This window comes from Anomaloglossus baeobatrachus, unplaced genomic scaffold (genome assembly GCF_048569485.1).
Source record: "Anomaloglossus baeobatrachus isolate aAnoBae1 unplaced genomic scaffold, aAnoBae1.hap1 Scaffold_2388, whole genome shotgun sequence".
Lineage (NCBI taxonomy): Eukaryota > Metazoa > Chordata > Amphibia > Anura > Aromobatidae > Anomaloglossus > Anomaloglossus baeobatrachus.
Window position 1 is genome coordinate 111,850 of NW_027442039.1, and position 72,089 is coordinate 183,938.

The 72,089-nt window shown below is 48.1% G+C and overlaps 2 protein-coding genes across 2 annotated transcripts; one reads left to right on the top strand and one right to left on the bottom strand.

Annotated features, from left to right (window-relative positions):
• Positions 1-9,373: 9,373 nt before the first annotated feature.
• On the bottom strand, positions 9,374-35,733 carry LOC142261684 (uncharacterized). The gene is made up of 3 exons (XM_075332144.1): positions 35,722-35,733; positions 33,894-33,984; positions 9,374-12,127 (listed from the first exon to the last, which is right to left on the bottom strand). The coding sequence occupies exons 1-3, from the start codon at positions 35,731-35,733 to the stop codon at positions 10,665-10,667; spliced, it is 1,566 nt and encodes a 521-aa protein (XP_075188259.1). The 3' UTR covers positions 9,374-10,664.
• Positions 35,734-65,369: 29,636 nt separating this feature from the next.
• LOC142261685 (uncharacterized) lies at positions 65,370-67,838 on the top strand (the record flags this gene model as incomplete). The annotated part of the gene is made up of 1 exon (XM_075332145.1): positions 65,370-67,838. A coding segment is annotated over one exon (1,194 nt), but the record flags the coding sequence as incomplete, so codon positions are not given.
• Positions 67,839-72,089: the final 4,251 nt, after the last annotated feature.

Sequence of the window (72,089 nt, forward strand, 5' to 3'; positions counted from 1 at the left end):
TTCTTCTACATTGCTTTAGTTCCTGTGAAGCACCTGAAGGGTTAATAAACTTCTTGGATGTGGTTTTGAATACTTTGAGGGGTGCAAGTTTTAGAATGGTGTCACTTTTGGGTATTTTCTTTCACCTAGGCCTCTCAAGGTCACTTCAAATGTGATGTGGTCCCTAAAAAATGGTTTTGTGAATCCTGCTCAAAAAATGGGAAATTGCTGATGAACTTTGAACCCTTCTAACTTCCTAACCTCAAAATATTTTGTTTCAGAATTTGCGCTAATGTAAAGTAGACATGTGGAAAATGTTATTTGTTAACTATTTTGTGTGACCTAACTCTCTGGGTTAAGGGCATAAAAATAAAAATTTTGAAAATTGCAAAATTTGCAAAATTTTCATCAAATTTCCGATTTTTTTCACAAATAGCAAAAAATATCGTTTTAAATGTATAACTATCATGAAGTACAATATGTCACGAAAAAACAATATCAGAATAACGGGGATTCGTTGAAGCGTTCCAGAGTTATAACCTCATAAAGGGACACTGGTCAGAATTGCAAAAATGGCCTGGGCATTAAGTACAAAACTGGCTCCGTCCTTAAGGGGTTAAAGTGCCTTAAAATTTTTGCGGGGTCTTGCGTGTCTAAGTTTCCCTGGGTCTTTATTTTAGTAACGTGCAAAGCTTGATTATGCGGGTGTAATAGATACGCGAGTTGTCGCCCGCTTTTGTTCGAGTGATTATACAGTAATGTTTTAAATTGATTTTGAAACCTAAGAAGCCTACAATCCAAAAGCTTCCTTAATTTATCTCTAGTTGTTGTGAGATTGGCTAGGATATCCGGAGAGGAATTGGATTTATGTGATATCTCTAGTGAATTAATCGTTTGGAGAAGTTGGGCCACCTCTTGTGCTCTCTATTTTTTGATCCTCGTCCTGTGTTTTATTAGGTTTCCTCTTATCACGCATTTAAATGCCTCCCATTGAAACGGAAGGGGTGTAGAGTCCATTGCGTGGGAGGACATGAAGACTTCCATTGTCCCCCTTAGGTCTGTTACACATGTTTCATCTCTCAATAAGGAGTCATTGAGCAGCCACGTGCATTCCCTGTTTGGATAGGCTGGCGGCAAGATCTCCAAGAATACTGGGGCATGATCAGACCAGACCACATTCCCTTTACCCGTGACCGGATGCCACGAAAGAACTCTCTGGCTGACCAGAATAAAGTCTATGCGACTGTAAGTCTGGTGGGGATTGGAATAAAATGTATAATCTCTATCTGTGGGATGCATGATTCTCCATACATCAACCAAGTATAGATCAGCTAACTTACGTTTCAGGGCGCTCAGGCGTCTCTGAGGTATTGCACTCCTCCCCGTTGACACGTCCATTGTGGGATTCAGTGCAAAATAAAGTCTACTCCCACCAGCACCTTCCCCTCCGCGAATTCTGATAATTCTTTAAAAAAGAGTGGCATGCGTTAGTTTGGTTAATATTTGGTCAGTACCAACCTGCAATCGTATAGACCACCGATCCTATTTTGACTTTTAGCAAGGCATATCTGCCTGTCTCGTCTGTTTTAGAATCCAAAACCGTGTGGACCAGGTTTTTGTGTATTGCGATTGAGACCCCTTTCGATCTCGATTCGTTGTTCGTGCTGTGGAGCCAATGTGTGAAGTATCTATTGTATAGGTTTGGTATGTCACCAGTTTTAAAGTGCGTTTCCTGAATGATAAAAATTTGAACTCTTTGTTTGTGCATGCATCTCATAGAGGATATGTGATCTCTTTTGGGGCACGTTGAACCCCCTAACATTCAGTGAACCTATTTTGAACCCCGTCATTCTGTCCCAGCGCAGTGCTACCTCCCAAGGTAAAGAACACTCTGGGTAGTAGGGAAGTTGACACAGGGAGGAGGGAAAGGGGGGGGGAGAGAAGATTAGGGTCATAAGTGGAGAGAAGACAAGAGTTCCTGTAAAAGGAAGATAAAAGCAGGAAAAAAAAAAGGAAAGAGGAAGAAAAGGACAAAGAAGTCAAGAGGTCAGTACTTCAATTCCGCCTCTATCTCCCTAACCCTCCTCTAAGGGTAAGTCAGAAGAGAATAGAGGGAATATTGAAAAGAGAAAAAAAAATAACAGAGAATTTCAAATTCTCGTCTTCCTTACCGCCAGCAACAAGAAAGGGGGGTAATAATTTTTAGCTATTCCTCGCAACGTGAGGATTAGATCCCTCTATTGAGGCTGTGCTTCCCAAGGGGAGAGTCTCCCCCCGAGCCAAGAACTTTCAATACATGTAAACTTAACATAATATTATTGCAAGCATTTGAACCAATGCCCCATAGGGTGTCAAAACTATATAATGATACCAGGTTTTTGCTGTTGGTCTTTCTTTGCAGATCATGTTATCAATATATGTTTATATGCCTTCCTCGTTATGAGGAAGCAACGATCCCTCTCCGCCTGCTCCGCTTCTCCCCTATGTAACTCCCGGGTTTTTGCTCACAGCGACTGGTCACAGTGGGCCCCTCAATCAGAGGCAACTGCCTCTAACCCTTACAAAATATGCATAACTGGGTTGTTTCGGGACGCATGTAACCGGCCCCCGCAGCCCGACCATCAGCAATAAATTTTACCAACATAACTGTGCTAAAGTTCAATCACTCAGAGCCTCATTCACTACTGCTCCATTTGCTCCCTTCTCAGCCTTCTCCTCGGGTCTCTGCGTCGTTGTGGCTGCGGGCGATTCGGACCATTTTCTTGCAGACCCCATGGTAACTCCAGCCACTCTGTTATCTGGACCTGCGGTAGATTCAATGCTGCCGTAAAGTCCTGGAGGCCTCTGGGATGGGTAAGCATATGCATCCGGCCCTCTCGGTGCACTCTCAGGCAAAAGTGAAGCCCCATGTGTAGGGTATATTACGTTATCTGATGATGTCCAGCAATGGCTTTAGGTCCCTTCTTTTCTGTAGGGTCCATCTCGATAAATCCGGAAGAATTTGCAGGTGGGTTCCCTGAAAACAGACATCTCCCGCCGCCCGAGCTTGAGTCATTATTGAGTACTTCACATGGTATCTGTGGACTCTACAGATTACATCTCGTGGAAAGTTTGGATTCACAGATTTAGGACCCAAGGCTCTGTGGGCTCTGTCCAGCTCCAGATGAGTTTCTCTGGGGGAACCGAGCAGGGGGTTGAAAATTTCTTTAAGTGTTACATGCAGCTCTCCCGGGGACACCGATTCTGGGAGCCCTCTGATTCTTATGTTGTTTCTTCTTCCCATTCTCAGCGTCGTCTATCATGTCCGCCAAGTAGTGGAGTTGAAAAGAGTGAATAGACATGTCCTCTTTTTGTGTTGTAATTTGTGCAATGTGGATGCAGCGGCCTCAACTGCTGTTACTCTTTCACCTCAATGTTGGACCTCATCTTTCAGCACTGTCAATTCAGCTTTATAGGAACTTTCCAGTCTTTCAACGTATTGCTCCATGTCATGTTTAGTTGGGATGTTCCTGATATGAGCAGCTAGGCTTTGGCTATCCATGGCCAGTATGTGACCCCCTTGGGCTGCCCTGTTGTTGTCTGTCTCAGCCTCTTAGTTTTGATACAATGGGGGGAGCTCCCTACTTGTAGTTGTACTTTTACTTGGCATTAGTGTGGCTTCAGATTTCTGCCCCGAGTCGTTGTGGGCATCCATGCAGGGTAAATTAGGGTGTGAGGGGGGGGCTTTGTTGGAGAGAGCTGCATGGCCTGCTGGCTGCTCCTTCGTTCCCCCCTTCCCCCATCATGTCTCCGCTCTCAGCGGTTATCTCCCTCTGCGTGACCTCTCCTGCCTCCCAGGCCCCTTCAGTATCCTTGCTTAATGTCAGTGTGTGTGGCTGCTCTGTCTGTCTCCTGCTGCATGATTCATTTGACCCCTGCTCCCACCCTGAAAGTGACTTGCCCACCCCAGGGCTATGGGACACCCGGTGCCGGCCCGGACTAGTCCGGTGGTAGTCAGTGGTGGCTGGGCCCGGCTCCGTGGCCCTGGTGGGTGTCAGTATAATATGTGGCTTGCTTGTTAATGGTTGTGTTCGTGATGCCACCTGTGGTATGCGGCTAATAAGCCGCCGCTGCTGGGTGAGGCCTCCGGGATGATGTTACTGCAGCAATGGTGGTACTGCTCCCCACAGGTGGAGCAATGCCCGGGGCACAGTTAGTGCTTGTGAATGTCTATGCAGCGGGATAACAGAGACCACTCCAAGGGTGCAGTTCAAGTTCTTTACTCACAGTTCTTGTCACAGCTGTAGGGACCCTTGGAGTGCTAGGACCACTGTCAGGGACCTCCGCCGTTTCTGGGTGATTCGGAGAGTGAAAGCCGGTGCGCTTCTCTTAGTGTCTCCTTCTTCTGCTGTCTTCCTTAGCCTTGCCTTTGTTAGGATGGACCTGGCTTGGCCTCCACTACAGCCTCCAGGCTGGGGGGTCACCTGTCGGCTGATTACCCCTTTTCTGGAAGTCTGCTATGGGTTCTGGCCCTGGGAGCTTACAACGTCCCTGGGCCTCGGTTTTTACTGTTTGGAGATGATTTTGCACTCCTCCAGTCTCTAGGGACCGTCCCCTGTCGCAGCTTAATCCCTCCACCGATGTTACTGTGGAACAGGCCACCGCAGCCTACAACTACCCGTGGCACTTCTAGGGCCCTCTCCTTGGTACCTCTAGGCCTGCTCGTGATACTTCCAGGACTACCCGCGGCCCTGCGACTCCTTCTGTCTCCTACGTGGTGTCACCTGGACCTCTGGGTCCCAGGGTCTTCACCAGGAAGCGTCTCCTTCTGGTTCTCTGCTCCTGTCTGACTTGGAGCTTTCTTTCCTTCTTTCTTTTCTCCTCCTTGCCTGCCTCCAGCAGGCCTCCTCCTCCCTCCTCTCTCTCGTTCTTCTTCTCCAACTACATGCTCACTCTCTCACTCCCTGAGGTAGACTGACTTCACTAGACCTTCCTCTCTGTCTCTGCACTCTGGTGGCTCCTCCCACCTCCCCAGTTGCTAAGCTGTAACCTATAGGAGCAGGGATGGGTCTTACGGCCCCTCCCAGCATGCAGCATGGGAGGGTTGCCTGCCACTTTCCCTGGTCCTAGTATGTACCTAACAATGGGTGTAGTGTGGATTTACCAGGGGACCGGAGTTCACTCTCTTCCTCTCCCAGAATGGGGCATCACACCGCTGATGGGGTGCAATGACCTGTGGCGACGGAAGCCTCAGGGGCGCCACAAAAGGAACTCTCGTTCATGAGGTGTCTGTGGTGTTATCAGCGATGCCTTCTCTGAACTCACGGTGCCATCTTTCCTCCACGTGGGTGCTGAGTCACTGCCTGTCAGAGTTCCCTGCATCTCTTGAGTCACTCTGCTGGAGGTCTGTGAGGCTGTGCTGGGCGTCGCTCCTGCCGTCTGCCTGTTTGCAGCACTCCTCATGGATATGCAGGGGTGGAAGGATTCTGAGGCTGCTGCACGGTCCTCCATGCTGGCCTGACTGGGGCCTGTCAGGTACCGGATTATATCTCCCGTTGTCACTGCGGGCGGTCTCACGTTCGCTGCCTTTGGTCTCTGTCTCTTCCTGACTCCCATGGGCTGGTTTAGGGTTTGTTTATTGCTCCGTTTCTCAGATTATTCTTGGCTCGGGTCTGGAGCGGAGTTCACACGTGTCTTATCTCCGTCATGGCCAGGCCACGCCCCCCCATGTCTCCAGTTTTTGAGTGACGATATTCTTTTATGAACTTACCTGCATAATCTATGCGTCAGTCCATCTGATGGTCCGATTTTGATAAAGGCCAGGGGCCGAAACATCAAAACGGTTTTCAGACTTTGTCACACCAACTATATTGAATAAAACCAAAAATTATTATTCACCTTTTTTCTCTGTTTTCCTTATTGGGGCTCTATGAGAGCCGGAATTCTTTTTCTAATTTGTTATATATTTTTCTCCTGAGCACCTAATTGGTGATGCAAGGTCATACTCTTACATTTTGGCATACGTACAGAGGCCAAAGGTGGGAAGTGCTTAGCGGAAGCTGCAGATCTTATACACAGGCTGCGGAGTATAAATACTGTTTTGGAGTAAAGTTATTACAATTGTAAAATCAGAATCAACAGGTTTGGTTGGAGACACTAAGGTTTTATATAAGGGAATATAGAAGAACTGACACTGGACACACGTGGGAAAACTGTGGTAGGACGATTATTGTTTCTTACACATAAATTGATAACATTTAGATGGATTCAGACAACTCCGACAAAACGTGATTAATAAAGTCATTACTACAGGACGGTATGAGAAGGGGATTTATTCTAAAAGAAACGCTGGAGCCAAAAAAAGAGAGAATCTGGGTCCCGGGGCTGCAGACTTCGGGCTTCCAGCGTGTCAGTACGAGATGGGGGTCTTTGTCTCTGAAGCTTCTCTAATCGGTATAATGAGACTCCCTGATCTTATTCATATAAAAAGCATCTGAGTAACATAGAAACTGCCTAAATATGAGGAGCTTGTCTGATCTATAAGTCATTGTATAAAGAGCTATGGTGACAGCGTTATTCTTCTATATAACATATGTGATGTCGCTGTAGCCCTAATATTTCTGTACATGACGTCTCTGCATAGATAATCTTACACCAGCATTCCGGATTGAAAAAAGGTGGAAGTGGAAGGGGGTGGGAGGCATTTTGTTGTCATTTCTCTTAAAAAAATGAATTATCTAATTAGAAAACAAAAAGATATGTTACTTCTTTCCACCATATTCTATGTGCAGTCAAATCTAAATTAGTGTTTAAAAATGTAACATTATAGAAGGTTTAATCAAGAACCTCAAATGGAAAAGTAAACAGCCGAGAAAAGGAAGGAGAAGGACCAGTTTATATTGTCTAAATAAAATGACGAGAGTATAGGCTTTAACCTCTGCTTTAGCAAGAAGATAATGTGGGAAGAAATGACAAACATTAGTTTAGATACTCAGACTTTATTGGAAAACATTTTTGAGTGTCAGGTTATAGGGCAATTTATTAAGTATTTACAATCAAAGTCCACTTAGAAAATATAATATGTGTATTGGGGAATAGAGAAGGGGGGTCAGTTCCCGATGATTATGAAAAAACTACTAAACTTAGCGGAAAGTAATTCTAAAAACTCGATCACATCAGATGTTCCCACAAAGAAGGAATGGATTGTAGATGGAAATAGTAATTTGTAATATGAGCATGTTTATTATTGTAGTATAGAGAAGTTACAGACATTGTCCAGACATGGAGATTATGCGCTGAAAGTAACTGTAATGAATGGCGGATCGCTGAGATTGGGAGTTAGGAAGACGAGGGAGGAGGGATGTTGGGTATTTTGGGGGGGAGGGGTGTCTTGCTAAATTCTCCTAAAAAGGGGCTGAAAGCCCGTACTTACGAAGCGCTCACTGATATCCTAATCAGGCACCAATACTAAGATTCTTTATAGCAAGATATTATTTATTTTAATAGCACATGAATAATCAATGGTACATAGGCATTAGCATTACTTTATAGTCATAGAATCTTATACAATAACAGAAATATGCATCAACATTACCGTATGTTGTAGCACTCCTTCCTCATTGGAGGGACTCGATTAGTGAGAAGGAAGACAACCCGGCCTCTGCATCACAGGCGCAGTGCGTCCTGGAAATGTCCCTATCTCACTGAGCGAACCCTGTATTTTTATACCAAAATTTGTACATTATGGTCGTCGTGTGCACGGAGTATTGCAATTGGTGACGAGCATGTGATTGCTGAGTCATGGTCATGTAACCTGACCACACGCTGCTGTGGGCACCAGTAGCTTCCTACACATGTTGCTAGATGACCACTGGTTTCCTGCATATGTTGCAATGAGCCGTGAATTTTACATTGCTAGTTTCCTACACATGTTGCAAACTAACCACTGGTTTCCTGCATATGTTGAACTGTAAGCGTTCCTTCCTCATAATAGTGGCTTGTTCAAGACCTACTAACACGTACACTTTATCATGGTGAAATCGGGTCAGTCAGAAGACACCTCTCTGATACTGAGTTTGGATGGATCAATAAGACTTGTGATCACTATCTTTTGATTAGGATTCCTATCTAAACACACTCATTCTTCAGTCATATCACATTGGCATCACAAGGGATGTAATAACTCTTGTCCATATAATGAATATATAAATATATAGCAAGTGAAATGTTGAATACACATGGAATATTGCTTTTTATTTGATTTTTAGAAAACAGACATCTATTAGTAACTGTATATATTATAATTCTAATGTAACTTCCCTTTCTTCTTTACTTTCTTGCCTTTACTTTTTAACTCTTGTGTTTTCTTCAGTTTTCCATATACAGTGCTGCTCATAATTATTAGCAGCTTTTCATTTTTTCATAGACTGTACAACATCTTCAGAAATAACGCAATAAATGGAAATGTACCAAAGTTCTATCCTCAGGATTTTTTAATTAGTGGTCCAAAGTAATACAACAATAAAACATTGTTTGTCACTTACATGTTGCAATTTCAAAGAAGAAACAGAATAAACAGCATGTGCAGCAATAAAGGCCCCCAATTAATACTTGGCTGCATCCCTAATTAATACTTAGTTGCACCCCTAATTAATACTTGGTTGCACATCCTTTGCAATTGATGACAGCCTCCATGCATTTCTTGTAGCCATCTATAAGCTTCTTGCACTTCTCCTCTGGTATTTTCTCCCACTCTTCCTTTGCTTAGTTTGGTCAAGCTTGAGTGGTAGGCTGGCTTTGCACATTACGACATCGCATGCCGATGCTGCGATGTCGAGTGCGATAGTCCCCGCCCCCGTCGTACGTGCGATATCTTGTGATTGCTGCCGTAGCGAACATTGTCGCTACGCCAGCTTCACATGCACTCACCTGTCCTGCAACGTCGCTCTGGCCAGCGAACCGCCTCCTTACTAAGGGGGCGGGCCATGCGGCATCACAGCGACGTCACATGGCAGGCGGCCAATAGCAGTGGAGGGGCGGAGATAAGCACGATGTAAACATCCCGCCCACCTCCTTCCTTCTCATAGCAGCCGGGACGCAGGTAAGGAGATGTTCCTCGCTCCTGCAGCTTTACACACAGCGATGTGAGCAGCCGCAGGAACGAGGAACAACGTCGTACCTGTCGCTGCACCGGCATTATGGAAATGTCGAAGACTACACCGATGATACGATAACGACGCTTTTGCGCTCGTTCATCGTATCAAAAAGGTTTTACACACTACGACATCGCAAATGACGCCGGATGTGCGTCACTTTCGATTTGACCCCAAAGTGTGCAAAGCCGGCCTTAGTGTTCTTTTTCCCAATGGCAGATTTCAGTTCACTCCAAAGATTTTCAATGAAATTGAGGTCATTGCTCGCCATTTTAAAACAGTCTATTTTTTTCTTTTTCAACCATTCCTGTGTACTTTTGATTGTATGCTTTGGGTCAATGTCTTGCTGGAAGGCCCAAGTTTTCTTACACTGGGTAGGACATTTTGGTCTAAAATCTCTGGATAATTTTCTGATTTCATGATTTTTGTGCTACGGTCCAGGCCTCCAGTACCATACGCAACAAGACAACCCCACAGCATTATGGATTTTTGACCATGCTTAGCGGTGAGTAGGGTATTTTGCTTAAAAGCTTTATTGCGCCATCTGTAAACAAACTGTTGCTTTGCAATGTTGAAATCATCTATCCACAAAACATTTTCCCAGAAGAAGTGTAGTTTGTCAATATAATCTATGGCATGGATCAGTCTTTCCTTTTTATGTTTTTTTTTCAGCAATGTTTTCTTCCTTGGCCTTCGCCCATAAAGCTCTGCTTTGTTTAATGTGCAGCGTATGGTGTTTGTGGAAACCATTATCTCAGACTGTTCCAGGTTGGCCTTCCGGTCTTTGGATGTTTTTCACCATTCGCACCAACCTTTGAAAATATCGCTTGTAAATTTTCCTCTTTTCCCCACATCCAGGGATGCTCTTGATGGTTCTATGCTTGGCAACCGTCTTAATAAGATTGTGCACTTTTGAAACTGGGATACCAAGGTCTTTGGAGATTACCTTACACCCTTTGGATGTCTTGCTTTTGCTAATAATAGCTGTTCTGATGTCCTTAGATAGCTCCTTTGTCTTCGCCATTGTAACAAAGGAACAGGGCCTAACATGTGGCTTTTTTAAAGCACTGAAGTCACCATTCATTGGCTAATTCATGACAAATGGGCACTGACAATTTATCACAGGGGACTCGCATTTGTAATTTACAACATGCGAGTCAAAATGTGTTTCCCTACAAATTTAATGTAAAGAGTGCAGAGATACCAGTGTCACAGCAAGCTTTAAGTTTTTTGATTTTTGCTTCCCATTGTTTTTTTGTTTTAAATTGTTTATCATTTGCTCTTTTATATTTGACACAAGTGCGCTATACAAAAAAAAATGTTTTACTTGATTCATTTTTTCAGGAGATATTCGACATTATGTACTGAAACTTCCTGGGTGCCAATAACGATGAGCAGGACTATATGTGGTTTCTTCCGATGTGAATTTTTCTTTCTGGTCAAATTATAATTTTCAAGTAAAACATTTCTCACCTTCTAGGTATCATAATGGCTTCTACCCTTGTGAGTTTTGTGATGTTTAAAATGATGCCATTTGTGGGTAAAATATTTTCCTCATTTTGAACACGATTTCTTCTCTGTGTGAATTCTTTGATGTTTAGCAAGGTTTGATTTATCTGCAAAACATTTCCCACATTCTGAGCATGAATATGGCTTCTCCCCTGTGTGAGTTCTCTGATGTTTAACAAGACTTGATTTATATGAAAAATATTTCCCGCATGCTGAACATGAAAAGGGTTTCTCCCCTGTGTGAATTCTTTCGTGTTGAGCAAAACCTGATTGACCTGAAAAATATTTACCGCACTCTGAACATGAATATGGCTTCTCCCCTGTGTGAGTTCTCTGATGTATAACAAGACTTGATTTCAGTAAAAAACACCTACCACATTCTGAACATGAAAAGAGAGTCTCCCCTGTGTGAATTCTTTGATGTTTAGCAAGATTTGATTTATCTGCAAAACATTTCCCACATTCTGAGCATGAATATGGCTTCTCCCCTGTGTGAGTTCTCTGATGTTTAACAAGACTTGATTTATATGAAAAATATTTCCCGCATGCTGAACATGAAAAAGGTTTCTCCCCTGTGTGAATTCTTTCGTGTTGAGCAAAACTGGATTGATCTGCAAAATTTTTCCCGCACTCTGAACATGAATATGGCTTCTCCCCTGTGTGAGTTCTCTGATGTATAACAAGACTTGATTTATGTACAAAACATCTACCACATTCTGAACATGAAAAGAGAGTCTCCCCTGTGTGAATTCTTTTGTGTCTAGTAAAACCTGATTGCTCTGCAAAACATTTCCCACATTCTGAACATGAATATGGCTTCGCTCCTGTGTGAGTTCTCTGATGTATAACAAGACTTGATTTATTTGAAAAATATTTCCAGCATTCTGAACATGAAAAGGGTTTCTCTCCTGTGTGAATTCTTTCATGTTTAACAAGACTTGAATGACCAGCAAAACATTGCCCACATTCTGAACATGAATATGGCTTCTCCCCTGTGTGAGTTCTCTGATGTATAACAAGACTTGATTTACGTACAAAACACCTGCCACATTCTGAACATGAAAATGGCTTATCCCCTGTGTGCATTTTCCTGTGTTCAACAAGATGTGATTTTTTGTTAAACCATTTCCCACATTCTGAACATGAATAGGGCTGCTTCTCTGTGTGAGATCTCTGGAACATAAAAGACTCTGAAAAAAATCTTTTCTCCCCTGTGTGAATTTTTTTACGGATTTTTCCATATTCTGAAGTTAAAAATGGCTTCTTTGCTGTAAGAGCACTTAGATTTTTAATGCATCTTTTGTGACTATTATTTTTCTTAATCGTCTGTGATAAATCAGAAGACTGGACTTGTTTAAAAGAATCAGATGATAGATCTTTGCTGTGAAGGGATGATGGTATATCTGGAATAAAGGCATTCACTTCAGTTATATCTTGTGTGATATCAAGATCATCTGATTTACAAATTGAAGATGTCAGTTGTGCTTCCAATCTCCTGGTACAGTCATCTGCCAAGAATAATAATTATTTTTAATAATATATACAAATTTAAGGATATTATTTATAAAAATAGCTTGTAATTTCGTTACCGACATCCCCAGGTCCGTGCACCTATTCTTAAAGGGCCAGCGTATCCTGACCTGGAAGTGTCTCTCAACTTATGGCTAAGAGGCACTAGGTATTTAAGACATCCTCCTCCTTTGGTAGTTGTCTGGGAAACATTGTCTATCTTTAGAGACGCGTTGCTAGTTGTCAGTTGCTGTTCTATTTGCTGAGTCTTATGCTGTGTGTGCGAACATGTGTCTGTATCCTAGTATCCGATGTACCAGGAAAACCTGCTGCTTTTATCTATACCAGCTGTACCTACCATACCGGTTGCATCTGTTTATACCAGCTGTATCTTCTGCACCTGTCGTATCAGCTGTATCCGCTGCACCTGCTTACACCAGCTGTCAAATCTGTACCCAACCACATCAGTGACTGTCAGTTTCCATTCCCTAACCCCCGGGGCATCTTAAAGTTGCACTTGGCATCTACTTTCCAGCACAAGCCTATCCTCTCCATCAAAGGCTCTAATGAAACTGAGGTAGCCACTTAGTTATGCCCTTCCTGTTTGAAACGGTGCTGAGGCCCAGTGGGCCCACTCCCGCTTGCACCCACAAGCATAGCCTTCTGCCCAGTCCATGGATCCCAGTGGTTCCAGAACTCCTCAGCTTGCAGCAAGTGATTGTCCATCAATAAGAACAGGACTGGATCCTGATCTACTTGCAGTCAGTGGACACCTGCTTGCAAGCATTTATACCAACGTCTCCACCTGATCCTGTCCTGACTGTAGTCGCCACTCCAGCAGCATATCAAGCTCCAAGCTTCGGTACTCATCTGTCTGCTCCTCTGTGGTCTGACAGCGACCCTAAGCAGTGCCTGGAGATTCATAAATCAGTGCTCCATGCACTTTGAACTTTTATTAATTTTGAACAGATCCAAAGTGGCCTTAATGATGTCAGACATGACCAATGAGTCCCTTGCTTAGATCAATTCATTAGAGTAGAAAAGTGAGCCTGTTTTGGACCTGCAAACCTTCCAGGGGGCGTTACACAAGATATTCGAAGATCCGGGTCGCTCCTTTGACTTTGCCACGGAATTATCGGCTACTATGCCATTTGTTTCCATACCTTGTCCTGCAAACTAGGCTGGAATAATGGAGGGTCTGTCCAGAAGAAGCAAGGACGAACGGGCCAGCTGTGATGTGCCATCTTCCCTGGACGACTTGGTATCTCTGGCTATCCGCATCGATCTCAGGTTCCAAGAAAGCTCTAGAGAGGCAATCCATGCGAGATTGTTGCACCTGGCTCTTACCTTCCAGAGACCCGTTGTGTATGATCCGCAGTTCCTGCTGCTTCCTCTAAGAACATGAAGGTAGATCGCGTGAACCTGGCAAAGCCTCATCTGGTGAACCGCTGCAACACAGTCGCATACATTTCTGTTCTTTGAAGCCGGGGAACTTCCAAATCTAGGGTCCATAGGAGAGGCTACCTTAGGTGACAGCAAGTCTTTATCCTGTTCTTATCCAAAGCTTTGCCCGTATCCTGTGGCAGCACCCGATTCACTGAGTTGGTCTATCTGCACACTGGTTCTGAGAGGAACTTCATACAACAGGTCATTGTGGATCAGTAACAGATTCCAAGCCAATGACTTCAAGCTCCCATAGCAGTTTCATCCGTGGATGCAAAACGTCTGTCGGAGGCTATCCGATTCATCACCGAGAAAGTTGAGCTCTGCGTGAGAATGCTGCACTCAAGGATGATTGCTTTCTATAAATCTACAGGGCCGTCACATCCACTGCTAGTGGGTCTGCAGTGGTTTCAGATTAGCGAGTCTGTCTTCAACTGGAGATCCGGAGATGTGCTCACATGGGGTCAGCCCTGTCACAATAAATGTCTAATTCAAGTCCATCCTGTCTGACCACCAGTGATGTCCTCAAATCTTCTGGGTCTGCCTGTTGGGCTTATGCTGACATCTTTGACAAGAAGGAGGCCGAGACTCTGCCTCCACACAGGCTATATGATTGCCCTATCGTCCTACTTTCGGGTTTCTCATCTGTTCGCAGCCTTGTCTACCCTCTGCCCCAAGTGGAAACCCAAAAAGAGTAAATCAAGGAGAATCTGGAAATGGAATTTATCCAGAAGTCCTTATCGGCTGGAGCCGGGTTTTTCTTTCTAAAGAAAGAGGATGGTTCCCTGCACCACTGTACAGATTATAGAGGTCTCAACTATATCAAGGTAAAAAATACATTTTCTAGGAATTCGTGAACCATATCTTCTAAGATCTGCTCTACTCATGAATAGTGTTGTATCCAGAGGACATTCTTGTATTCTCTCTCAATGTGACAACGCACAGGAGGAATGTTGGCCAGCTTCTACAGAGTCTGAGGGAGAATCGTTTATATGCCAAATTTGACTAGTACTTTTTTAAATGTATTTCATTTCTCTTCCTGGGCTACATAATCTCTAACACCAATTTTAAGATGGATCTGGAAAAGGTGTCAGCGGATCTAAAGTGTAGCTTTGTCCTCGTGATTCAGTGGCCCCTGTGTTTTGCCAATTATTACCGCCAATTAATTCTGCAATTCTTATACCAGATTCTTCCTATCACGGTCCTGACTGGCAAGGGGGCGAATCCTAAGATGTGGACTTCTGAAGCGAAGAGTGAGTTTATCTCCCTTAAGTAGGTATTCTCATTGGCTCCAGCGCTGCATAGGCCGGATTTAACAGACAGTTCTTCTTGGAAAAGGATGCTTTGTCCTCCGGGACCAGTGTGATCCTCACGCAGAAGTCGGCTTCCGATAAGAGGGTAACCTGCTGTTTCTTCTCCAAGGCCTTCTCTGCTCCTGAGCGCAACTACTCAATTGATGACCGAGAATTGTTGGCGATCAAGATAGCTCTGGAGGTGTGGTGATCCTGTCATGGGTGTGTCACAGTTGACAGACAACCCTGTGGTGTCCAGCTGCTCCTTGATATTTCATTCTTTTTTTCTGGTGTCAATTCAGTTCCATGTATCTTCTCTCTAAGGGTTAACGCTTTCCCCTTAAGAACCCTGCGGATACCTTGGCAATTCAGCTGCTAATCCTTATCCGCACTTAATGTGTCCATATATACCTGCATTTCACCTTGGTCTGCTGCCAGTGATAGAGATACTCCTATGCTGTCCAGATTGTTGCTGTACTTCTCCCAAAGTCACCCTGGAGAGAAGTATTCCCCTGTTTGTTTTCGCTTTATGTGCTTTAGCTTTTAGTGGGGTTGACAAGCGCACATTCCATCAGGTCACTTCTTAGGGGTACTTTGCACGTTGCGACATCGCTAGCATCGGCTAGCGATGCCGAGCGCGATAGTTCCCGCCCCCGTCGCACATGCGATATCTTGTGATAGCTGCCGTAGCGAACATTATCGCTACGGCAGCTTCACACGCACTTACCTGCCCTGCGACGTCGCTCTGGCCGGCGACCCGCCTCCTTCCTAAGGGGGCGAGTCATGCGGCGTCACAGCGACGTCACACGGCAGGCGGCCAATAGAAGCGGAGGGGCGGAGATGAGCGGGACGTAAACATCCCGCCCACCTCCTTCCTTCCGCATTGCAGGCGGGACACAGGTAAGGAGATGTTCCTCACTCCTGCGGCTTCCGACACAGCGATGTGTGCTGCCGCAGGAACGAGGAACAACATCGTACCTGTCGCTGCAGCTAAATTATGGAAATGACCGACACTACACAGATCAGCGATTTTCGACGCTTTTGAGATCGTTTATTGGTGCTTCTAGGCTTTACACGTTGCGACGTCGTTATTGGCGCCGGATGTGCGGCACTTTTGATTTGACCCCGACGAGATCGCAGTAGTGATGTCGCAACGTGCAAAGTACCCCTTAGGGTCCGGCTCCATTTCAGGGTTAGCCAGGGTCTAGGTATGCTGCTCAGCGCATTGGTGTGGAACCTATTTAGGGACTTCAGGAGAGCCAGGGGCCAGTGGAAGGTTTTATCAGTGGTCACTTCTTCCTATTCCCTAGAGATAGGGTTTCCCTCCTTCCTCCACTCTCTTTTCGTAATTTGCTCAGTATTTCCCCATACCTAGCGTGACAGATACTTACTGGTAGGAGCAGTACATCCTGTTGTCATTTACTCTAACCACAAAAACTTGGCCTACCTACAGTTGGCTCAGAGGCTGAACCCGCGCCAAGCCCGATGCTCATTGTTCTTCACCTACTGTATTTTGACTTTGTTCTACATTTCCAGCTGGCAGAAAAGAACGTCAAGGCGGATGCACTCTCCAGGTCTTTTCTTTCAGCCAACCAGGAGGAAGAGCCTTAACACATTATTGAGACCATGGGAGCTCCAGTAAGTGTCTCAAGTACCATCCAGAAAAAAACATTGTGGTGGAGGCAGACTGGAAGCGTGTGTTGCAGTGGGGTCACTCCTCTAAGCTGGCTGCTCACTCCAGTCAGAAGATAACTCTGCTTATCTCACGGCACTATTGATGTACAATGCTACGTAAAGATGTCATATAATTTGTCTCAGCCGGTTTCTCATGTGCAACCGTTAAGAAGCTTCTGTTTGGACGACTATTACCTCTACATGTGTCGTCTGCTCCTTGGCAATAAACATGGTGCCAACTTCATCACCGACCTGCAGGTGTCTTTTGGTTGCTCCATCATCTGGGTAGTAGTGGATAGGTTCTCTAAAATAGCCCAATTCACTCCATTGTCTGGTCGCCCTTCTGCCTCTGTGGTCGTCGAGTACTTCATCCAGCACATATTCTGCCTGCACGGCCTAAAGGGTACTTTACATGCTGCGGCATCGCTAGCGATCTCATTAGCGATGTGAAATTCTAGATCGCAAGTGCGATCTTTTGAGATCGCACATCCATAAAATGACCTATGTGCGATCTCGAAAGATCGCACTTGCGATCTAGAATTTCACATCACTAATGAAATCGCTAGCGATGTCGCAGCATGTAAAGTACCCTTTACTCTCCACATTGAGTCCAATAGAGGCATCCAATTCACATCTCGGTTCTGACAAATTTCCTGTGGCACTTTGTCAATGAACACCACAGCAAGTGTCTCAAGCTTGTACCATGGGCGGAGTTCTCCTATAATAATCATGTAAGTCGTCCTCTAACTCTCCATTCCTCATCGTATTTGGACAGCAGAAAAAAACACTCCCTGTGGTTATCACTTCTGGCAACCCTGCCTCCGATGTTCCTGTCAAGTGGTTCTTCAAAGTATAGATGGAGACAAAGGCCTCCCTGAAGCAGTCCTTCATCAGGATGAAAAGGCATGTGAATAAGAGACACCTTGATCCTCCTTCGTTCTGTCCCAGAGATAAGGCATGGCTCTCTTCTAGATATGCAAGATGTCTTCCTTCAAATTGCATCCCCGCTTTATTGGTCACTTTCAGGTGTTTCAAAAGATCAACACTGTGTCCTATAAGCTGAAGCTTTTGGAATCCTTGGGGAATGCCAACTCCTTCCATGTGTCTCTCCTCAAGCCTGTAGTCCTGAGCAAATACTTCACAAATTTTGGTACCCTGCTTTCACCGGTAAGTGCGGAACACATCCTTCAGGAAAAAAACATCCTTGCCATGAAAAATCTGAAAGGCAAAACTCTTTTTTTAGTTGATTGAATGGGGTTTGGTCCCGAGTAGAGGTCATGGGAGCCTCATGAGAACATTAAAGCCCATCTTCTCCTGAAAAGCTTCCTTTCAGGCCTGGAAAACGAGCAGCATAAGGGGGGAGGGGGACTGTAAGGACTGTAAGGCTGTTACTAGCGTTCCTGTACGGACCTGTCCCCTTTCCCTGGTGGAGACACTGGAACAATTACCCTCCTGGCCACCCAGCGGTGGCATCAGTTTCCCCAGTTCCTGCTATTGTCTTCCAGGGCCTGCACATGCCATGCAGGTCTCCTGGGAGCTCGCTTAGGGCACGGGCGTACCTAATCTTAAAGGGCCAGTGTGCCCTAAGGTCCCTTTCACATTGCGTTTTACCTTCCGCTCACAGGTCCCGTCGGAGCATCCATCCGAACCGCCCCTCCCCCACTCTGCCAAGCGTGTTCCAGACGCATGCGCCCGGCAGGGCCATTCACTGCTATGGAGCGCACTGCGTTAGCGTGTGCTCTGTTATGTGCCATTTTGTGCACATATACGTTTCTGCAGACGGACACCCGAACGTAGTCTACCTACGTTCGGGTGTCCGTCTGCAGAAACGTATATATGCACAAAATGGCACAAAACAGAGCACACGCTAACGCAGTGCGCTCCATAGCAGTGAATGGCCCTGTCGAGCGCATGCGTCTGGAACACGCTTGGCAGAGTGGGGGAGGGGCGGTTCGGACGGATGCTCCGACGGGACCTGTGGACGTATGGCAAAACGCAATGTGAAAGGGGCCTAACCCACAAGTGCCTCTCAGCCTATGGCTGAGAGACACTAGGTATTTAGCCCATCCTCCCCTATTTGAGGTGCCTGGGCAAAGTGGTCTATCCTTAGAAACGCGTTGCAAGTTGTCAGGCTTGTTCTGTTTGCTCAGTCTTATGCTGTGTATTCTAACATGTGCCTGTATCCTAGTATTCACTGTGCCCACTGTACCTGTTGCATCTATTTAACTATACCAGCTGTGCCTACCATACCTGCTGCATCAATCTATTCCAGCGGTGCCTGCCGTATGCGCTGCACCTGCCTACACCATCCTTCCGGTCTACACCCGACAACATCAGTGACTGTCACTATCCAATCTCCAACCTCTGGGACCTGCTATTGCAGTACCGGGATTGCATGGAGTAGCACTTGGTGGCTACGTTCCAGCACAAACCTATCCTCACCATCAGAGACTCTAGTGAAGACGAGGTAGTCCCTTAGTAACACCCATCCTGGTTGAGCCGATTCTGCTGCCCAGTGGGTCTACTCCCACTGGCACTCACAAGCATAACAGTTTGCCCAGGCCATTGATCCTGCTGGTTCCAGTACTCCTTACCTCGCAGGTATGCATCAAGAGATCGTCCGTCAATAGGAACTACAAGGCTGGATCCTGAACTACTTGCAGTCAGTGGTCACCTGCTTGCAAGCCTTAACACCAACATCTCCATCTGATCTTGTTCAGGCTGTAGTCGCCACCCTGGCAGCATATCCAGCTCCGAGCTTCGGTCCTCATCCGTCTACTGTTCTACCATTTGACAGCGACCACAAGCAATGCAGGGGATTCATATATCAGTGCTCCTTGCACTATGAACTTTTGTATTATCAGTTCATTTTAGACCAGGCTAAAGTGGCCTTTATAATGTCACAGGGGCGGCCCTTGCTTGGTTTGGATCAATCCATTGTGGGAGAGAAACCTTCCGGGGGCGTTCCACGAGTATTCAATGAACCAGCTCAAGTTTCCTGTAGCTGAAAGGCACTATATGGGAGGTGCCCAGGCAACGTGGTCTATCCTTAGAGACATGTTTCTAGTTGTCAGGTCCTATTCGGTTTGCTGAGTCTTAAGCTGTGTGTGCGAACACGTATCTGCCTATCATACCTGCTACATCCATCTATACCAGCTGTGCCTGCTGGACCTACAGTGACTGTCAGTATCCTATCCCTGACCCCTGTCCCCAGCTGTTGCAGTACCAGGACTCCCTGGAGTAGCACCTGGCATCTACGTTCCAGCACAAGTCTATCCTCACCATCGAAGGCTCTAGTGAAGACGAGGTAGCCGCTTAGTTACTCCCCTCCTGGTTGAGATAGTGCTGCGGCCCAGTGGGCCCACTACCATTCGAACCCGCAAGCATAACAGTTTGCCCAGGCTATGGCTCCCACTGGATCCAGAACTCCTCAGCTGACAGGTATGCAGCAAGAGATGGTCCATCAGTGGGAACAAAAAGACCAGATCCTAATCTACTTGCATTCAGAGGATACCCGCTTGCAAGCCTTCCGTATAGCACAAACCTATCCTGACCATCAGAGGCTCTAGTGAAGACGAAGTAGTCGCTTAGTTATGTCCCTCCTGGTTGAGCCGAAGCTGTGGCCCAGTGGGTCTACTCCCACTTGCACCCACGAGCATAACAAAGCTAAAGAAATTGCAAACTATATATATTGTAATTATTTACTAAAACAAAAACGGTTTACAATCTAAGAGTAGACCTCAGGAACCAGTAGATCTTGATGTTCAACTCTCTATGTTCATTTTGCCTCCAGTATATTGGAATAATAAGCCACCAAATAATATTTTGTAGGCCAAAATTATACCAAACTGCTTCTCCATCAGTGAAAAAATGGAGGGTTTCCACAATGGTTGTAGCTGAAAGGAGAGGGTAGTAGGAGGGAGAAATCTACATTTAAACCCGCCGTCTCCAGGACATGTTTAAACAAAAAAAACACTAGGCCAACTCCTGCACCTCCTCAGGTGTGACAAGAATTTCACAATCAAACATTTTAAACCTTAGGGTACCGCATATCAAGGTTCTGGAGTATGTGTAGCTTGGCGGCGCACCGAAGGCACATGGTTTCCTTGCCGCATCTGTTGCAGAGACATATGTTTGCGGCCATTAACACGCACCGGGGGTGCCAACGGGAAGGTCGGCCAGTCCAAAATTGAGTTTGGAGGGAGATCTAGGCGTGTCAGAAATTCTGGCAGACCATTCAGATCTTTCAGAGACACCACTCCTCTTTGATCACGGACCTGCAGCTGAAAAGGGAATCCCCAGGAATAGGGGACACCCTTCTCCTTCGAAGCCTCCAGGATTGGTCGCAAAGCTCAATGCTTGGACAGCATGGTTCTCGACAAGTCTGTAAGGAACTGCAGACGGGAGCCATCAAAATCAAATGGACTCTTGATCCTGGCCTGTTTCATTATTTCTTCTTTGATAGTAAAATAATGGATTCGGCAAATAATATCTCTGGGATTGTCGGAGTCCTGGTTACGAAGCCGTAGAGTTCAGTGTGCTTTGTCAATCAACAGTTCCTCTGTGGGCTCTTTCCCCAGCAGGGAATTGAATATACCTCTGAGGGTGGATAGCAAATCTGATGCAGAGGCAGCTTATGGAAGACCACGAATCCTGATATTATTGCGTCGGTTGCGATTCTCCAGATCCTCAACCGCGCCAAAAAGATAGTCCAGCTGTTTTGAATGAAGAGCTAAAGGTCTCCCTCTGTGTCGTCTGTTCCCATGCCAGTGAGTTTGAGGTGGTTTCCAATTGAGATACCTTGTCCGATACCTGGTGACCATAGCATTTAAAGCTTGTATTTCAGATTTATAAAGATTCTCAAGCCGCGCTATATATCCTTCCATATCAACTTTGGTAGGGAATTTCATCATTTGGGACCTGAGATCCTTAATTTCGTCAATCATAAGTGATGCTTGCATAGGAGATGCTTCATTTAGAGTTGCCCCAGGAGCTGCCTGAGAAGGAGGGCTATTATTCTCCTCTGTAGGGCAAGAGCTTTCCTGTATTCTGTTCCTTCTGCTGTGTTGTGGACTGTGCTTTGGGAGGAGCTGTGGATGCCATGTTGTTATATGTATTTTTGCAATGACCACTTCCATTTTTGAAGAATTTCTGAATGCCCCTCTGGGAGGTCGAGCCTGGAGTCTCAACTGGTGTGGGGGATGGTGAGGGTGATGTTCTTTTACTTCTCCTTATCATTAGGTTAGCAAGACCACACAGAGTGTTTTATAATGCAGGACAGGCTAAATTAAATTAGGGGAGATAACACAGCCTGCAGCTGGCTTCAGCTTTCAATACCAAGATAACGCCAGGGGATAACTGTATACTTGACAATAGGCTGTCAGCTGTATAATTAACCCCCACAGCCTCCTTTGTTCAGCAGTAGGGCGATGCTCCCCTGCGGTGCCCAAAGCTGTATGCAAATCTGCTGATCCAGCTTACCCTGGCTTCTGCATGGCAGGTGTTCGTTATGTCGCCTCTCACTCAGGTGCCCTGATTCAGAGCAGGGGGCAGGTGTTGTCCTCTTCAGCGGCACCACTCACATCCACCAGAGACCCGATGGAGGAACCCTGGACTGAAGTCTGCCACTGGCACCCAGAGTACCCGGGAACTGACCATGAGGTGTAGCAGTAGGTGGACGATCTTGTTAAACCACAGGCCTGTCACCACGCTGCTCCAGCAAGTTATGCCCCAAACGTCCTGCTGCACAATCATCCCGATCCTCAAACTGCCCGATGGAGATCTGTGGGCACATCCCTCGCACTCCACACATCCCTCGCACTCCACTCCCAGCTGGGGTCACCTCTCTTCCTGAATTAGCACGGCAGTCAGCTCTTTTCCATGCAGGTGCTCAGAGCTCTCAGCACACACGTCTAACCAGTGCCATTGCTAGGCCATGCCCCCACGGGCTAATTTTTTTAAACACTATGTACATTGTGCAGTGGTGGACAATCCAGGACAGTACTCCTACTCCAGCCTAACTACTATTTGTCATAGAGGCCCTTTTGATGGTGACTCCAATATGCTTCTAATTGACCCCTCCATCACCCTCACCCCACTTTCTTTATGACCCCCTCATTTACTAGGGCTATGGTATCGCACATCTGGGCTCAGCTTTGATGTGAGTGATCTAGATAAGTGACGACCCCTCCCCTTCACAGCTGATTGCACGTGTATGTGTATAAATTGTTCCATTAAAGTCTGCATGAGATTTTAGTCTGCATCAATACAAGTATGCACCATATGAGTATGATGCAATGAATTGGACCAGAATTTGATCGGAAGGAACCTGTAGGTAACTGGATACATAGACTCTGTAAACAATGTTTGTGTTTCTCTATTCTCAATTTCACCCTATAACGCTTCATTTTTTACTTTACCCCTCTGATCCCTACACCCAGTAATGACCTGGTCACCTCTCCCTCCATCCTCCCCACCCACCTCACCTCCTCAGATTTTTCCTCCACAGTACACCCTGTGTCTCCAGACACACACAACCATCTCATGGCCTCTCCTGCTCCCACCTACTAACACTCTCTCTGCTTCTCCTCACTGCTGGGGATATCTCTTGTGATCCTGGCCCTCTTCATCACATCCCCATTGTCACTTCAAACCCTCATCCACGATCTATGACAATTTTTCGCAACCCTTCTAACCTCATACCCATTCACCCAGCCCCTGCTCCCCCAGTCCCTCTAATAGGAGCCCTATGGAACGCTCGCTCTGTCTGCAACAAACTTTCCTACATCCACGATCTTTTCATCAGTAATAAACTTTCCTTCCTCGGCATCACAGAAATCTGGCTCACCCACTCTGACACAGCCCCTCTGTTGCACTTTCTTATGGTGGTCTCCATCTGTCTCAAACCCCCCACCCCAGTAACAAGCATGGTGGAGTGGTTGGTTTGCTCCTGTCTGACAAATGCTCCTTTACACCAATTAAACTGCCACCTTCTGTTACTCTCCCCTCTCTTGAAGTGAACTCTGTCTGCATCTACTCTCCTTCCAACCTTCAACTGGCTATCATTTACCGCCCTCCAGGACCAGCCTCCACTTTTTCTGACTATTTCACCACCTGGCTACTAACAGAGAACAGTAGAGAGGGGTTTCACACCGCGCCAATGACCGACAACTCCTGAAGTGTCAGATTAATGCTTCTTTATTTCACGCACAGGTCAAGTCAACGCGTTTCAAGAATCTCAGCTCTCTTCATCAGGACAAGCTGGCAAAGAACATCAAATCTGCTGTAAGGCGCCCTATACAGCATTAAATACCTTAGTGGTGAAGTCCTGATCCACCCCTTTTTGAAAAAAATCGGCGGGAATCTATACATTTAAAAAACAACATGACATCATACAATGTAATAAACGAATTGTCCAACATATTGCTTTGGGAGAACATGTTATTAATCCCAGGAAGTTAATAATACTAAATAAAAGTGATATTGAACAAAAAATAATAAAATGTATATTCAAAAAAACACAAATGTGTGCAATGGTGTTGTAATTGTCTTCAAAAACATTCCTCTATATATACACAAAGACACATATGTTTCCAGATGTGTCTTTGTGTATATATAGAGGAATATACATTTTATTATTTTTTGTTCAATATCACTTTTATTTAGTATTATTAACTTCCTGTCGGTCATTGGCGCGGTGTGAAACCCCTCTCTACTGTTCTCTGTTATCTGCCAATTGGGGACTGCTGCCGTGACCTGGAGTTACATGCTTGCATAGGAGTTGTGACTTTCACAACCCCTTTTGGTGAGTAGGTTTGCGTATTTAAGACCCCCTATATACCGGGGTAAGACCCTATTGCGCTTCTCTTTCTACAGAATATTTATTACCACCTGGCTACTATATTTCCTTTCTACCGACATCCTCACTGTCATCATGGGTGATTTCAACATCTCAATCAACACCTCCCACTCATCTGTCTCTAAACTTTCCACACTTCCTTCCTTCTTCGGCCTCACCCAATTGTCCTCTGCAGCTACTCACAAAGATGGCCACACGCTGGACCTCATCTTCATTCGTCTCTGTTCCCTATCTAACCTCTCTAACTCACTTCTCCCCCGCCTGACCACAACCTACTCACATTCTCTTCCCTGTCTTCTCCAAATACAGAACCACCCTCCACAAACTGTCGCACCCTCGCATTAATCTCAATCATCTTGATTTACATTCACTTTCTCAGTCCCTTCTCCCTCTCGCAGACATTGCTTCCTTACACGATGCAGATGCTGCTGCCTCTTCATATAACAATACAATCGTTGCAGCTCTCAAATCAGCTGCCCCCCTCATGCATACCAGAACTCGCACAAACAGACAACCTTGGCACACGAACCAGACTAAAGAACTGAGACGGGCTTCCAGAATTGCTGAGCGGAGATGGAAGAGATGTCATTCCACTGAGCACTTCATTGCATACAAACAGTCGCCCACCACTTTCAAGTCCACACTCACTGCTACAAAATACTTTTCATCTCTCATATCCTCCCTGTCTCACAACTCTAAACAGCTATTCAACACTTTCAACTCTCTCCTCCATTCCCCAGCACCACCTCCCTCTCCCCTGATCTCAACTGAAGACTTTGCCTCATTCTTCAAGGAGAAGATTGACAACATCAGAGCAAGCTTTGGCCCTCAATCCCCACAGCCCCTCATCATAACTACTCAGCCCTCTTCCTCTAAATCCAGCTTCTCCACTATGACAGAAGATAATCTTTCCACTGTACTTTCAAGATCACATCTAACCACCTGAGCACTTGACCCGCTCCCGTTGCACCTCATCCCCAACATCACCGCAGTCCTCATCCTGGCCCTAACCCATCTCTTCAATCTATCTCTAACAACTACTGTATTCCCTTTATGCTTTAAACATGCTCCAATCAAACCCATCCTCAAAAAGTCCTCCCTTGACCCACCCTATGTGTCTAGCTGCCGCCCCATATCTCTTCTCTCCTATGCCTCAAAACTACTGGAACAGCATGTCCATCTTAAACTGTCCTGCCACCTTTCCTCCTGCTCCCTCTTCCAACCGCATCACTCCACTGAAACTGCCCTAACTAAAGTCACCAATGACCTGCTAACCGCCAAAGCCAAGCGACACTACTCTGTCTTCCTTCTCCTGAACCTGTCCTCTGCCTTTCACACAGTAGACCACTCCCTCCTATTACACATCCTGTCATCTCTGGGCATCACGGACTTAGCCCTATCTTGGATCTCTTCATAACTAACCAACCAAACTTTCAGCGTCTCCCACGATTTCCTAATCTCGCCCTCTGTCGGTGTGCCCCAAGGTTCAGTTCTTGGACCCCTGCTGTTCTCCATCTACACCTTCAGTCTGGGACAGCTCATAGAGTTCCATGGCTTTCAGTATCATCTTTATGTCGATGATAAGCAGGATCTCTATCTCTGGATCTGACATCACCTCTTTACTAACTAGAATCCCACAATGTCTGTCTGCTATTTCATCCTTTTTCTCTGTTTGATTCCTAAAGCTTAACATGGACAAAACCAGGGCTGTGGAGTCGGAGTCGTGGAGTCAGAGTCGGAGTTCATTTTGGTGGAGTCGGAGTTGGAGTCGGTATAAAATGGACAGACTCAGACTCCTAAAATATATAATAAATTGGGGACAGTAGTTCAATGCAGAATGTGCTGAATATTTTTTCATAGGAATTTGGGAAAGTTATGAAATGTCCTATAAATGGCTGTTCTAGTTTTGATCTAAGGCTACATTCACACACAGCGTTTTTGCTGCGTTTTTTGAGGATACGTTTTTCAGCTGCAAAAGCAGATCAGCTTTTTAAAAAACCGCATCACCTGAAAGATTTTTGAGCTCATACATAATGTTTTCAATAGCAAAAGCAGATTAGAAAAACGCCACACAAACTCACATGCTCATTCTTTGTGAGGATCCATTTTTGAGCTTATTATTGCTGCCAGAACCCCTAAAATTGATTCCATCTTGAAGAGACGTGCTGGGAAAGGGGAAATTGTTTGAACCAAGATATAGCGAACCCTCAGGTAACCCTAAATGAAGGTCAATGGACACAGGTGGCTGAATTGAAGGAATTGCTTAATCACCCATTTACCGTGACTAAAAAATTACAAGCTAAGGATTTAACTCCTGGCATTTTCATAAGGGAAGAACTTGCTATTTTGCCTATCCCAAAGAGGAGGTTTAAAAGCAGATGGCATTTCTGCTTCAATGAAATGGAGAGAGACACAGCTATTGGAAAATAAAATTCTTCTGGCAGCTGTTTATGTGGACCCAAGTCATCGTATACTGCTTGATGATCAACAGCTTACTAAAGGAAAAGAAGCTCTGACTGAGGTCGCAGTTAGAATGAGTGGCTACAGGACTGCCAGGCGCAAGAGGACTTGGGGCCTGACAGTGCTACTGCTGCCATATCTTCATCCTCATCAGATGAGGAGTTTGACAAGTATTTGGATGACATGGAGCGGGCAAAGCGTTGCCGCAAGGAAAGAGATTTCACTATGTCTCCTATAGCAGCAGATTGACCAGATTTCAGCAAAATTTTTCACTTGCTCTCAAAGAAATAGAAAAATTCAGCCGTTCATCAAAACTGACTGTGCATGAGGCAATTCCTTTATACCCGGAAATAGGTAGAAATGTTGCCCATGTTGTTACGGCTTTGCTTCCAACCCAAGTTACTGTAGAGAGGTTGTTCTCTAGCTTTAAAATTATTAGGTCAGATTTGAGGTCATCTATGAAGGAGGATCTGATGGAGGCAATTCTATTTCTTACAACAAATTCATAGACTGCACAAATGATATTTAGTATGTTTTTGCTGAAAACTGTTTTTTGCCACTTACATAGTTTATTACATAGTGTTATATATATATATATATATATATATATATATATATATATATATATATATATATATATATATATATATATATATATATATATATATATACATAGTGTATGGCATATTTAAAATGTATTAGTTTTTGTGTTCTAAAGTTGTATTCCAATAAATATATTAAAATATATTATAATATTAATATAATAGAACATAAAATACATTATTTATCTAAATATCTTGATTATTGTATCATAAAAATGATTAAATGTCTGATGTTCACATTGTACTACAATACATTTTTCACTTAAATATAACAATATATGTGGGAGTCGTTGTCGGTGCAAGGGAAATCGAGGAGTCGGAGTCGCAGGTTTGGGTTACCGACTCCACAGCCCTGGACAAAACAGAATTCATTATCTTTTCTCCTCCTCACTCAACCCATCTAACAAGCCTATCCATCATAGTTGATGGCTGCTCACTCTTCCCAGTCTCCAAAAGCTCATTGCCTCGGACTAACCCTTAACTCTGCTCTATGCTTCAAGCCACACATCCAAGCCCTTTTTACCTCATGTCGACTACAACTCAAAAATATCTCCCGGATTAGTGTATTCCTTAATCAAGAATCAGCAAAAACGTTAGTGCATGCCCTCCTCATCTCCCGCCTCGACTACTGCAACCTCCTGCTTTCTGGATTCCCTTCCAACACTCTTGCACCACTCCAATCTATCCTAAACTCTGTGGCCCCATTAATCCATCTTTCCCCTCATTAGTCCCCGGCCTCTCCTCTCTGCCATTCCCTTCACTGGCTTCCCATTGCCAAAAGACTCCAGTTCAAAAAACTAACCATGACATACAAAGTCATCCACAACCTGTGTCCTCCTTACATCTGTGACCTAGTCTCCCGGTACCTACCTGCACACAACCTCAGATGCGCACAAGATCTCCTTCTCTTCTCCCCTCTTATCTCCTTTTCCCACAAATTGCATACAAGATTTTTCTCGCACCTCCCCCATACTCTGGAATGCTCTACCTCAGCATATCAGACTCTTGCCTACCATGAAGACAAAGCAATCACTTATCTCAGGGAGACCAGCCAGAGAAAACAGTGTCGGCAGCCAGAAACGGCGCTTAACATAGTGTAATCCTAGGTGCATTGCCCTCTGGGAAGTATGTGTGACGCCCTGGCCTATCAGGTTGTCACAAGGGTGCCGTGCAATCTGCCCTTCTGAATGGTACCCGCTCTTCCTTGGTTACGGGTCCCGTCACTTTGGTGTTTCTACCAACAGGTGTACACAAATCCTGAGGAACACTCTGCACCACACCCACCAAACACCCATTGGGCAGCCTGAGGGGAATAGGGCCACCCAGATAGAGGGCTGGTAGAAGGAGGGCAGAAGTGTCAGTGCAGTTGGAGAGTTGTAGAGTGGGAGTTGGAGGAGAGAGACAGCGGTGACAGTGCAGGTCACACTGTAAAAGCTGGGCTCCTGTACCAGCCCAGGTGCCAGACGTTGGCCTGGCCAGAAGGAGCTGGAACCCCGGTCGCAGGGGGTAGTGGCAGGGAGCACGGTGCTGCTACAGAGAGCAGGCCGGCTCCCTTGTGCTACAACCGGGCAGGGACCAGGGAACACGGGGTACGCGGACCCTAGGCTGGGAAGTAGTTTCACGCATCCCAGTAATTCACCCGACGGGAACAGAATCTTCAGGAACCGTTCCCCACCCGCTCCAGAATCGGGGTACTAGCACAACGAGGGGGATAGGACTTCCCACAACCGTCTAGAAAATCCCAAGTGTGAACCCTGAGAGCAAGCTCACCCTGCTAGCTACGCAGGTGAGCCGGACCCGAAACGCTTCAAGTGTAAGGGATCCACACATAGGACATACAGTGCCAAGGGACAAGGCTTCAGGTCAACAGGCAACACCAAGAGGACACGGACCCAGCGTGCCCGCCCAAGGACCACAGAGCGCTCAAGAGTTTGGTTTACCTGGTGTTAGCGTCAGTGAATTTGGACTGTGAGAGTACACGTTACCCCCCTATCACCCGACGGGTTCCCCACGCCATCCATCACCGGATCCTGGGACACCACTCCTCTGCCAACGGAGGGGTTAACAACTTAAGCTGCCATACACAAGCGTCCCCGGGCTCCCCAAACCGGCAGTGGTGGTCCCTCACGTTACCACACACCGTGGGTGGCATCACGAACATTATGCCAAAACCACAAACAATTCCCTCCTTTATTTACGAGGGTGCCGCGCGACGCCGCCTCAGACCCGGAGACCCCTCAAGCCACTGCGGATCCGGGTCCGAGCAGCCCGTCGGCTGTCGCGGGGGCGGCACACCTTATAGGAAAACTTGGCGTCACGAACAGGATGCGAGCAGGACCCACTAACCTGGGTGACGTGCGTCTTGAAAAGTGAAGGTCGTGATCCAAAATCCCTTTTTCCGCAACATCCGCCATTTTTCCGCTGTTTACGCGCCATAAACGCCATCTTCTTGAAAAATGGCGCAAAGCCAAAGCCCCGCCCTTCGTCTTCAGCCTGAAACAGGAACCAGAAGTTCCCAGAGGGCCACAGCGCGCGAAAGAGTGCTGGGAGAAAACCGAGGGGGCGTGCCCGAATGTAGAAAAGCGGAAGCGGAAGAGAAGTAGGGACGCCAGGACTCTGCCATATTGTTCCTGGACAACGCAGAGGCAATATGGCGGAGCGGAGCTGGTCACCGGAACGTCCTGTTCCCGGGACCGCGACCTGGATCGAAGGAGAGACCGAGCAGCTGTGCAGGAGAATGCGGACGCAGTTCCTGTTCACACTAAACCACTGGAGGGAAGAGATAAGGAGTCTGGCAGTGGCGGTGCGAGCCCGTTAGATCGAAATCCCACGTGAAGAAAGGGTAAGCGGTTACCTAGTCCTTATTCATAACCCTAATCCGGCCATGGCGGCTGAGGGTTCCGGTCCGCCCCCGCTTGTGGCAACCACTCCACAGTCACCTGCCCCGTCCTTGGTGGACACCAAGCTGCCACTATCCACCCCGGCAGCGGAACCTGCAGTTTGTTTTTGTGAAGCTCCAGCAGCAGTCCCAAGGTCCGTCCCCATCCGGGTTACGGCAGCAGTCGTCCGGAGCCCGGCCAGACCAGATCCGGCCGCATCACAGGGCCCGTCCTTAGAGGCAGAGCACCCGGGCCCTGCAACCCCGGCTGCGTAGCAGTTGGGCCCACCACTTCCATCAGCGAGAGTGGAGCCTTCCGGTTCACCAGTTCCACTACTGCGCGGCATCCCAACGGCTGTTGGGGCCACAGCAGCGCCTTCAAAGCCAGAGCCAATCAGAGAGCTGAGGCCGGACGCCAATGCCTCCTGCTGGGAACGGCCACAACAACCTTTGAAACTGACGTTGACCCAGACAGAGCAATGGCAGCAAGAGATAATGGCCCGCACCCAGCGAGAGAAAGATTAGCTCAGGAAATCTATGTTCCGTACCCGAGGCCCAGTAAGGAGAGGCATGGTACACAGTTATGATCCTGAAAAGGGATGGGGTTTCTTGTCAGAAGCTTGCCTGGCCGACGGGGTGTTTGTTACCAGAAGAGATGTGGAACAACACCTCCCAAGAGATCATCCTGGTCGCAACCTTGAGCCTGGGGAGATGGTCAGCTACACCCGGCACTGGGGCGAGCAGGGCTGGTATGCCCTCGACGTGAAACGTGCACCGTGGTGAATGAGCAGATCGTTCCGGCGGCTGTCATTGGCTACCGGTTCCCCAGGGAGCTAGACCACTAAGAATGTTGATATTAGCAAAAAAAAATATGGTACCGTAAAAATGTTAGGTATCTGTGTTTTCCGTTTGTTATTTTCCACAGTTTGCTATTTTCCATATAGAAAATGTTAGAAAAAGAGAGAACCAATGAAACACTAATTGCATGGGAAAGTAACCTGATTTTCTCTAAATTTGTTGCACAGTTGCACTACGGTACAGGACTTTTAGGTACGGTTTCTATAGAGACTTCTACATTTTATAGTTGATAAAAAAAATGGACCACAGTCACAGGACTGGCGTGACCAACACAAACTTGTGTCTTGTAAAAAGACTGCACCCGTTGTGCCATCAGAGTCGTCTGGCCAACCCGGGACCTTAACCCGACCAAGGACCCATGTAGGTTTCCAGGGGAACCAGATTGTTTAGATAAAGGGTTATTGGGATCCGGGACATTGGGACTGGACTGTCGCAGGAAGGGACCGCAACGTGGAAGGTTGGGTCCCCGCTGCCATAAAAACTGGTGGCGTCCCCTATAGCAGACGAACTTTAGTTTAAAAAATGTTTGTAACGGTTTAAGAATGCACCTCCCCTGTGTGGGATGAACCAGTTTAAAAAGAATAAAATGTTGTTAACCCTTTTTCCTCCCTTTAAAAAAATAAATAAATAAATGCTTGGTGTTCTCTGTCTCGCGGACGAGCCACATTTAACCAAGGGGGAATGTGACGCCCTGGCCTATCAGGTCATCACAAGGGCACCGTGCAATCTGCCCTTCTGCATGGTACCCGCAGCTCCTTGGTTACGGGTCCCGTCACTTTGATGTTGCTACCAACAAGTGTACACTAATCCTGCGGAACACTCTGCACCACACCCACCAATCACCTTTTGGGCAGCCTGAGGGGAATAGGGCCACCCAGATGGAGGGCTGGTAGAAGGAGGTCAGAAGTGTCAGTTCAGTTGGAGAGTTGTAGAGTGGGAGTTGGAGGAGAGAGACAGCGGTGACAGTGCAGGTAACGCTGTGGAGCTGGGCTCCTGTACCCGTCCCGGGTGCTAGACGTTGTCCTAGCCAGAAGAAGCTAGAACCCCGGTCGCAGGGGGTAGTGGCAGGGAGCACGGTGCTGCTACAGAGAGCAGGCCGGCTGCCTAGTGCTACAACCGGGCAGGGACCAGGGCACGATGGGGTAAGTGGACCCTAGGCTGGGAAGTAGCTTCACGTAGCCCAGTAATTCACCCGACGGGAATGGAATCTTCAGGAACAGTTCCCCAGCCGCTCCAGAATCGGGGGACATGCGCAACGAGGGGGATAGGACTTCCCACAACCGTCCAGAAAATCCCAAGCGTGAACCCCGAGAGCAAGCTCACCCTGCTAGCTACGCAGGCGAGCGGGAAAGGAAACGCTTCAAGTGTAAGGGATCCACACATAGGACACACAGTGCCAAGGGACAAGGCTTCAGGTCAACAGGCAACACCAAGAGGACACGGACCCAGCGTGCCCGCCCAAGGACCACAGAGTGCTCAAGAGTTTGGTTTACCTGGTGTCAGCATCAGTCACTTTGGACTGTGTGAGTACACGTTACCCCCCTTGCACGCGACGGGTTCCCCACGCCATCCATCACCGGACCCGGGACAACACTCCCCTGCCCACGGAGGGGTTAACAACTTAAGCTGCCACATACCAGCGTCCCCGGGCTTCCCAAACCGGCAGCGGTGGTCCCTCACGTTACCACACACCGTGGGTGGCGTCACAAACATTATCCCAAAACCACAAAAAATTCTCCCCTTTATTTCCGAGGGTGCCTCAGATCCGGAGACCCTTCGAGCCACTGCAGATCCGGGTCCAAGCAGCCGGTCGGCTGTCGCGGGGGCGGCATACCTGCAAATCAAAAAGGTCCATGGAGCTTCTATTAGGAGTCTCAACATGGAAACTAGCCAGATATCCTTCCGGGAAGGACCTAGCCAAGGAGTGGCTCTTTTAAGGAGACCACCATAACCACCATATTAAGTGGCCTTTTTAGTCAATATCAGGCTCTTGATGAGTTTAAAGATATGACAAGGGAAATACCAAGTCCAGGTTTCCATCCACAGACAGCTGTTTCGGGGTATTGCCCCTCATCAGTGTGGAGTAGGATTCTGGCCAGGTGGGAGCAATGCCTAGTAGACCAACAAGACAAAGCAATCACTAATCTCAGGGAGACCAGCCAGAGAAAACACTGTCGGCAGCCAGAAACGGCGCTCAACACAGTGTAATCCTAAGTGCATTGCCCCCTGGGAAGTATGCTAATCAAAAAGGTCCATGGAGCTTACCATGGAAAGCTTCAAAAGGAACTTGAAGACCCACCTCTTCCGACAAGCCTACAACCTACAATAACCCTCATTCAAAAACAGCATTGTGCAACCAGCTCTGTCCTCACCAATTGTACCCTCACCCATCCCCTGTAGACTGTAAGCCCTCGCGGGCAGGGTCCTCTCTCCTCCTGTACCTGTCTGTTTTGTAATGATCATGATTGTTGTACTTGTTTTTTATGTACTGTATAGCCTTTTCACTTGTAAAGCGCCATGGAATAAATGGTGCTATAATAATAAAAAATAAAGAATTTATGTATGAGATAGCCAAGATGATTGTCTATAAAAGGAAGGTTGTCTCCCGTTCCAGGTGATGGTGAGATATGCAGTATGAAAGTCAAAAGTTCAAAACATTGTTATCCTTTTACTCGTCGGTTTATAGAGACCACTACTCACCCGCACTGTCATCTGTAGGAATCTCCTCTTTACTCCGCTCATCACCCCTCACATATGTCTCTGTAGTATTAATATGGGGCAGATCTTCACCCTGAAAGAAATATTGTAAAAGTCACAGCCAGATGGAGAAGTCTCATCTATGATCAGCTCTAATCCTGCCATCTCCACCGCTCTCATTACACAAGTATAACACATATAATACTGGAGGATAAAACAAGACTAAGCACAAGACCTTCACAGCCGTCTACACATCATAGGGAGATTTCATGGCACCTTCTCTCCATCTACCTGATGATCCTGAGGAACATCGGGATCTTCTTGTTTACAGTCCTGTGGGAGAAGAGGACGGGGACATCTCTCTGGTGTTGTCCTCTTACTGGATAGACCTGGAGGAGACACATACAGGGGCTGAATTCATTCCTTACATACAGATAATTATAGGTCGTGTGTATTTAGTCCTGTCTATTACCTGGTGATGTTTAAATCAGCAGGGGAAATGCAGGATTAGAATACCGCGCCAAACCACAGGAGTCCAGGTGGAGGTAGTAAAACTCTTTTCTTTATTTTCACAGGTCTTTACACAGGTCTACGCGTTTCAAGGACATATCCGTCCTCTTCCTCAGGACAAATGTGCATAGAATACAGTATTCTATGCACATTTGTCCTGAGGAAGAGGACGGATATGTCCTTGAAACGCGTAGACCTGTGTAAAGACCTGTGAAAATAAAGAAAAGAGTTTTACTACCTCCACCTGGACTCCTGTGGTTTGGCGCGGTATTCTAATCCTGCATTTCCCCTGCTGATTTAAACTACTCCTGCTGCGGGTCCGCTGCCGTCCACGTTATCTACATGCCTTCAAAGGAGTTGTGACTATCACAACCCTACCAGGTGAGTGTTTCTCCTGACATTCACCACCCTTTGTCTACCGGGTAAGACCCTATTGCGCCTTATCTTTCCACAGCTTTGCCGTATTACCTGGTGATGTGAGGGGCTGGGGAACCTCCATCATGGCGTCCTTGTACAGATCTTTGTGTCCTTCTAAATACTCCCACTCCTCCATGGAGAAATAGACGGTGACGTCCTGACACCTTATAGGAACCTGACACATACAATGATACCGTCACCCCCGATCCCTTCATAGCGTTACTGTATAATGTCCCAGCATTCCCAGCAGTGTCACCTCTCCAGTCAGCAGCTCCATCATCTTGTAGGTGAGTTCTAGGATCTTCTGGTCATTGATGTCCTCATGTATCGGGGGGTGAGGTGGAGGCCCCGTGATTGAGCTCAGGGGTCTTCCCCGTCCCTCAGATACAGGGGCCTGACAGCGCTCACTAGAGGTCTTCTTCACTACTGTGTAATCCTGGTTATGGAGAGACACAGTAATAAATCTCACTCCAGACATTTCCAGAGTCCTCACCTCTCCAGTTATGTCCATCTGTTATTCCCATAGATAAGAATGGTGTAATGTGACGTCATCAGAATCTCTCACCTCTCCAGTAAGCCGGAAGAGGATCTCTAGGGTGAGGTGTAATATCCTCTCCGCCATCTTGTCCCTGTCCATATCCATCCTTGATGGGACAATCAGGAGAATTCTCTTATATAGAAGATCTCCACTGAGAGGATCCGATATTTTAGGGACCTGAATGGGGAGAAGAGGACGATGTAACATCATAAAGAATCCGGTGTAATAATACAATTACTGGAGATAACCATTCACTAGATAGGGATTATTGCCGCGCTGCCATGAGGAGTCCAGACTAACTCTGCTGTCATACTAATAGGTTGAGGAGAAGGGACGTAGACTCACTGCGCCCTGAACCAGGCTTACCCGTAGGGGCATGATTAAATGCCTACCCAGTCATCACCAGAGCCTCTGAGGTTGGACTTTGCTGACAGTAGGCACCAGTTACCAATACAGGGCAGTCCCTGGTTGTTGTGTTCCACCAAGAGGCTGAGTGGTGTATCATGAGAAAGATGGGGTGGGAGCCACTGCCTCTAGGGAAGAACAGGAAGGATAAACCCTATCACTTTATTCTGAGCAACCCTAAGCTCTCCGATGTCCCAAGACAGGTTCTTTCCCCTTGTGCGGCTGTGAAGCCCCGCTGGTGATGTATCAGTGCATACCTTCAGGGACTCCACGTAGCTGGTGCTGGTCACAGGTAGGGAATCTTCGGTTTTGATCGTGACGCCACTCTCAGTATTTGCGGTCAGAGGGGACCGCCACTGCAGATTAGGAGGCACCTGGGGCTGATGGTGGGTGCAGTCGGGTGTAGTAGCCTCCTGAGAGTGAGGCAAGCCCCAGGGCCCTTTGTAAAGCTGTAGTACCACAAGTCGCAGAATGACCACACACAGGCAAAGTGTCTTTCAGGGTTTTTACTCACTTCAGGTGGCAGGGTGAGTAACCCGGGCGTAGCTGGGATGAACCAGGTGGGAACCAGGTATCCTTCCGGCTGACTGTATGAGGGTGACTACAAACTCGCCTTCCTTAGCCCTTGGTGGTTTGGGGTGACCCCGACTTTGAGTCCCTATGGGGGTCACCCAGGGAAGATGCTGCAGCCTCTCTCCCCTTGTTGTTTGCCGTGTGCTTGTTCCCCGGACCAGGCCACTCCAGCCTCTTGCCTCCTGTGACCTATGGGCCCAATCTTGCGGTTACGTGGCTGCGGCTTTTGTAGTGTTGTGGTGTGGGCTTTAAGAGCCCCACACCGGCAGGTTTAGCAGGGAAAGGTGAATCTATCCTCGCTTCGGGATCTGCCGCCCGGTTGGGCCTGGTGCTCTCTAGAAGTCTCCTTACTTCCCACTCCGTTGCACTCGCTAGCTGAAGCTGGCTTTCAGGCAGCACTTCTAGTTGACCGTTCTCCCCCGTCTGTAGCCACTGCGCGGGCGCTGTTAGACAGCATCAGCCCCACAGGTCTGCTCCTCACTGAGCCCTCTGGAGTTCTCTGCTCTAACTGACTCACTGCTCCTCCTCTCCTGTTCTTGCCTACGCCACCTAGCAACCAGACTCTCCACCACACCCCTTGAGAGGAGATGGAGGCTTTTTAACCCCCTGCCACTATTCCAGTGGAGGTATAGGCTTTGCCCCCTCCTGGGATCCCCAGGGGTCCTCTCATGGGTACATGTGTGAGACCTGATCACTATGCGCCTGTGTTCCACACCCCTGTCAGCCATCCGGATTACCTGTATTGTACTGTCCCCAGCATGGGTGCAGTACTCAGTGGTGCCTGACCAGGTCAGGGGCGCCACATTCCCCCTTAGTTATCACCAGCACGTCCTCGGGCTGCAAGACAACATTTTAAAATGCATAAAACATTAAAACATGGTAAAACATTTAAAAGCACCAGATATCAGACATCACCACCCTCCACCCACAAGTCCGTTAACCCACCCAAAACCCTCTCAGGAGGCAGGTCACCGGTCCTGTTGGTAACCAGGTCTGGGCCATCCGTTTCTCCAGACCTTTCCTCCAATCTTCCTCTCCCGTTGGCCGCGACTTCAGCCACTTCTGGCAGGATGTAGAGGCGGCTTTCATGGTCTGGTGGTCTCAGGGTATACCTGGCCTGGTGGATCCGCGCCTTCAGCCTCTTCTGGCAGGATTCAGAGGCGGCCTCCACAGTTGGTGCTGACCAGGTACCCTCTTTGTGGTGGTGAGCCAAGGCCCCATAAACAGGCGTGCTCTCTGGTCGCAGGTGAGCCAAGGCCCTTTTCTACGGACGGGCCCCCCTGGTTGCAGACGAGCCAAGCCCCTAAACAGGCTGGCCCTGGTGGTGGTGCCACTGGTGTAACTATTTACACTGCGAGAGTTTGTGGCTATAGCAAGTTCATAGCCTAAAGTTTATTTCTCACAATAGTTTTTGTGGGCGCATGCTTAAACGTTGCAAAACAAAACTTTTCAAAACTGGTCAAAACAGTAACTTCTCTTCTTACTTTACTTTACTTTACTCCTCTTTTTCACTAGGGCGAGGGCACGTTGGGCACTGGCACCTGTGACTTTTCTGCTCTTTGTCCCTGTCTTCATCTGTAGAATCTTTATCTTTCCGTTCTTGGTCTTCATCTGTTTCTACATCTGGTTCTTTATCTCTATCTTGTCTTTCTTGTCTTTCTTGTCTTTCTTGTCTTTCTTGTTGCAGGGGATGGCTATAAGGTTTGTTGGGACATAGCGTTACGCCCAGAGCATACAATCCTCTTTCGCCTTGATGCAGGGTGAACTGAACGGAATCTCCCATCTTTAGATTTCTGCAAGGGTGTCCTCTTGGCAGATGAGCGTTCACATCTCTGCGGTTTACAAATATCCCTTCTTTTATTCCTGGTGCTACAATGAAGCCATAACCACTTTTCAAGTTGAAGTCTTCCACTACGCCATAACACAGGGGTCCTCTAGCCTGGGCTTTGGACTCTCTCAACAAACGCTTCTCCTTTAGGTCTCTGGCGGTGACTGCTCTCTGTTCAGGAGACTGTGGTGCTGGAGCAACCTGTGTTCTTCTGCGCCGTGTCTTGCGGGCTGGATCCATGCCTGTGGGCTCCCAGATGAAGCTCTTAGGCAGCTCTTCTTCTGCAGAGGGGGTCAGGTCCTCCTCGTCCCAGCGGGAGTATGGCAGCATTTCCGGCTCTGAATACACAACTGCTACTGGTGGCACTGGAGTCGGAGTCAACCCTTCTGCTTCCTGGCCTCCTCTCCCCCTTAGTTCTTCCTGGCACTCCAGCTGTGGCAGTGCCGGGGATGGCTGCTCTTCGGCCGGCCCAGGTGAGGGACTCCTTGGTGTAGCTGCTGCAGGAGTTAGCAGGAGACTCTTCGGGGTATGCGGAGGGGGTATGTATTGGCTCACCAGCCATTGTGGAAATTTGGCCTCCAGGTCAGCCTTCATCTGCCAATATGCAGGGTCTTCACCCACCGTGGGCTGCCTATCAGGGACCTCTGTGGACCGGGGAGCGGTGTCTGCTCTGGCCTTACCGGCCGGGGTAAATGCTGAGGTAGTCTTTTCTTGGCGGGCCGCGCCTGGCATGGCGGCGGCCTGATCTTGGCGGGCCGCGCCCTGTATGGCGGCGGCCTGGTCTTGGCGGGCCGCGCCTGGCATGGCGGCGGCCTGGGCTTGGCGGGCCGCGCCTGGCATGGCGGCGGCCTGGTCTTGGCGGGTCGCGCCTGGCATGGCGGCGGCCTGGATCAGTGTCGCTGTTGCAGGGGGCTCTGTGCAGGCTGGGCTGGACGTCGCTGCAGCAGTCTGGGCTTGGCGGGCCGGGCAGGGCATCGCTGCAGGGACTGGGTCTTGGTGGGCCGAGCAGGGCATCGCTGCAGCCGCTGGGGCTTGGAGGGCCGCACCTGGCGTGGCTGCGGCCTGCTTCAGCGTCGCCGCACCGGACGCCTCTTCAGGGACCGCGGACGTGGCAGCAGGGGTCGGGGCACTTGCGCGGGCCGAGGCATCATTCGACTCACCCGTTGTTGGTAGCACTGGGGTCTGCGTCGTCGCCGTCCCGCCTGACACCCGGCGCGCAGCTCTCCCTTCATAGGCCCGAACCGCCGCGGTCATCTCCTGCAGTTCCATCCGTTCCTCCCGAATCTGCTCCACGACCCGGGTCTCCAGCCGGTTGCAAAACTGGGCCAGCTCTCGGTACCACCAGGCAGCGGAGCCTGGTTCTGGGTTCCTGCGGTCAGACGCCATTTCTTCTGCGCCGTCTTCTGCACGGTCTCCCAGCAGTGGACTCTTCGCTGCCTCCTGTAACAAGCTGTCCAGTTTCCGCTCTGCCTCTTTCAGCAGCTCCTCTCCCAGCAGCAGGCTTGTGGCTTCCTTTCTGTTCCGCCGTTTCTCGACGCTTCCACTCTCATAGCTGGCAAGGTCAGAACTCTGCAGGGGATCTCTGGGTAGCCACACCTCTTCGTGGGCGGTAACTTCTTCCAGCGCGGGCTGCTGTTGTTTTTCAGCGCGCTTTTCATGGTGGCAATATGGCGGCGCTTCCAATTTTTCAAGCGGACCGCCCAGGCACATGGTCACCTGTCTGAACAGGTCTAGTCCTTATCCTGTTCGTGACGCCAGATGTGAAGCCCCGCTGGTGATGTATCAGTGCATACCTTCAGGGACTCCACGTAGCTGGTGCTGGTCACAGGTAGGGAATCTTCGGTTTTGATCGTGACGCCACTCTCAGTATTTGCGGTCAGAGGGGACCGCCACTGCAGATTAGGAGGCACCTGGGGCTGATGGTGGGTGCAGTCGGGTGTAGTAGCCTCCTGAGAGTGAGGCAAGCCCCAGGGCCCTTTGTAAAGCTGTAGTACCACAAGTCGCAGAATGACCACACACAGGCAAAGTGTCTTTCAGGGTTTTTACTCACTTCAGGTGGCAGGGTGAGTAACCCGGGCGTAGCTGGGATGAACCAGGTGGGAACCAGGTATCCTTCCGGCTGACTGTATGAGGGTGACTACAAACTCGCCTTCCTTAGCCCTTGGTGGTTTGGGGTGACCCCGACTTTGAGTCCCTATGGGGGTCACCCAGGGAAGATGCTGCAGCCTCTCTCCCCTTGTTGTTTGCCGTGTGCTTGTTCCCCGGACCAGGCCACTCCAGCCTCTTGCCTCCTGTGACCTATGGGCCCAATCTTGCGGTTACGTGGCTGCGGCTTTTGTAGTGTTGTGGTGTGGGCTTTAAGAGCCCCACACCGGCAGGTTTAGCAGGGAAAGGTGAATCTATCCTCGCTTCGGGATCTGCCGCCCGGTTGGGCCTGGTGCTCTCTAGAAGTCTCCTTACTTCCCACTCCGTTGCACTCGCTAGCTGAAGCTGGCTTTCAGGCAGCACTTCTAGTTGACCGTTCTCCCCCGTCTGTAGCCACTGCGCGGGCGCTGTTAGACAGCATCAGCCCCACAGGTCTGCTCCTCACTGAGCCCTCTGGAGTTCTCTGCTCTAACTGACTCACTGCTCCTCCTCTCCTGTTCTTGCCTACGCCACCTAGCAACCAGACTCTCCACCACACCCCTTGAGAGGAGATGGAGGCTTTTTAACCCCCTGCCACTATTCCAGTGGAGGTATAGGCTTTGCCCCCTCCTGGGATCCCCAGGGGTCCTCTCATGGGTACATGTGTGAGACCTGATCACTATGCGCCTGTGTTCCACACCCCTGTCAGCCATCCGGATTACCTGTATTGTACTGTCCCCAGCATGGGTGCAGTACTCAGTGGTGCCTGACCAGGTCAGGGGCGCCACACGGCAATCACGTGTCTATCCCTGTCTTACCCTAATCACAACTGTGTCTAGTGAGCAGGGCAGGAGGAACACTAATCCTGCTTTATGATAATGACACAAAAGGAAAACGACAAAGGAAAAAGAAACTGCATTCCCAAACAACAAGTGGTAAAAAAGGGGCATGGAAAGAAATGAATAAAAAGGGATATGATCAATAGGAGGACACCAAAGAAAACTTCCAAGCAGCAATCTCCAGGATCGACTTCAAAACAATTCTTCTTTCCATGGCTCTCACCTCCATGCCAGGACCATGGAAAAGCAAGTTATCACTGGCAACTATTGAGGGTAAAGTGGTGAGTACTTATAACGGGGGAGTGCAGAAATCAGAACAGCTGAGACAACCCAGGATTAGTGTTGAGCGGACCCAGACTGTAAATGTCCGGATCCGCACGGTTTCAGCGCTATCTCCGGGCCGGACCTGGGCGCGGGATACCGGATGCACGATCCGGAATCGACAATTAATAAAAATGAAAAAAAAAAACAATAAATAAATGAGCCTTTCATACTTACCGAGACTCGGTGTCATGGCGGCACACTGCTTCCGGGTCGCGCTTTCACTTCCTGTGCTGTGCACCCAATCACATAGCTTTCTGTGTTTTCCCCGCCCACCGGCCGTCATCTTAGCTGTGATTGGTTGCAGGCTGATGCGCCCCCCAGCCTGTGACAGCACTGCTGCGGTCATCGCTTATCGCGGCTCAGTAATAGGCTGCACTCCGAGCGGGCAGTCTTCTCTATAGCTGCTCGCTGTGAGATGTAGCAGTGCTGGATGTGTCGGCGTGGGACTTCTCCTGTGGATTACGTCGGAGCTGCAGGGTGTTTGGGCTTAATAAAGAGGTGAAGCAGGGTGTGTTTTGTACTTTATTTCAAATAAAGGATTGTTCTCTTTGTCTGTGTTTATTTACTGTCACTTACAGGTTTGTGTGATGCAGGTATCTGATAGACACCTGTGCCATCACACAAAGCTAGAGTTTAGCAGCAGCCGTGCGCCGCTATTAACCCCTGCTATTACCCCAACTGGCACCGCATCACGCCTCCGGGAAGAGCCGATATCGCACACCGGTATTGTCACATCTAATAGATGCAGCAATACCGGGCGGCTGCGGGTTGACGATATACCAGCCCCCAGCCGGCGTTATCATGGCTGGGGATGAAAACTGGGGGAAACGGCACGTCATTTTTTTTTTAATTATTTATTTAAAAAAAAAAAAAAAAAAAAAAATCGAGCGTTTTTTTTCTACGCTGCAGTTACACTTGTGAGGAACTCCCGCGAGTCTGACATCGCAGAACAGCTGCAAACTTCTGACTTGAGCGTGCATGTGTTTCTAGGTACATGCACGCTCATGTTCAGACAGCAGCAGGCTGTACCGGGTGATGTTAGACCCGCACAAGTCTGACAGCGCAACACCGGCACTGCTGCACACTTCTGATAGGAGCGTGCATGTGTTTCTAGGTACATGCATGCTCACGTTCAGACAGCAGCAGGCTAAGATTATGCCAGCCCCCAGCCGGCGTTATGGCTGGGCATGGAAAAAAAAATTCTGCCAGCAGGTGGAAATTTGGTGCTGAAAGCTGGTGCAGACGATTTCAGCACCAAATGTGCACCTCCTGGTAAAAAAAAGCGGCAAAAATCGCGGAAAAATAACCATGGCAAAAAATTGCGGCAAAACACTGCGGGTTTTTTTGACAGGAGGTGTAGATTGGATGCAGGAATATGGTGTAAAAATCTCAGCATCAAATTTGCATCCCTTGGCCCCCAAAAATAAAAAATAAATAAATAAATAAATCCTGCCAGCTGGTGGAAATTTGGCGCTGAAAGCTGGTGCAGACGATTTCAGCACCAAATGTGCACCTCCTGGCAAAAAAAAAACCGCGGCAAAAATCATGGAAAAATAACCGCCGCCAAAACACCGCGTTTTTTTTGCCAGGAGGTTTAGATTGGATGCAGGAATACGGTGTAAAAAATCTCAGCATCAAATTTGCATCCCTTGGCCCCCCAAAATAAAAAATAAATAAATAAATTCTGCCAACAAGTGGAAATTTGGTGCTGAAAGCTGGTGCAGACGATTTCAGCACCAAATGTACACCTCCTGGCAAAAAACCGCAGCAAAAATCGCGGAAAAATAACCGCCGCCATAACACCGCGTTTTTTTTGCCAGGAGGTGTAGATTGAATGCAGGAATATGGTATAAAAAAATTTCAGCACAAAACATGCATCTCTTGGCTTAAAAAACTGCGATTTTTCTGCTAGGAGATGCAGGTCTGTGAACTCAGTGACCTCCACCTGAGGTCAGGTTACCTGCGATCACAGATGAAGGACCGTGGGAATCTCCAGCTGTGACCGCAAATGACCTGAGTGACGTCAGCGCTCAATGCGCAGTTCATTCATTCTCTGGAGCTCACAGAGAGCGGTCAGTCGTGCCGCTCTCTGTGATATTCAGATGTAGCAGAGCTGAAGTGGTGTGGGATTTCTCCTGTGGATTACGTCGGAGCTGCAGGGTGTTTGGGCTTAATAAAGTGGTGAAGCAGGGGATGTTTGTATTTTATTCCAAATAAAGGATTGTTCTCTGTGTCTGTGTTTATTTACTGTCACTTACAGGTTTGTGTCAAGAAAGTATCTGATAGACGCCTGTGCCATCACAGTTTAGTAGCAGCTGTGCGCCGCTATTAACCCCTGCTATTACCCCGACTGGCACCGCATCACGACTGCGGGAAGAGCCAGTAGCGCACACCGGTATGGTCACATCCAATAGATGCGGCAATATCGGGCGGCTACGGGCTGAGGATATAACAGCCCCCAGCTGGCGTTAACTTGACTGGGGATGAAAATAGGGGGAACCGCACGTCGTTTTTTCTTTACTTTCACCGGAATCACACATGCGAGGAGCTCATGCGAGTCTGCCATGGCAGCACCCGGCAAAGCCTCGCACGCGTGACTCTGGGCACTGTATACACAGCAGCACAGATACAGCGCGACAGCAGGGGCTGCATATATTTATCTTTACCACCGTGAACTGACCGACAGTGCACTGCTTTCCCCGCCCACCGACTGTCCTGGCGCCTGTGATTGGTTGTAGTTAGCTGCCACGCTGCCACTCAGGTTGGGGGCGCGTCTAGCTGCAACCAACACGCGCCGGTGGGCGGGGAAAACAATGAATATTGAATTGCTGACTCCGGAAGGTAACAGCGTGACCCAGAAGGAGTGTGCCGCCATGACAGCGCCTCGGTGAGTATGCCGCGCTCGCTCCTAGCCCCCTAGCCCCTCCACAAACATTTTTAACCTCCGGATTCCGGTCCCCATTGACTTATATGGGCACCGGATTCCGGAGCAGATCGGACTCTTTTTTGTTTTAAATCTGGTAGTGATCCGCCGTTACCGGATTATTGGCCGTCCGATAAACTCTACTCAGGATGGTAAGCCAAGAAAGACACAAGGGTCTGCTTAACCCTAGCAGCGCCAGCACAAGGATAGTCTGCACAGCTACGTGGAAGGCAAAGCAGATCCAACTAGTGCTGGCGTGCGCTGTGACCTTCTGACCCATGGGATAGGGGCGACCTCTCTCTGATAACCTGGTGTCAAAACCCTGATGTAAAGTGTTCAGTGTAGAGAACAGGATAAATGTGATCCAAAAGTCACAGCAGATGGAGAAGTCCCATCTATGATCAGCTCTAATCCTGCCATCTCCACCGCTCTCATTACACAAGTATAACACATATAATACTGGAGGATAAAACAAGACTGAGCACAAGACCTTCACAGCCGTCTACACATCATAGGGGGATTTCATGGCACCTTCTCTCCATCTACCTGATGATCCTGAGGAACATCGGGATCTTCTTGTTTACAGTCCTGTGGGAGAAGAGGACGGGGACATCTCTCTGGTGTTGTCCTCTTACTGGATAGAACTGGAGGAGACACATACAGGGACAGAATTCATTCCTTACATACAGATAATTATAGGCCGTGTGTATTTAGTCCTGTCTATTACCTGGTGATGTGAGGGGCTGGGGAACCTCCATCATGACGTCCTTGTACAGATCTTTGTGTTCTTCTAAATACTCCCACTCCTCCATGGAGAAATAGACGGTGACGTCCTGACACCTTATAGGAACCTGACACATACAATGATACCGTCACCCCGATCCCTTCATAGCGTTACTGTATAATGTCCCAGCATTCCCAGCAGTGTCACCTCTCCAGTCAGCAGCTCAATCATCTTGTAGGTGAGTTCTAGGATCTTCTGGTCATTGATGTCCTCATGTATCGGGGGGTGAGGTGGAGGCCCCGTGATTGGGCTCAGGGGTCTTCCCCATCCCTCAGACACAGGGGCCTGACAGCGCTCACTAGAGGTCTTCTTCACTACTGTGTAATCCTGGTTATGGAGAGACACAGTAATAAATCTCACTCCAGACATTTCCAGAGTCCTCACCTCTCCAGTTCTGTCCATCTGTTATTCCCATAGATAAGAATGGTGTAATGTGACGTCATCAGAATCTCTCACCTCTCCAGTAAGCCGGAAGAGGATCTCTAGGGTGAGGTGTAATATCCTCTCCGCCATCTTGTCCCTGTCCATATCCATCCTTCACGGGGCAATCAGGAGAATTCTCCTATATAGAAGATCTCCACTGAGAGGATCCGATATTGTAGGGAAGGAGATGAGCCAATATGTAAAATTAATGGAGATAAGGGAATGAGATCATTTGGGTACTAAAAAATATTCAACAAGAAATGTGCTATGTAAATAAAACAACTGTAAAAGTAGTATTATCTTTATAAAAAAAAAACAATCCTTCATACGACAATGTGAACGGAAAAATAAAAAAGAGTAATTGCTCCCGGAATAAAAGTAGGAATATGCAAAAGTGCAAAAAGAAATAATTTCACAGTTTTTCGGTTAAGAACAGGACAATGGGATTAGGATTCGATGTATTCTTGATTCTAACAGAAGAAGAGGGGCCACACATGGCGAACGAATCTGTGCACTCGCTGACGCGCATAATTTACCACCCATTTCTTGTATGGATGCAGCAAAATTGTGAAAATTAACCCAATAACAAAATGTGCCCACATTATATTTCATTCCTAAACTAGAAAAATTATGTAAATAAAAAAGTTTAGATATTAACTGGTTTCGGAGCTTGTAGACTTTAACCCCTTAACGACCGCAGGCAGTAAAATTATGTCCTAGCGGTCATAGTGTTAATCCCCTCCCGCTGCTGCCGGCAAGCAATAAAGAAATAAAGTGTACACCGCCCCCCAGCATCGGAAAATTTCTGTAGTTTCAGCTACCAAAGGGTAACTCAGACCCTGGAGATCATGATTCGGGCCGAAAAAAATTATTTATCTCCCACCTGGCATGATAATCATGTCAGATGGGAGATAAGTCGCCTACTCCGGTCCCTCAATGTGTCCAAAGTGCCCCCCAGTCCCATGCCCCACCTGATCATCTAAAATGGACAGAGCACGCGCTGCGCTCATCCTCCTCTGAGTTCTGTCGTATCTAACATGTCAGATGCGACATCAAGGTTCTCCCCAGGTCCAGCCAGGTCACCCCCTGTCAATCCCCGGTCTCCCGTTACCTCCTGCAGCGATGATCTCCCACGATCCCTCCTCTTCCTTTTCAGAAGATCCTGGCCACATGTGCTGAGCGGCTCTCATCCAGCTCCCTGCTAGTAGTGACACTGAGCTTACTGCAGCTCACACTGTCATGCTGTGGACCCGGGGAGTGTGAGTGCAGTATCACTGCACCCACACTCCTCACATGGAGGGTTTGCACTTCGAGAAAATGGGGGATACGTTCTCTGAGCGTGCCACCAATATTCTGGAAGGTCCAAAAGTTGTCGTATGACCTCCAAAATGGATTACGGCAGACCGGATTTTTTTTTCTTTTTAATAAATTGGTGAAAGAGGGAATGTGTTGGGGAGTGTATTTTCAAATAAATTTTTTTTTGTCTTTTTTTTATTACTGACTAGGTTAGTGATGTCGGGTATCTGATAGACCTCGTGACATAATTAACCCTAACCTCAACAACCCCATTTATTTCCCCATTTGCCACCGCACCAGGGCAATGGTAAGAGTCGGGGCGAAGCGCCAGGATTTGCGCATCTAGTGGATGCACCACTTTTGGGTGGCTGCGGCCTGCTATTTTTAGGCTCAGAAGGGCCAAATAACCATGGGTCTTTCCACCCTGAGAATACCAGACCACAGCTGTCCATTTTACCTAGGCTGGTAATCCAATTTGGGGGGTGTCATGGTGTGATATTGTGGGTTATATACTATTTTGTGTGGGTTCATGTTTTGGCCGTGGTGGTCTGTCTATTTGATATATTGTTTGTCCTGTTAAGTCAGGTTAAATCCCCTTGAAATGCTTCTGTGCCTAGGTCTGGGGGAAGGGTCCTGGAATCCACCTAAACTCTATGTTTACCTGAGAGATTAGTGATTCTGGGTGAGACTTGCAAGAGAGAAGAAACAAGATTGAACCTCTGAGGGAGACACCGAGGCTGCGGCCAGCACTCCAGAGAGACTGTGAGAAACCCCGATTTCCCTGGAGAAGGACTGCTGGAGCAATGTGACTGAACTCCGGGACATTTATGCCATTTCTGGACTAGTTTTACCCTCCGTGTGGTGTATTATTTGATGGAGATTCTATATTGCATGGAATAAATATGCTGTGGATTGTTCACTCATCTCTCGCTCTGTTAATTGTGTGATATGGGAGAAGGACCCCTTCACTGTGAGGACCCCACTTTTTTTTTAATTATTTATTAATTAAAAAAAAACAGCATGGGGAGACCTTCATTTTGGAATACCAGCCAAGGTGAAGCTGCCACCTGTGGTCTGCAGCCGTCTGCTTTACCCTAGCTACTTTTTTTTAGTTTTTTTTTTTTTTTTTTTAAATTATTCATTTCATTTATTTTTTTGTGGGGGGGGGGGGGCAAAATACAAGGTTAAACACTATTTAGTGCCCCATGAAATTTACTAAAGGGTGCCAGATTAGAATATGCAGGGGGTGGGACGTTATATATGTGTTTGACATCTATTTATCTAGCCATCCATCCATCCATCCTAGCTTTTAGGTTATGTGCCCACGATCAGGACTTGCAGCGGTTTGGATGCAGAGTGTTTTGACTGCGATGTTGTGCAGTACAAGCGCAGTAGTAGGATATTTAGAAATCTCCTGCCCACTGTGCTGCTTTTCTCTGCAGCATAAACTGGCCAGCGGTGCGGCTTCCTGAGATACAGGATGTCAGTTTATGCTGTAGAGATGAGAGTGTTCTTTGCAGGGAGAATAAAGTCCGCAGCGGCCTAAACCCGGATCGTGGGCACAGGCAGCTGCATTTTCGTGTGGACAACACTTGCATCTCTGTAGAAGAGCTGACACTGCATCCTAGACTGGATTGTGGGGACACAGCCTAAAAGTGAGAAATTTGGCACTACAGCAACATTTTTATGAACTATCTGTGGAGTCAAAATGCTCACTGTAACCCTGAATAAAATTCTTGAGTGGTGTAGTGTCCAAACTGGGGTCACTTGTAGGGGTTTCTGCTTTATAGGTACCTTAGGGGCTCTGCAAATGCGACATGGTGCCATTTATTTCAACTTTTCCAAAATTCACATGGTGCTCCTTCCATTCTGAGCCCTCCTGTTTGTCCAAACAGAGGTTTTTATCACGTGTAGGGTATTCCTGAGCTAAAAAAACATTTGGTTAGCAAACTGTGGGGTCCACTTTTTGGTGTTTCCTCATGAAAAAGTGAGAAATTTGGTGCTAAAGCAACATTTTTGTTAAAAAAAAAAAAGGAAAATGTCAATATGATGAGCTAAGGTTATCGAATTCTGTGAAGGAATTGTGGATTCAAAATGCTCAATATACCCCTGGATAAGATCCTTGAGGCATTTAGTTTTCAGAATGGGGTCACATATGGGGGAGCTCTAATGTTTAGGTATCTCAGGGGCTCTCCAAATGTGACATGGCATTCACTAATGATTCCAGCCAATTTTGCAGTTAAATTCCCTTTTGAGCCCTGCCGTGCGCCCAAGCAGTTGATTTCCAGCATATATGAGGTATCTGCGTCCTCAGGAGAAACTGCACAATACATTTTGTGGTGCATTTTTTCCTGTTACCCTTGTAAACAAAAGCTATCTGGTTGAAGTAACAATTTTGTGGTAAAAATGTATTTTTTTTATTTTCACGGCTCAACATTATAAAATCCTGTGAAGCCTCCGGGAATCAAAGTGCTCACCAAACATCTAGAGAAATTCCTCAAGGGGTCTAGTTTCTAAACTGGAGTCACATGTGGGGGGTTTCTGCTGTTTAGGTACCTTAGGGGCCCTAGAAATGCTACATGGCGCCCACAATCTATTTCAGACAAATTTGCTTTCCAAAATTCAAATATTGCTCCTTCTGTTCCGGCTCCTCCCATTTGTCCAAACAGAGGTTTCTGACCCCATGTAGGGTATCACCGCACTCATTAAAAAGTGGGGAACAAACCGTGGGGTCCACTTTTTGGCGTTACCTCTCGAAACCTGTCAGAGTGACACTGCTCAGAATTGCAAAAAATGGCCAAGTCATGAAGTACAAAACTGACTCCGTCCTTAAGGGGTTAAACTGAATGTAAATGAGCCGGTCAGGAATAGCAGGAAACTGGTCCTGAACTGGTTAAAGTTGAAAATAGTTGAGAAATGAAGGAGTTAATGATAATGATGACCCAAAATAACAGAGACCCTGCACCTACCTCCACCTGCAGAGCCGCACACTAGATATATAATACCCTGCACCTACCTCCACCTGCAGAGCCGCACACTAGATATATAATACCCTGCACCTACCTCCACCTGCAGAGCCGCACACTAGATATATAATACCCTGCACCTACCTCCACCTGCAGAGCCGCACACTAGATATATAATACCCTGCACCTACCTCCTCCTGCAGAGCCGCACACTAGATATATAATACCCTGCACCTACCTCCACCTGCAGAGCCGCACACTAGATATATAATACCCTGCACCTACCTCCACCTGCAGAGCCGCACACTAGATATATAATACCCTGCACCTACCTCCACCTGCAGAGCCGCACACTAGATATATAATACCCTGCACCTACCTCCACCTGCAGAGCCGCACACTAGATATATAATACCCTGCACCTACCTCCACCTGCAGAGCCGCACACTAGATATATAATACCCTGCACCTACCTCCACCTGCAGAGCCGCACACTAGATATATAATACCCTGCACCTACCTCCACCTGCAGAGCCGCACACTAGATATATAATACCCTGCACCTACCTCCACCTGCAGAGCCGCACACTAGATATATAATACCCTGCACCTACCTCCTCCTGCAGAGCCGCACACTAGATATATAATACCCTGCACCTACCTCCACCTGCAGAGCCGCACACTAGATATATAATACCCTGCACCTACCTCCACCTGCAGAGCCGCACACTAGATATATAATACCCTGCACCTACCTCCACCTGCAGAGCCGCACACTAGATATATAATACCCTGCACCTACCTCCACCTGCAGAGCCGCACACTAGATATATAATACCCTGCACCTACCTCCTCCTGCAGAGCCGCACACTAGATATATATAATACCCTGCACCTACCTCCACCTGCAGAGCCGCACACTAGATATATAATACCCTGCACCTACCTCCACCTGCAGAGCCGCACACTAGATATATAATACCCTGCACCTACCTCCACCTGCAGAGCCGCACACTAGATATATAATACCCTGCACCTACCTCCACCTGCAGAGCCGCACACTAGATATATAATACCCTGCACCTACCTCCACCTGCAGAGCCGCACACTAGATATATATAATACCCTGCACCTACCTCCACCTGCAGAGCCGCACACTAGATATATAATACCCTGCACCTACCTCCACCTGCAGAGCCACACACTAGATATATAATACCCTGCACCTACCTCCACCTGCAGAGCCGCACACTAGATATATAATACCCTGCACCTACCTCCACCTGCAGAGCCGCACACTAGATATATAATACCCTGCACCTACCTCCTCCTGCAGAGCCGCACACTAGATATATAATACCCTGCACCTACCTCCACCTGCAGAGCCGCACACTAGATATATAATACCCTGCACCTACCTCCACCTGCAGAGCCGCACACTAAATATATAATACCCTGCACCTACCTCCACCTGCAGAGCCGCACACTAGATATATAATACCCTGCACCTACCTCCTCCTGCAGAGCCGCACACTAGATATATAATAACCTGCACCTACCTCCACCTGCAGAGCCGCACACTAGATATATAATATCCTGCACCTACCTCCACCTGCAGAGCCGCACACTAGATATATAATACCCTGCACCTACCTCCACCTGCAGAGCCGCACACTAGATATATAATACCCTGCACCTACCTCCACCTGCAGAGCCGCACACTAGATATATACATACCTCCCAACCGTCCCGGATACAGCGGGACAGTCCCTCTTCTGAGCCTTTGATCCCGGGTCCCGCCCGTGAGGCTGTTTATCCCGGGCTCCACCCACCCACTGTAGCCCCGCCTCGCTGTTTCTCCCTTCTATTCATTACAGAGCCGACCGCGCACCTACTCCTGTGACTGCTGCTGAGGTATGAATCACCCCCTGCAGCAGAGCGACCCCTCCCTGCAGCAGAGCGATCCCCCCTCCCCCAGAGCCGACCCCCCCAGTCCCGGAGCCTGCGTTTGTCTGCAGCTGTTCTCTGATTCCCCGTGTGCGGCTTCTCACTGCTGCAGACACGCGGGGAGTCAGGACGCTGAGGAGACCGTGCAATCAGCACTCCTCTCTCCTGCAGATAGCAGTGGCAATAACCTATGCAGAGTGACATCTGCAGGCTTCTATTACCGATCAGTGGTCTCCTGCCTGTAGAGCTGCTGGGTCCTAGCTTCCCAACAACTTCAGCTCTGCTTTATCCTGGCTGCCCTACCAGTTAAAGGGAACATGTCAGCAGAAATTTCACAATAAAAGTAATAGATTCCCCTCTCCAGCTCCTGGGCTGCTTCTAGAAAGGTTCCTGTTGTTATTGTGCCCCCTTTGAGACCTACAAAAATACTTTATGAAGTCTTACCTTTTTGTATGCAAATGTGTTTTTATGGTCACGGGGGCGGGCTGTCTGGCGTCCGTTATTCCCCCTCCTGCTGCTTTACGCAGTCCCCCATTGCTCATTTACATACACAAGAACGCCTTCCTCATGTAACTGTTCTCCCGAAGATTTGCGCATGTGAACGCTTTTTCAGGTGATTGCGCAGGCACGAGATTATGGGCGGCGCTGTGATTGTCATCAGCAGCGTTAACCAAGTACCCGCCCATAATCTCGTGCCCGCACTTTTCCCTCTGACTCCACCGTTATGCGCAAGTGCTGGCCATATGAACCATGTTACCTATTACCGCTTGCACGAGATTATGGGCGGGTACTTGGATGACTTTGCTGATGACAATCACAGCGCCGCCCATAATCTCGCGCCCATGGTAATAGGTAACGTGGTTCATATGGCCAGTGCTTGCGCATAACGGTGGAGGCAGAGTGAGAAGCGCGGGCACGAGATTATGGGCAGGTACTTGGATGACGCTGCTGATGACAATCACAGCGCCGCCCATAATCTCGCGCCCATGGTAATAGGTAACGTGGTTCATATGGCCAGTGCTTGCGCATAACGGTGGAGGCAGAGTGAGAAGCGCGGGCACGAGATTATGGGCGGGTACTTGGATGACGCTGCTGATGACAATCACAGCGCCGCCCATAATCTCGCGCCCATGGTAATAGGTAACGTGGTTCATATGGCCAGTGCTTGCGCATAACGGTGGAGGCAGAGTGAGAAGCGCGGGCACAAGATTATGGGCAGGTACTTGGATGACGCTGCTGATGACAATCACAGCGCCGCCCATAATCTCGCGCCTGCGCAATCACCTCAAAAGCGTTCACACTTTGCACAGTGCTCAGTCCCGCGAGAGTGGCACTGGGCATGCACAAAACTTCAGGAGGACAGTTACATGAGGAAGGCGTCCTCATGTATGGAAATGAGCAATGGGGGACGGCGTACAGCGGCAGGAGGGGGAATAACGGACGCCAGGCAGCCCGCCCCCGTGACCATAAAAACAGATTTGCATACAAAAAGGTAAGACTTCATAAAGTATTTTTTTAGGTCTCAAAGTGGGCACAATAACAACAGGAACCTTTCCAGAATGCAGCCCAGGAGCTGCAGAGGGGAATCTTTTATTTTTTTTGCTAAATTTCTGGTGACAGTTTCCCTTTAAAGGGAACCTATCAGGTGCAATCTGCACTCAGAGCCAGGAGCAGTTCTGGGTGTATATTGCTAATCCCTCCCTAACTGTCCCTGTATACACTAGCATAGATAAAGGCATCTATAGAAAAAGTATTTTTAAAGAGCTTATATCTTATGCTAATTAGCGCGGGGACTAGTCCCAAGGGCGTTACTTCACTTGGCTAGTCGGCTCACATAGCGTGTTAGTACTCACACAGGGGCGTAATAACATGCTAACATGCTATGCGAGCCGACTAGCCAAGTGAAGTAACGCCCTTGTGACTAGTCCCCGCGCTCATTAGCATAAGATATAAGATCTTTAAAAATATTTGTTCTTGATCTCTTTATCTATGCTAGTGTATACAGGGACGGTTAGGCAGGGATTAGCAATATGTACCCAGAACTGCTCCTGGCTCTGAGTGCAGATTGCACCTGACAGGTTCACTTTAAAGGGAACCTGTCACCAGATTTGGGGCCTATAAGCTGCGGCCACCACCAGCGGGATCTTATGTACACATTCTAACATGCTGCATACCTCCCAACCGTCCCGGATACAGCGGGACTTTCACGCTTTACGTTGTTTGTCCCGTTGCCACGGGCGGGACGGCCGGCTCCCGGGCTCCGCCCACCCACTCTCTCTCCGCCTCCCTGCTTTTCCCTCCTACCATCCTAGTAGACGTGGCATAGAGAGGAGCGCTGCCTGTGCTGCTGCTGGTACAGTAAACTAATCTCCCCAGCGCTGATTTCCCTCCCTCCCCCCTCACCCCCGGCCGGAGCCTGTCTGTGCGGTCGGCCGGCCGCCTGTCTGTGCGGGCGCCCCCCGCCGCCTGTCTGTGCGGGCGCCCCCCGCCGCCTGTCTGTGCGGGCGCCCCCCGCCGCCTGTCTGTGCGGGCGGCCCGCCGCCTCATTCTGCGGGCGGCCGGCCGCCTCTCTCTGCGGGCGGCTGGCCGCCTCTCTGTGCGGGCGGCCCGCCGCCTGTCTGTGAAGGCGGCCGGCCGCCTGTCTGTGAAGGCGACCGGCCGCCTCACTGTGGCTGCCTGCGTGTCCGTGCTGGAGGCCCGCCGGCTGCCTGCGTGTCCGTGCTGGAGGCCCGCCGGCTGCCTGCGTGTCCGTGCTGGAGGCCCGCCGGCTGCCTGCGTGTCCGTGCTGGAGGCCCGCCGGCTGCCTGCGTGTTTGTGCTGAATGGGTGTGGATGGGGAGTGGATATGGGCGTGACTGTGAAATGGGTGTGGTTAGGGGGCGTGGCCTAAAAATTTGCCGCGGCGCGCGTAGCTTTGTCCCTCTTTTCCTTCTTTAAAAGTTGGGAGGTATGGTTTACTATAACTGACCACTGACACCGCGCCTCATCCAGTGTCTGCACATTAATATAGGACTACACTGAGGAGCTGATCATGTGACCCCTGACTCCTCCCCTCCATGTGACATCATCACAGGTCCTGGAAGCACAGAGCGGCCATATATCTAGTGTGCGGCTCTGCAGGAGGAGGTAGGTGCAGGGTATTATATATCTAGTGTGCGGCTCTGCAGGTGGAGGTAGGTGCAGGGTATTATATATCTAGTGTGCGGCTCTGCAGGAGGAGGTAGGTGCAGGGTATTATATATCTAGTGTGCGGCTCTGCAGGTGGAGGTAGGTGCAGGGTATTATATATCTAGTGTGCGGCTCTGCAGGTGGAGGTAGGTGCAGGGTATTATATATCTAGTGTGCGGCTCTGCAGGTGGAGGTAGGTGCAGGGTATTATATATCTAGTGTGCGGCTCTGCAGGAGGAGGTAGGTGCAGGGTATTATATATCTAGTGTGCGGCTCTGCAGGTGGAGGTAGGTGCAGGGTATTATATATCTAGTGTGCGGCTCTGCAGGAGGAGGTAGGTGCAGGGTATTATATATCTAGTGTGCGGCTCTGCAGGTGGAGGTAGGTGCAGGGTATTATATATCTAGTGTGCGGCTCTGCAGGTGGAGGTAGGTGCAGGGTATTATATATCTAGTGTGCGGCTCTGCAGGTGGAGGTAGGTGCAGGGTATTATATATCTAGTGTGCGGCTCTGCAGGTGGAGGTAGGTGCAGGGTATTATATATCTAGTGTGCGGCTCTGCAGGTGGAGGTAGGTGCAGGGTATTATATATCTAGTGTGCGGCTCTGCAGGTGGAGGTAGGTGCAGGGTATTATATATCTAGTGTGCGGCTCTGCAGGTGGAGGTATGTGCAGGGTATTATATATCTAGTGTGCGGCTCTGCAGGTGGAGGTAGGTGCAGGGTATTATATATCTAGTGTGCGGCTCTGCAGGGGGAGGTAGGTGCAGGGTATTATATATCTAGTGTGCGGCTCTGCAGGTGGAGGTAGGTGCAGGGTATTATATATCTAGTGTGCGGCTCTGCAGGTGGAGGTAGGTGCAGGGTATTATATATCTAGTGTGCGGCTCTGCAGGTGGAGGTAGGTGCAGGGTATTATATATCTAGTGTGCGGCTCTGCAGGTGGAGGTAGGTGCAGGGTATTATATATCTAGTGTGCGGCTCTGCAGGTGGAGGTAGGTGCAGGGTATTATATATCTAGTGTGCGGCTCTGCAGGTGGAGGTAGGTGCAGGGTATTATATATCTAGTGTGCGGCTCTGCAGGTGGAGGTAGGTGCAGGGTATTATATATCTAGTGTGCGGCTCTGCAGGTGGAGGTAGGTGCAGGGTATTATATATCTAGTGTGCGGCTCTGCAGGTGGAGGTAGGTGCAGGGTATTATATATCTAGTGTGCGGCTCTGCAGGAGGAGGTAGGTGCAGGGTATTATATATCTAGTGTGCGGCTCTGCAGGTGGAGGTAGGTGCAGGGTATTATATATCTAGTGTGCGGCTCTGCAGGTGGAGGTAGGTGCAGGGTATTATATATCTAGTGTGCGGCTCTGCAGGTGGAGGTGTGTGCAGGGTATTATATATCTAGTGTGCGGCTCTGCAGGTGGAGGTAGGTGCAGGGTATTATATATCTAGTGTGCGGCTCTGCAGGTGGAGGTAGGTGCAGGGTATTATATATCTAGTGTGCGGCTCTGCAGGAGGAGGTAGGTGCAGGGTATTATATATCTAGTGTGCGGCTCTGCAGGTGGAGGTAGGTGCAGGGTATTATATATCTAGTGTGCGGCTCTGCAGGTGGAGGTAGGTGCAGGGTATTATATATCTAGTGTGCGGCTCTGCAGGTGGAGGTAGGTGCAGGGTATTATATATATCTAGTGTGCGGCTCTGCAGGTGGAGGTAGGTGCAGGGTATTATATATCTAGTGTGCGGCTCTGCAGGTGGAGGTAGGTGCAGGGTATTATATATCTGTGTGCGGCTCTGCAGGTGGAGGTAGGTGCGGGGTATTATATATCTAGTGTGCGGCTCTGCAGGAGGAGGTAGGTGCGGGGTATTATATATCTAGTGTGCGGCTCTGCAGGTGGAGGTAGGTGCAGGGTATTATATATCTAGTGTGCGGCTCTGCAGGTGGAGGTAGGTGCAGGGTATTATATATCTAGTTTGCGGCTCTGCAGGTGGAGGTAGGTGCAGGGTATTATATATCTAGTGTGCGGCTCTGCAGGTGGAGGTAGGTGCAGGGTATTATATATCTAGTGTGCGGCTCTGCAGGTGGAGGTAGGTGCAGGGTATTATATATCTAGTGTGCGGCTCTGCAGGTGGAGGTAGGTGCAGGGTATTATATATCTAGTGTGCGGCTCTGCAGGTGGAGGTAGGTGCAGGGTATTATATATCTAGTGTGCGGCTCTGCAGGTGGAGGTAGGTGCAGGTTATTATATATCTAGTGTGCGGCTCTGCAGGTGGAGGTAGGTGCAGGGTATTATATATCTAGTGTGCGGCTCTGCAGGAGGAGGTAGGTGCAGGGTATTATATATCTAGTGTGCGGCTCTGCAGGAGGAGGTAGGTGCAGGGTATTATATATCTAGTGTGCGACTCTGCAGGTGGAGGTAGATGCAGGGTATTATATATCTAGTGTGCGGCTCTGCAGGTGGAGGTAGATGCAGGGTATTATATATCTAGTGTGCGGCTCTGCAGGTGGAGGTAGGTGCAGGGTATTATATATCTAGTGTGCGGCTCTGCAGGTGGAGGTAGGTGCAGGGTATTATATATCTAGTGTGCGGCTCTGCAGGTGGAGGTAGGTGCAGGGTATTATATATCTAGTGTGCGGCTCTGCAGGTGGAGGTAGGTGCAGGGTATTATATATCTAGTGTGCGGCTCTGCAGGTGGAGGTAGGTGCAGGGTATTATATATCTAGTGTGCGGCTCTGCAGGAGGAGGTAGGTGCAGGGTATTATATATCTAGTGTGCGACTCTGCAGGTGGAGGTAGGTGCAGGGTATTATATATCTAGTGTGCGGCTCTGCAGGTGGAGGTAGGTGCAGGGTATTATATATCTAGTGTGCGGCTCTGCAGGTGGAGGTAGGTGCAGGGTATTATATATCTAGTGTGCGGCTCTGCAGGTGGAGGTAGGTGCAGGGTATTATATATCTAGTGTGCGGCTCTGCAGGTGGAGGTAGGTGCAGGGTATTATATATCTAGTGTGCGGCTCTGCAGGTGGAGGTAGGTGCAGGGTATTATATATCTAGTGTGCGGCTCTGCAGGTGGAGGTGTGTGCAGGGTATTATATATCTAGTGTGCGGCTCTGCAGGTGGAGGTAGGTGCAGGGTATTATATATCTAGTGTGCGGCTCTGCAGGTGGAGGTAGGTGCAGGGTATTATATATCTAGTGTGCGGCTCTGCAGGAGGAGGTAGGTGCAGGGTATTATATATCTAGTGTGCGGCTCTGCAGGTGGAGGTAGGTGCAGGGTATTATATATCTAGTGTGCGGCTCTGCAGGTGGAGGTAGGTGCAGGGTATTATATATCTAGTGTGCGGCTCTGCAGGTGGAGGTGTGTGCAGGGTATTATATATCTAGTGTGCGGCTCTGCAGGTGGAGGTAGGTGCAGGGTATTATATATCTAGTGTGCGGCTCTGCAGGTGGAGGTAGGTGCAGGGTATTATATATCTAGTGTGCGGCTCTGCAGGAGGAGGTAGGTGCAGGGTATTATATATCTAGTGTGCGGCTCTGCAGGTGGAGGTAGGTGCAGGGTATTATATATCTAGTGTGCGGCTCTGCAGGTGGAGGTAGGTGCAGGGTATTATATATCTAGTGTGCGGCTCTGCAGGTGGAGGTAGGTGCAGGTTATTATATATCTAGTGTGCGGCTCTGCAGGAGGAGGTAGGTGCAGGGTATTATATATCTAGTGTGCGGCTCTGCAGGTGGAGGTAGGTGCAGGGTATTATATATCTAGTGTGCGGCTCTGCAGGTGGAGGTAGGTGCAGGGTATTATATATCTAGTGTGCGGCTCTGCAGGTGGAGGTAGGTGCAGGGTATTATATATCTAGTGTGCGGCTCTGCAGGTGGAGGTAGGTGCAGGGTATTATATATCTAGTGTGCGGCTCTGCAGGTGGAGGTAGGTGCAGGGTATTATATATCTAGTGTGCGGCTCTGCAGGTGGAGGTAGGTGCAGGGTATTATATATCTAGTGTGCGGCTCTGCAGGTGGAGGTAGGTGCAGGGTATTATATATCTAGTGTGCGGCTCTGCAGGAGGAGGTAGGTGCAGGGTATTATATATCTAGTGTGCGGCTCTGCAGGTGGAGGTAGGTGCAGGGTATAATATATCTAGTGTGCGGCTCTGCAGGTGGAGGTAGGTGCAGGGTATTATATATCTAGTGTGCGGCTCTGCAGGAGGAGGTAGGTGCAGGGTATTATATATCTAGTGTGCGGCTCTGCAGGTGGAGGTAGGTGCAGGGTATTATATATCTAGTGTGCGGCTCTGCAGGTGGAGGTAGGTGCAGGGTATTATATATCTAGTGTGCGGCTCTGCAGGTGGAGGTAGGTGCAGGGTATTATATATCTAGTGTGCGGCTCTGCAGGTGGAGGTAGGTGCAGGGTATTATATATCTAGTGTGCGGCTCTGCAGGTGGAGGTAGGTGCAGGGTATTATATATCTAGTGTGCGGCTCTGCAGGTGGAGGTAGGTGCAGGGTATTATATATCTAGTGTGCGGCTCTGCAGGTGGAGGTAGGTGCAGGGTATTATATATCTAGTGTGCGGCTCTGCAGGTGGAGGTAGGTGCAGGGTATTATATATCTAGTGTGCGGCTCTGCAGGTGGAGGTAGGTGCAGGGTATTATATATCTAGTGTGCGGCTCTGCAGGTGGAGGTAGGTGCAGGGTATTATATATCTAGTGTGCGGCTCTGCAGGTGGAGGTAGGTGCAGGGTATTATATATCTAGTGTGCGGCTCTGCAGGTGGAGGTAGGTGCAGGGTATTATATATCTAGTGTGCGGCTCTGCAGGAGGAGGTAGGTGCAGGGTATTATATATCTAGTGTGCGGCTCTGCAGGTGGAGGTAGGTGCAGGGTATTATATATCTAGTGTGCGGCTCTGCAGGTGGAGGTAGGTGCAGGGTATTATATATCTAGTGTGCGGCTCTGCAGGTGGAGGTAGGTGCAGGGTATTATATATCTAGTGTGCGGCTCTGCAGGTGGAGGTAGGTGCAGGGTATTATATATCTAGTGTGCGGCTCTGCAGGTGGAGGTAGGTGCAGGGTATTATATATCTAGTGTGCGGCTCTGCAGGTGGAGGTAGGTGCAGGGTATTATATATCTAGTGTGCGGCTCTGCAGGTGGAGGTAGGTGCAGGGTATTATATATCTAGTGTGCGGCTCTGCAGGTGGAGGTAGGTGCAGGGTATTATATATCTAGTGTGCGGCTCTGCAGGTGGAGGTAGGTGCAGGTTATTATATATCTAGTGTGCGGCTCTGCAGGTGGAGGCAGGTGCAGGGTATTATATATCTAGTGTGCGGCTCTGCAGGTGGAGGTAGGTGCAGGGTATTATATATCTAGTGTGCGGCTCTGCAGGTGGAGGTAGGTGCAGGGTATTATATATCTAGTGTGCGGCTCTGCAGGTGGAGGTAGGTGCAGGGTATTATATATCTGTGTGCGGCTCTGCAGGTGGAGGTAGGTGCAGGGTATTATATATCTGGTGTGCGGCTCTGCAGGAGGAGGTAGGTGCAGGTTATTATATATCTAGTGTGCGGCTCTGCAGGTGGAGGTAGGTGCAGGGTATTATATATCTAGTGTGCGGCTCTGCAGGTGGAGGTGTGTGGAGATTCCCCATTACTGGGGCAGGCGGCATTAACCCCTTCAGCTCTGAGACTTTCTTGAAGTTTTTCTCTCGCTGATTTCTATGAAACGTGAGGTTTTTGTTCCTTTTCCTCTGATAGATACAAACGCCCCAACTATGAGAGGCCGGAAGTGAGGAAACCCGTCTGCCCTCAGTCCTCGGCCCCTTTCTGCCCTCAGTCCTCAGCCGCTTTCTGCCCTCAGTCCTCAGCCGCTTTCTGCCCTCATTCCTCAGCCGCTTTCTGCCCTCATTCCTCAGCCGCTTTCTGCCCTCATTCCTCAGCCGCTTTCTGCCCTCAGTCCTCAGCCGCTTTCTGCCCTCAGTCCTCGGCCCCTTTCTGCCCTCGGTCCCCGGCCCCTTTCTGCTCTCAATCCGCGGCCCCTTTCTGCCCTCAGTCCGCGGCCCCTTTCTGCCCTCAGTCCGCGGCCCCTTATTGCCCTCGGTCCCTTTCTGCCCTCGGTCCTCGGCCCCTTACTGCCCTTGGTCCTCGGCCCTTTTTTCCCCACACAGTATTATGTTCCCCCAGAATGTTCTCATTCTATGTTTCCCCTTATTATCTCAGGTCCCTACAATATCGGATCCTCTCAGTGGAGATCTTCCATAGAAGAGAATTGTCCTGATTGCCCCGTGAAGGATGGATATGGACAGGGACAAGATGGCGGAGAGGATATTACACCTCACCCTAGAGATCCTCTTCCGGCTTACTGGAGAGGTGAGAGATTCTGATGACGTCACATTACATCATTCTTATCTATGGGAATAACAGATGGACAGAACTGGAGAGGTGAGGACTCTGGAAATGTCTGGAGTGAGATTTATTACTGTGTCTCTCCATAACCAGGATTACACAGTAGTGAAGAAGACCTCTAGTGAGCGCTGTCAGGCCCCTGTGTCTGAGGGATGGGGAAGACCCCTGAGCCCAATCACGGGGCCTCCACCTCACCCCCCGATACATGAGGATATCAATGACCAGAAGATCCTAGAACTCACCTACAAGATGATTGAGCTGCTGACTGGAGAGGTGACACTGCTGGGAATGCTGGGACATTACACAGTAACGCTATGAAGAGATCGGGGGTGACGGTATCATTGTATGTGTCAGGTTCCTATAAGGTGTCAGGACGTCACCGTCTATTTCTCCATGGAGGAGTGGGAGTATTTAGAAGGACACAAAGATCTGTACAAGGACGTCATGATGGAGGATCCCTGGCCCCTCACATCACCAGGTAATAGACAGGACTAAATACACACGGCCTATAATTATCTGTATGTAAGGAATGAATTCAGTCCCTGTATGTGTCTCCTCCAGTTCTGTCCAGTAAGAGGACAACACCAGAGAGATGTCCCCGTCCTCTTCTCCCGCAGGACTGTAAACAAGAAGATCCCGATGTTCCTCAGGATGTGTTTCCTCCAGCTCTATCCAGTAAGAGATATCTACTCATGTACTTTCTGCACTAATTTGCGTATTACATTTTTAGACTTTCTGCTCTGTTTTTTTTCAGCTGTATTTTCTTTGCTTCTGCTTCTTCTGCTGTTTGTTTCTAGTGCCTTCTCTATGTCATTATGAAGGCAACTCAAAGACCTGCAGAGGGTTCATGAATACCCTGTTTCCTCAAAAAGACAACCTACACCAAAAATAAGATCTAGCATGATTTTATGGGATTTTTGGCGAATGCTTGAAATATAAGCCCTACTCCAAAAATAGTTACTGTCAGGGCCAAGGTTGGGAAGAGTCAAACTGCGCAATTTCTCAGGAACCCCACTCTCTTAGGGTCCCCATCAGTTGTATTCTGAGGTTGATTGTTTAAGGACCTTTGATGACTTCAGAGTCATGTGACATGAGGTAACCAAAGGTCTCTTAATTGCAGGAGTCTAAATTAATTGAATAGAACACAGGCTGGCATGCAGGACTGGCATTAGGGGAAATGGAGAGCAAACTGTGCAATTTCACGGGGCCCCCATTCTCTTTGCAGCCCCAGTGTTTATATATCGATTATAGGACTGCTTAAGGACCTTTTTGACATCACGTCATGTAAGCAAAGGTCTCTTAATTAATAAAGTCTAAAGCTGAAGAGGAGACAGGCCGGTGTGTGTGTGTGTGTGTGTGTGTGTGTGTGTGTGTGTGTGTGTGTGTGTTCATGCCAATTTTAACCAGCTTTGCCAAAATGGGCAGAGTTACAGCCGCACACTGAAATGCAAACGTTTTCAACTACTAAAGAAGATGTAATAAAATTATTGCTGTAGAGAATGTGAACTTCTGTCAAACTACCCTGGAAGGAATAGAGACACCTACAGAAGGAGAGTTGACACCCAGACCCTGATTCATCAAAGCAATTATGTCAGAATTCTGGTATAAATCACTTCAAAAGTTCTCAAAAATGTTTGTGCAACACAGAGTTGTGAAAAAAATTGTGCGACTTTTGGAGGTTTCACGCCAATTTTAACCAGATTTACCATAATGGGCAGAGCTTGCCAGAAGAAGGGTGTGATGCCACCGCTTCTCTGATTCATAACAAACTGCGGCATTCCCTATGCCAGAAATCTCACTCCAGTCCCTGACGTCATTTTTCAGTGTACATCGTCGGTCTTGATGAATTGGAGCCCTAATGTTTTTCTGCACAGACTGCAAGACCCTGCTACCTGCTTTGTTTACAAAGCCTTAAGGTGACTTTACACGCTACGAGATCGCTAAAGCGATCTCGTTTGGGTCACAATATTTGTGACGCACATCCGGCCGCTTTAGCGATGTCGTTGCGTATGACACCTATTAGCGATTTTGAATCGTTGCAAAAACGTTCAAAATCCCTTATCGGTGACATGCCCCCCTCTTCCTAATTATCGTTGCTGGTGCAGTAACGATGTTGTTCCTCGTTTCTGCGGCAGCACACATTGCTACGTGTGACACCGCAGGAACGAGGAACCTCTCCTTACCTGCGGCCGCCGGCAATGAGGAAGGAAGGAGGTGGGCGGGATGTTCGTCCCACTCATCTCCGCCCCTCTGCTTTGATTGGGCGGCCGCTTAGTGACGTCGCTGTGACGCTGAACGAACCGCCCCCTTAGAAAGGAGGCAGTTCACCGGTCACAGCGACGTCGCAGAGCAGGCATGTGCGTGTGACGCTGCCGTAGCGATAATGTTCGCTACAGCAGCGATCACCACATATCGACCGTACGATGGGGGCGGGTGCTATCACGCTCAACATCGCTAGCATCGGATAGCGATGTTGCAGCGTGTAAAGCGGCCTTTAGGATGGGCCATCAATGTTACAGCCCCATTAAATATCCGGCATCTGTCTGTAACTATTTTATGTTCGTCTTCGAACGAAAATCTCTTTTTAAAGGTCTATGTTGTGCATCAATGTTACAAGGAGATTTTTGCAGGTTTTGCCAACTGTCATGGCGGCGTCAGGATCTGTGGAAATTATAGATTATGGTACTCTGCATGTTCACTTCTCTGATGTCTGTGAGCAGCGCAGGGAGACGCAGGCATCGAACCACAGGCTTGGGCAGGCTAGCAAGAGTTATTCTCTCCTGGGCTGCTTGTTAATGTCTTTGATCACATGCTGTAGAGGAGAAAGTATCATTCGCTCCCCTTCTGCATATGCTGGCTGGACTATTTCATTAATGCCAGCTATAGTTTACCTATACAGGTCTGGTGAGGTGTTGTAATCCAGACTTAACGGTGGTTGTTGTGCATTATTACTGTGAGCTGTTGTGGTGCTAACCCTTGTTGTCTTTTTGTTGCTGCATTTCTGCTCTTGCTTTTCTCCTTAGTCTCTCACTGTTTATTTCTGTGAGTTTGCAATGTGTCCCATTTGTCTTAATCTGTGTTTCCATCAATCATACTCCTGCCCCTTCCTTTCCCGGGGGGGGGGGGGGGGGGATAAGAGATTAAATCTGGTAAGGAGAATAGTAAGGTACAGGACTCTGGCATCTCCACCTTCAGGGGCAATCCAGAGGTTAGGAATAGCTTAGGGTCCCCTAGCGTGAGGGACAGTATAGGAGCCCCTGTCCCTCATTATCCTGCAGTCACATTGTGAAAATCTATCAGATTATTTGTAATAGCACATTCCAGAGAACTGTTGCTAGTAATGGGAGATCCGAATTAATGAAGATGTAACTCTAAAGGGGGCTTTAAATGCAGCGACATCACTAGCGATGTTGCTTGTGAAAGCACCCGCCCCCGTCGTTTGTGCATCACGGGCAAATCGCTGGTCGTGGCGCTCAATATCACTAGGCCCCGTCACACGGACTTACCTGCCTAACAACGTCGCTGTGGCCGGCGAACTGCCTCTTTTCTAAGGGGGCGGTTCGTGCGGTGTCACAGCGACGTCACACGGCAGCCGTCCAATTGAAGCGGAGGGGCAGAGACTAGCCGCAGGAAAGTGACGCCCACCTCGTTGCCGGAGGACGCAGGTAAGCTGTTGTTCGTCGTTCCTGGGGTGTCAAACGGAGCGATGTGTGCTGCCTCAGGAACGACAAACAATCTACGTCCACAACGACCAACGAGATTTTGAAAATTAACGACATGTCAACGATCAACGATAAGGTGAGTATTTTTGATCGTTAACACTCGCTCGGAGCTGTTACACGCAACGACGTCACTAACGACGCTGGATGTGCATCACGAATTCCGTGACCCCGACAACATATCGTTAGATATGTCATTGCGTGTAACGGGGCCTTTAGATGTCAAAATTGGAAAACAGATTCAGAATATATTTTTTCCTGATTTAATTTCTGATGTTATGATTTAAAAAATAAATGTACTTTCATGATATCATTAAAAAATAATAACATGCTGTTCATTTTTAGCAGATGCCTGTATCGGGAGTTCAGATGGAAATAAAATATGTTCAGAATTTGTAACAGATGATGAAAGTATAACACATGATACATATGAAGAGCATGCTGTTGTCCCAGATATACCTCCAGTCCTTCCTCGGAAAGATCTATCATCTGATCTTTTCAAACAAGTCCAAAATTCTGATTTATCACAGAATTGTGAGCAAAATAAAAGTTACAGAAAGGATGTGGGACATGAAACGGCTCCTACAAGGGAGAAACTATTTTCGTGTTCAAAATGTGGGAAATGTTTTACCAGGAAATCACATCTTAATATCCATCAAATAATTCACACAGGGGAGAAGCCATTTTCATGTTCAGAGTGTGGGAAATGTTTTATTCAGAAAATAAACCTTGTTAGACATCAGAAAATTCACACAGGGGAGAAGAAGCCATTTTCATGTTCAGAGTGTAGGAAATGTTTTATTCGGACAGCAGACCTTGTTAGACATCAGAAAATTCACACAGAGGAGAAGCCATTTTCATGTTCAGAGTGTGGGAAATGTTTTATTAAGAAATCACACCTTGTTAGACATCAGAAAAATCACACAGGGGAGAAGCCATTTTCATGTTCAGAGTGTGGGAAATGTTTTATTCAGAAATCACACCTTGTTAGACATCAGAAAAATCACACAGGGGAGAAGCCATTTTCATGTTCAGAGTGTGGTAAATGTTTTATTCAGAAAGCAGACCTTGTTAGACATCAGAAAAATCACACAGGGGAGAAGCCATTTTCATGTTCAGAGTGTTGGAAATGTTTTATTCAGAAATCACACCTTGTTAGACATCAGAAAAATCACACAGGGGAGAAGCCATTTTCATGTTCAGAGTGTGGGAAATGTTTTATTCAGAAAGCAGACCTTGTTAGACATCAGAAAAATCACACAGGAGAGAAGCCATTTTCATGTTCAGAGTGTGGGAAATGTTTTATTCATAAAGCAGACCTTGTTAGACATCAGAAAAATCACACAAGGGAGATGCCGTATTCATGTTCAGAGTGTGGGAAATGTTTTATTCAGAAATCACACCTTGTTGTTCATCAAAGATCTCACACAAGGGAGAAGCCATTTTCATGCCCAGAATGTGGTAAATGTTTTACTAGTAAATCAGGTCTTGTTTACCATCAAAAACATCACACAAAATAAACCATTTTTATGTTCTGAATGTGGAAAATGTATTTCTTAGAAATCAGATCTTGTTAAACATGTGAAGAAGCCGCATAGGGAAGGAACCTTTTTCATGCTGTGAATAATTGAAATGTTTAACTGGTAAATCAAGTCTTGCCGACCATCAGAAAACCAACAGAGCGGAGCAGCCATTCTTGTTTTCAGAATTTGGCAAATTTTTTTTATCATTAATCAGGTTCTGTTGTCAGATGATTCAAAGGGTTTTATTTAAAAATTGGCTACAATTGCTCAAGTAAGAATTGGTGAGAGATAGAACTATTTTCTCTCTTTTTAAACTTATCGTATTTTTCAAACCATAAGAATGTGGTCATGACGCACTGTTAGGCCGGCTTCACACTTGCGATTAACTCGCATGAGTGCAATGCGAGAAATTCTCGCACTGCACTCGGACCAATGTTAATCAATGAGGCAGCTCCCATCTGCTATTTTTTTCTCAGTCCAAATCTGACTGAGAAAGAAATCGCAGCATGCTGCATTTTGGTGAGTTTCTCGCGCGAGTCTCTCCAATGCAACTCTATGGGAGCGGGTAAATAAGCGGATGTCACAGGGCCGGCACACACACCATCCTAGTGACATCCGTTTTTCTAAATACATTTATCGCATGTTTCAGAAAACACTGGTAAATGAGTGAGGTCTGACAATGTCGGTCAATCTATCTCTGTCAGTCGGTGTCTCCCTCTCGGTCTCTATTCTCTCTGTCCATGTCGGTCTCTCCCTCCCACCCCCTCTCTCATACTCACCGATCCACGATCACCAGCGTGGCGCTGCACGGCGTTCACACTGGAGGCTTCTCTTTTGAAAAAGCCGTCCGCTCATTATTCAATCTCGTATTCCCTGCTTTCCCTGCCCACCTGCGCCTATGATTGGTTACAGTCAGACACGCCCCCACGATGAGTGACAGCTGTCTCACTGCAACCAATCACAGCTGCCAGTGGGCGGGTCTATGTCATGAAGTAAAATAAATAAATAATTAAAAAAAAACGGCGTGCGGTCCCCCCAATTTTGATACCAGCCAGGGTAAAGCCACACGGCTGAAGGCTGGTATTCTCAGGATGGGGAGCTCCACGTTATGGGGAGACCAGCACCCTAAAAATATCAGCCTGCAGCCGCCCGGAATTGCCGCATCCATTAGATGCGACAGTCCCGGGACTGTACCCGGCTCATCCCGAATTGCCCTGGTGCGGTGGCAATCGAGGTAATAAGCTGCCACTTAGGCGGGCTTTGCACACTACGACATCGCACCTGCGATGTCGGTGGGGTCAAATTGAAAGTGACGCACATCCGGCATCGCATGCGACATCATAGTGTGTAAAGCCTAGATGATACGATTAACGAGCGCAAAATTGTCGTAATCGTATCATCGGTGCAGCGTCTGCGTAATCCATAATTACGCTGACGCGACGGTCCGATGTTGTTCCTCGCTCCTGCAGCAGCACACATCGCTGTGTGTGAAGCCGCAGGAGCGAGGAACATCTCCTACCGGCGTCACCGCGGCTTCCGTAGGATATGCGGAAGGAAGGAGGTGGGCAGGATGTTTACATCCCGCTCATCTCCGCCCCTCCGCACCTATTGGCCGCCTGCTGTGTGACGTCGCTATGACGACACACGACCCGCCCCCTTAGGAAGGAGGCGGGTCGCCGGCCAGAGCGACGGTCGCAGGGCAGGTGAGTGCATGTGAAGCTGGCGTAGCGATAATTTTCGCTACGCCAGCTATCACACGATATCGTACCTGCGATGGGGGCGGGGACTATCGCGTGCGACATCGCAGCATCGGCTTGCGAAGTCGCAACGTGCAAAGCCTAAGACACAAAATTATTGAACAAGGGCACATCTCGCATCAAAATCTACGCCACTCCATAAAGCACAAAGAAAAACAAAAACTGGAGCATTCAAAGGGCTGATTATAAAACATCAGATTCTCTATTGAATATAAATATTAAAAATAGGTTTCAAATTATTGCAAATATATAATGGTGCTAATAAGAGGCAAAGGTGAAAGACCACATAATGATGGGGAGCAGAGGTAAAAACCACCATAATAGAGAGAAATAATCTGGACGGGGACCAAGTAAAATGAAGGAATAATCATAAGTGGCTAGCAGGTGAGGCGCCTCTATCCTGGCGTGGTATATAGAAAAACGTACAAGCCAAATCAGCATCCCACAATCAGAACAGGGCAGAGGCACTAAAAACCGCTAGTCACATGATACAGAGTAAATACAAGTCCCAGAACTTACACATAATAATGAAGGTGGTCACCCGAGCGTCCCACACCAGTAAAAAACGCCCTCCTACGCGCGTTTCGCAACACAGGTTGTTTATAGCTTCATCAGGGAAGGTGTGGAATAATGCCGTTCAAGGACCTTAAATAGGGAGTCACATGATCCCATTGGACCTGCAATGACCTAGGAAATGCGTTCCAGCCAATCGGATCCCTGCTCGGACGCATGCGCACCGCACGATAAGCATCACACGCCCCCCGGCCGCCCAATGAGAAGGGAAGCCCGGAGCCCAGAATGATCTGGACGCCAGGCCACCCCCACCCATAAGAAGGACGGCCAGGGGGCGGGCGAGGCCAGTGAGCGGCGCGCACGGGTCACAGGGATCAAAGGGCGGAACATAGCTCCACAGCTCTAGGCTGCAAAGCCTGCCTAAGTCCTAGGTTAATCATGGCAGATGTCTCCCCAAGATAACTTCCATGATTAACCTGTTAGTTAAAGAAAATAAACACACACATCCAAAAATCCTTTATTTGTAATAAATGACAAAAAACAACAACCTCTTTCACCATTTTATTAAAGTCCCCAAATAACCCTCCATGTCCAACGTAATCCACAGAAGTCCCACGACGCTTTCAGTTCTGCTACATCGGAAGCTGACAGCGGTCACAGACCACGACCGCTCTCTGTGAGCTCCCCGCAGCGACTGAAGTGAGTCGCGCTATCAGCGATGACGTCACTCAGGTTACCCGCGGCCACAGATCTCAGCGGGAGGACTTCTGCTGTGGCAGCGGGTAACCTCAGTGATGGCACCGCTGATAGCGGAGATCACTGCAGCCACTCACCGGTGACCGAAAATCTGGCCATGACACACAGACAGAGCCGCGGGATGACAGTGAAGTCGGATGAAGTTCATCCGACTTCATTCTGATTGCGCGGCTCTGTCTGTGTCTGCTGTCAGCGGCCATTCAGCTCTGCTACATGGCTCTGTCTGTATCTGCTGTCAGTGGCCATGTAGCAGAGCTGAATGGCAGATGACATAGCTGCTGAGAATACAAAAAGGAACACATACGCATCAAACACGGATTGCACACGGACTACAATCAAATGAAAAATCACAGAATCGCATTGCAGTTGCATTGCACACTGATCATAATGTGAACAGAGCTCATGCTACTTTCTAGCATGAGACTCGGACCGATTTTACACACATAAGTGTGATTCCAGCCTTATGGGGGGATCTGCTGCTGACTCTGTTACAAGGGTAATATCCCCCAGTTTCTAGTGCAATGTGTTAGATGACTTTCCCTCTAAATAGTGCTTATAATAAATCTGTGGCTGCCTTTATTATTTACTAAAACAGTGAAAAGTCGCAGATTAGTGAATTTTTTAAATATAATCCAGTACCAAAACTTTTTGAAGTGTCCCTAATGTCCCCCAAAAGGAACTTCTAGGTTGTGAGATCCCACAACCCTCAGTGATCACCCTCACAGTGGAAGAGTGAGCTCTACGACCCCAGCTCTGCGGCATCCTTCTTAAGTACTTCAGTAAAACCTTAAAAAAAAATTTGTGACAGCCCTGGATTAGTTGACAGAGCTACTTCTTGTGCTTAGAGCAGCCGCAGAGATTTGTGGGATCCCGCTCTACATACTAAGATCCCACAAAGTGGAAATTCAAGCTCCGCTTTGCTAGTAAGTTGGGTATTTTGAGAGCCTTTATGAACATTTGTGAAAGCTTTTGATACTGGATTATATTTAGATAATTCACTAATCTCAGGTTGCCCACTGATTCATTTACTACAAAGCGCAGCCCCAGATTGGAGATAGGAACTCTGAAGTATATCATATTGTATCTAATTGCATTTCAAAACTTGACTTTGTTAATAAATGCTTGTAAATGTATATTCTTCATGCCCGTCTTTCTCTATTGTTTAGATGTGATGATTTTGCCTGTGAACCTCTGGAGTTGAGTCAGAGCTGTAGGCATTTAGCACAAAAATAGTGAGGGGATGTCACAGAGTTGTCACGGCCGGCAGAGAATCCAATGGCAGAAGTGTTGGAAAATCCCAAAAATTTGCAGAACGTGTTGTTAACTGACAGTTCTCTGTTTCTGCAGCAGCGGACTCTATGACTCTGGAAAACTATCAGTTTTTTTCTCTCTCAGTTGTGAGCCTCTGACTTCCTTTATAAACCTCACCCTTGGGTGCTTTGGGTGAGGTTTATAGTTGATCCTGTCTGTGATTTGCAGCAGTTGTCTCCTCTTTTTGTTCTACAGACTTCTGTGGTAACTACTCCTAAGATAAGTGTTTGAATTTTGCTATGTACCTGGGCTCAGGTGGTAGCATTTGTGTCTCCCCTGTATTGTTTCCTTTTGTCTCCCTTAGCGTCAGTTTGATGAAGAGCTCATACCTGCCATTCTTACTTAGGCCCAGATCAGGGTTTGCCTAGGGTGATGTATTCCTGCTCGGCGATAGGTGCAGAACCTGTATAGGGTTGGTGAGGGCAGTGAGGGTGAGCTGTATTGTCAGGGGTCACCACTTCACTCTTTCCCTAGTGATAGGGCATTATTTTCCCCTTCCCTTTGTATTGTAATATACAGCTGGTATAGCTTCTGTCCCCAGCCGTGACAGCGCAGAAGTGAATCGCACTATGCATCCTAGATATGTGAAAGTTGTTAAGACACTCTGGTCCCAGTTTATCAAAGCTTGTATGCCAAAAAAAAGTTACAGAAGCTGTGAAAAGTCCCAAAAATTTGGATCAATTCATTCATTCTCAAATTTTGGCAGATTTTGCCATTTCACTCCAAAATTGGCAGAGTTTGGGTGGGACGGGGGCGTGACACCACAGCTCCTTAAATTCATGATGAGATGTGGTGTTCCCTATGCCAGAAATCTCACTCCAGTGTCTGATGGGAGTAATATTTCTAGCATGGCACAAGAAGGCACATGCCACTCGTCAAACGCTCCAGATTCATGAGAAGGCACTTCATCCATCAAGAGTGGTCCCCGCATAAACTGGGCTCTTTATGTTATAAAAACAATCCCTTTTGCAAAAGATAATTGTTGTAATAAAAAAAAATGGAAGGATTGTATATGTCTAATACCCAAAGGGATTGTTTTTTTTGTGGGGCTACCCACAAATAGAGATGAGCGGACCCGTTGAAGTTCGGGTTCGGCTTTTTCAGTCGGACTTTAAATAAAGTTTAGTTCGGAAACCGGACTTGACCTGAACCCCGTTGGAAGCCACTGATTGGACAGTTCGGGTCT

Coding starts and splice junctions, on each gene's coding strand:
- LOC142261684 (XM_075332144.1), bottom strand. Junction 12,128..33,893: donor TCCTACAGATGACAGTGCGG/GTGAGTAGTGGT, acceptor TATTCTTGGCAG/ATGACTGTACCAGGAGATTG.